Genomic DNA, 61001 nt, shown 5'->3' with positions numbered 1-61001 from the left:
ATGGCACATCTGGAAACCCCTGTCTGCCTTGAAATTTCTGCCTGGGAGAGACCTTGCTGATGCAGTATGACTACCTTGTGTCTTGTTGCTGTGCTCAGTCTTGCCAAACTGTCTTCAGCAACCTCACCTTGTTAGCTGAGTTTGGATTTTCCTCACCCAGCTGTATTCCTCCTACAGAGCTGTTTCTGTTTCAGTTAATAATTTTGTTTCAATCTGCATATTGAATTGGTGACTATGAGCACCTGTTTGGTATAATTATTCAATCATACACCTGACGATATGCCTACAAAATCCCTGACTTTGTTCAAGTGAACTAGAAGAATTTAGATTTTTTTCTTTTCATTTACTTTGCATTTTGTGTGTGTGTGTGTGTGTGTGTGTGAAATGTACAACTAAAGCATAGAGGAAACATGCTGGTTTTCTACCAGTCATGCTTTTCTGTTTCTGCTGGCAAGTGTTTTAAACAGTGCTAAAGTTAGTAAGACTTTTAAATACAAAACCCACTTTTCTACAGGATCGATCATCTTTTCCACACCTGTCTATGTATTATATCTGTTCCTATATGTATCAATTAAGAGTGGAAACATATTGAGGTAATATGGCACTTTTGGACAAATCCATAAGCAGACAAATTGCAGTTTTAACATTAAACTCAGTTAAGGCAGTTTAAAGACCCCAGGGAAGGAAGAGCCAAAAAACAAGATGACCCTGCAGAATAGAAGTTATTGAAGTTATTTCAACAGAATTGCCACCCGAAAGGATAGATGTACTGAATTTCATACAAGGAAATGTTATTTAAAACCATTGTTTTTGTCACGTCCTAGGCAAAAGTCATCGACATGAAATGTGCAAATTTATTTTTAGCAGGGGGTCAACTCTGGTTGTTACTTGATGCATTGTGTTATGTACTACTGACTCTGTTTTAAACTGCGTTCCCTACAGCCACAGGTTGTTTATACAGTACAGGCCAAAAGTTTGGACACACCTTCTCATTCAATGCGTTTTCTTTATTTACATGACTATTTACATTGTAGATTCTCACTGAAGGCATCAAAATTATAAATGAACACATGTGGAATTATGTACTTAACAAAAAAGTGTGAAATAACTGAAAACATGTCTTATATTCTAGTTTCTTCAAAGTAGCCACCCTTTGCTCTGATTACTGCTTTGCACCTCTTGGCATCCTCTTGATGAGCTTCAAGAGGTAGTCACCTGAAATGGTTTTCCAACAGTCTTCAGGGAGTTCCCAGAGAGGCTTAGCACTTGTTGGCCCTTTTGCCTTCACTCTGCGGTCCAGCTCACCCCAAACCAACTCGATTGGGTTCAAGTCCGGTGACTGTGGAGGCCAGGTCATCTGGCACAGCACTCCATCACTCTCCTTCTTGGTCAAATAGCCCTTACACAGCCTGGAGGTGTGTTTGGGGTCATTGTCCTGTTGAAAAATAAATGATGGTCCAACTAAACGCAAACCGGATGGGATGGCATGTCGCTGCAGGATTCTGTGGTAGCCATGCTGGTTCAGTATGCCTTCAATTTTGAATAAATCCCCAACAGTGTCACCAGCAAAGCACCCCCACACCATCACACCTCCTCCTCCATGCTTCACAGTGGGAACCAGGCATGTAGAATCCATCAGTTCAGTGGGGTTTAATATGGAGTTGGCCTACCCTTTGCAGCTATAACAGCTTCAACTCTTCTGGGAAGGCTGTCCACAAGGTTTATAGTTCATAGGAATTTTTGACCATTTTCCTTTAGAAGCCCATTTGTGAGGTCAGGCAAAGATGTTGCTCTTATTCATTCCAAAGAGGTTCCATCAGTTTGGGGTCAGGACTTTGTGCAGGCCAGTCAAGTTCTCCACACCGAACTCGCTCATCCATGTCTTTATGGACCTTGCTTTGTGCACTGGTGTGCAATCATGTTGGAAGGGGCCATCCCCAAACTGTTTCCACAAAGTTGGAGCACGAAATTGTTCGAAATGTATTGGTGTGCTGAAGCATTAACAGCTCATTTTACTAGAACGAAGGGGCCAATCCCAACCCCTGAAAAACAACCCCACACAATAAACCCCCGTCCACCAAACTTTAAACTTGGCACAATGCAGTCAGGCAAGTACCATTCTCCTGGCAAACCCAGACTCGTCTATCAGATTGCCAGACAGAGAAGCGTGATTTGTCATTCCAGAGAACACGTCTCCACTGCTCTAGTGTCCATTGGCGGCGTGCTTTACACCACTACATCCAATGCTTTGCATTGCACTTGGTGATGTAAGGCTTGGATGCAGCTGCTTGGCCATGGAAACTCATTCCATGAAGCACTCTACGCATTATTCTTCAGCTAATCTGAAGGCCGCACGACATTTGAAGGTCTGTAGCTGTTGACTCTGCAGAAAGTTGGGGTTAGGCCGATTTGCTAGCAGGTAGGGTTAGCCTCCTTTGTGTTGCAGCAACATAGCAAATGGTGGCATTTCATACGGATGCTGAAGGGTACCTTTATCGTAAAAATAATTACGCACACTGAAAGTGTGTTTGATGCCATCTGAAAGTGTCGGTAATGACGCACTGAGATAAAAACGTCTTGATTACATATTCAAAAATGTCACAATCTCACAATTAAATTCAGTGACACAATAGCAGTTGTGCGGCCATCTAGTAACTAAACAAAACGTGACGTGCCATGATCTGATACAGGTGACAATGACTGGATCAATCATCAAACCATATTTGGACTTCATTAAATAAAAATTATTCCTTCTTGAAAATATGCTTAGAAGTTTTCAGGGATGTGAGGACCCTGTCAGGAGAAAACAGCTCATGATCTCAGCAGCCTCCATAGTCATAATGGAGAGAACATTGCAGAAGACACCTGTTGGGTGCTATCCACGGTTACCCCATCTGCCTTTCCGCCAGGAGCAGATGTCAACAGGTGGTTCCCAGCCTTCACTTAGTGTTTCGACCCTTAACCACAATGATGGGTTGGCAGTGGTGGCCAAATCACTGCCAATCCACTCCTGGCTTCCAGCTTTCCTCCTCTTTCTTGCTCCATATCCAGCAAGAAGCTCGTTCAGCCTCCTCCCCCATCTTACGAGCAGCATGCTTCTTGCTCTTCTGATCCATGCCTAAAGCTAACAGCAGCTGCCAATTTGTCTTGGCAAAAAAGCCTCTACATCCTACTTCCACAGGGAACAGCCATGCCTGCCACCACTTGTCTCTGCACTCCAGGATTAGAGGCTGATACTTCAAGGCCTTCCTCTCATGGGCCTCCTCCCATGGCACAGTCAGTTTAATTAAAATTATTTTATGGCCTTTGGCAGACCACAGAATGATGTTTTGGGCGAAAAGCTGTGTGGAACCACCTCCAGGAACTGCAGCTTCCTTCCGATGTCAATTCTCATTTCCCATGAACTGGTGGCTTGCAGCAGGTTGGTCTTTGCTGATGCCCTGCTTACGTAGGGTATCGCTCCCTTCCTTGATGAAGGTGATAGTCTTCCTTGTGTCTGTGGCACCTGGCCTCTTCTTACACCTCTCTCTCTCTCTCTATTGAGTCGGCGAGGGACAGAAACACCTTATTGTGGCATCACTTATAGCGACCCTGAGTTAAAGATGTCTAACACCCTGACAATATGTGTGCCAGTGTCCCCTTTTTACCACAGAGCTTACAGTACGGGTCGTCCCTTAACCCCCGTGTGTGCAACTGCTATGTTGAAGGAAGGGTGTCGGACAGAGAGCGCAGTAGAAAGGAGTAGGACTCCAGTCTCCACAGCTCTGCCCATGTGATGTTAGGCTTGGGCAGATCGCATTTTGTCCATGCTCCCTGGGATGCTTATTCCACTGCTCTGGACAAATGCCTTTCTTTCTCTTGATCTCTTATTTCCAACTGGATTCCCAAACTGCTGAAAGTGTGTTGACCCCAAACCTACAGAGACAGTGCTATCCTATAGAGTACAATTAGGCCTACTGTATGCACTTCTGGGGCCATATTACAGAAACTTCCTAACCGGCAGATCCTATCCTAACTGCTTGGTAACCATAGTAATAAGGGTTAGTAACTGATTTAGGAAAAAGGCCATTACAGATTAACAGTTCCTAAGTCACTGTTCCTTTCCTAACTTTCGATAATAAAAGTGTATTACAGAAGCATCCTAACTCCGTAAAATCTTAAATAAACTCTCCTAACTTTAGGATAACTGTTAACTGTCCTAACTTTTACTTTTCCACCAGGGAGTGTTTGCTAACCCTCCCACCATTTCTGCCTGTCTGTTGCTACCTTGTAATGCCATTTGTCAAACCTAAACTTGTCTTTTACACTTACCATTTCACTATTTTTTAATGGAGGTCTGGGGGTCCTCCCCCCCAAAAAATTGTGCTTGAAATATTTATTTTTCTGCATTCTGGTGAATTTTTCTGCACCAATTTATTGAGGAAATGTCTTTATTTATGTAAAGATAAAGACAGAAATAAGATGACAATTCAAAATATAAAAATATAGTGTAATATAATGCAGTGAAGCTCTCAGGCATTCTGACATGTTTCTCCTATATCAACTTTTCTCATAATTTCATCCCTGCTGAGTCAGCACACATGTGGGCATGACTGAAGTAACCTCTTTAAATGTTCATGCGGCACCTTTTCTCCTCAATAAACAAATTAGTTCAAATCAGTTAGACACTCTTGGACTTAAATAGCTCCTGTTCAGCAGGATTTCTGCTCATTTTCAAAACTATCTGCAGATTAAAAATCTGTCCACATCTGTGTTCTCTGACATTTGCAGAATAATATTTTGAGACAAAAGTCATAATATTAAAAAAAAAAATCGCAATCTAATGAGAATGAAATCATAATATTTTAACAAAATCTACCTGCCCCTCTGCTGTGCATTACCCTGCATTATTGTTCTGCTGATATGATACCCCGTTTAGACTGTCTGACAGACACAGACGAGCGCACTGCTCTTCATTAGAGGTAGAAAACCGAAACTGAAAACACTCACCACAAATCCTCACAAATGTTAACTTTAGCAACTCTGATAAAGTTCAGCTCACAGCCGCTTCAGAGGGAAGCATCCTGCAGCAGAGAGACAGTCAAACAGAGCAAAGTGAGTGAGGCGGACAGAGACAGCAAAGAGAGCGACAGGTGTCTGAAAAATGCCCTCTCTCGCTCTCTGTAAATGCAGGCAGGCTGTGTAACGTTGGGGTGGGGGGGGGGGTCACGTCACATGAACTTTTTCGCAAATAGTCTGGTAATAGTTTGGATTATAGAGAGACAGAACCCCCCCCCCCATCCAAATTAGTTTGCCAGAGCCCAAGGTGACATGTTCACACATCTAGTGTAGTTTACTTTAGCCGCTACTGGTTGCTAATTTGGTAATTGTTTTGAACGTTTACTCAGAAAAACGATGTCCAGTCTTTTCCAATAGTTTGCAGTTTAAGGTGTTTATTTCCTGCGTCCTTACAGCGTCCACTTCCTGTAAATAATACTAAGTCATATAAGGTAAAATAAGAAACATATTCCGAGCACAGTTAAAAAACAATATGTTATGTTATCTTCTTGCTCCTCTTCTTCAATTAACAATGTCTGTCTGCATCAATACAGGAATTTAAATTACATGAGGCCAGAATTGACCTTAACAACACAACACAACACAATATCATGGCTCCTACATCTAGTTTTGTTTGACCATTTTAAAATTAAATCTTTTAATCTCGACCCACAAGACAATTGAGGTATATAAAGGTATAAAAATCCCAACAGCGTCTAACATCTGAGAAAAGACCAGCGTCTTATCTCGGGAACAAAATCCTGAATTTAGCTGTGAGCAGTTTTTAATCAGCTCCTAACTAACAACAAGACAACACATCATCATTTCTGTTCATAAAATCATCTTAAAGATCAGATCCTTCTGAACTCCGGAGAATGTCTGTGAGTACTTGTATATGTATATGCTTGTGTGTGTCTGTTTTGATTTGTGTGTTTCTGATGTGCTGTAGCTGTGTGTGGTTTTACTCTTTGAATCTGAAATCTCTGATATGGAACCACAATCTGAAATAAAACTGATTGATAGATAGAAAGAAATATTGAGCTTTGGTGCATGAGACTGTATGAGATATTTTGAGAAGTTACCACCAAGCTGCCAAGGAAGTGCTTATGTTAATGCTTTTAAAGCAGGTATGACGTTTGATGCTGGAACTGATGAATGGCATATCGGAAATTTTAATTTCCTTACAGAATGTTTGTTCTATGTCCATCCATGAGTGGTCCAGGGGGCTCTGACTGATCCATTTTGAGATATATTGTAGTCTATTGGACAGGAAGTAATGATAAACATTTGGGAGTTCAAAACCACCACAGTCTTTTGCTTTTTGCATAGTTTTTAAACTGATTTGTGGGGGTTTATTTTTCCACAAAAATTTTGAGATGTTTGAGTCCAGCGATTTAAACCAGACAGCAGAGGGTTTGGTGGGTAACATTGAAAACCGGTAATTGAATTTAGGTAGGACCATCATTTTTATGGTGGAGACTCTTCCCATGAGTGATATAGATAATGATGTCCACCGTACAAGGTCATCCTCTATTGATTTAAGTAAAGGCGTGTAGTTTAGCCATGTCAGTTCTGACAGCCTGGAGGAAATATTGACACCCAGATATTTAATATTCCCAGACTTTAGCGGTGTGGTAGATATACTCTGGAAATCACACTTTACAGGTAAAACTATGGATTTACTCCAGTTAATGGAGTAGTCTGAGATGGATGAGAATTTATCTATAAGTGTGTCTCAGAAAGCAAAGTTTGTGAGTTTCGGAGGAAAAGTAATACATCATCTGCATAAAGGCTTATCTTGTGGTGTATATTTTCTGTTTGAATTCCTTTAATATTATTATTTTGTCTGATAGCAGCTGCTAGCGGTTCTATAAAAATAGCAAATAGCGAGGGAGAGAGTGGGCAACCCTGCCTGGTACTCCTCTGGAGATTAAAGCATGGAGAAATATGATCATTTGTTTTGACAGAAGCTCTTGGGGAACTGTATAAGATTTTAATCCAATCTATGAAAGAGTTTCCAAATCCAAATTTATATAAAGTAGCGAATAGAAATTTCCAATTTACTCTGTCAAATGCTTTCTCTGCATCTAAAGAAATCACTGTAGTTTCCAGTTTATGAATAGTGGCATAGTCTATTACGTTAAGTAGCCTGCGTGTATTGTTGGTGGAGTGCCTGCCCTTAATAAATCCTGTTTGGTCAGAGTGTATTATACCAGGAGTGACCTTCTCTAGCCTTCTTGCTAGGGTTTTGCAGATAATTTTAAGATCTGTGTTAATAAGTAATATTAGGCGATAACTGGACGGGAATGTGGGGTCTGGTGTAATTTAAATTACATGAGGCCAGAATTGGCCTTAACAACACAACACAACACAATATCATGGCTCCTACATCTAGTTTTGTTTGACCATTTTAAAATTAAATCTTTTAATCTCGACCCACAAGACAATTGAGGTATATAAAGGTATAAAAATCTCAACAGCGTCTAACATCTGAGAAAAGACCAGCGTCTTATCTCGGGAACAAAATCCTTATTTTAGCTGTGAGCAGTTTTTAATCAGCTCCTAACTAACAACACGAGAACACATCATCATTCCTGTTCATAAAATCATCTTAAAGATCAGATCCTATTGAACTCCGGAGAATGTCTGTGAGTACTTGTATATGTATATGCTTGTGTGTGTCTGTTTTGATTTGTATGTTTCTGATGTGCTGTAGTTGTGTGTGGTTTTACTCTTTGAATCTGAAATCTCTGATATGGAACCGCAATCTGAAGTAAAACTGATTGATAGATAATGTTTGAAAACTGTTTGATAGAACTGTTGAGCTTTGGTGCATGAGACAGTGTTACAAAGAGGTGAGACAGGTTGCTGAAGAGGATATATGTGTTTATTGAATCAACTGAAATTTAAATCAGAACTGTTAATTGGTTATCCAGCAGTGATGTCATCGAGGCTTGAGATCCTGATGGAAATACCATCATCAGCGGGGAAGTGACATCCTCATGTGTCACCACATGATGAAGATCTTTACAGGCGTTTGGCACAAAGAACAGAATTCAGGGTAGTACAGGGGTAATCGTTGACAAAATCTCTTCCTGTAGACAGATATAACAATAACAGCACATTAGAGGCCTCTGATACAAAGTTTTCACAACAATATTGTTTTCCTTTTGTCAATTAAAGCTGAAGTAGGGATTTTTTTAATGACATATATGACAGTATGACATGTCATATTTGCTTTATTTATTTGCTGAAACTGTCACTATATCCTGACAGCAGTACATGAGACAGATAATCTGTCACAAATAAAACAAAACAGTCAGGTTCCTCCTGCTGGTATTTGCAACAATTCATTACTTTTTTGTACCCCACAACTCTGTCTCTCGCTCTACTGCGTCCACTCGGATAAGTAGCATGCATGTAACTCAGAAGAGAGCTCGTGACCCGGTCGATTTCAGGTGAAAGGGAATTTGTGAGCAGATGATAGCAAGGTCGAGGATGAAGAGCCACATGTATAATAATGGCTTTTGTGGAGATTTTTTGTACATTGCGCCTCCGTCTGGCGGGGGAACAGCTGCTCTAGAGTGACCTCAAAGTCGCATCAATTCCGATCTGAGTGTCCAGACTCATAAAGAAATCAGATCTGAGTCACATGCAAAAAAATTGGGTCACTTTGGCCTGCAGTCTGAAGGTAGCCTTACACAGTGTCAATGACTGCTCATGCAGTCAGCTCAATATCTTCATTCTAACCACCGGAAATTAAGGAACTGCCCATCGCTCCTTTTCCAACAACAGCATGCAGTACAAACACGTGTGAGAACACATCCCGGCTCCACACAGAGCTTCGGGCTCATTGTGTTTGATGCCATGGCGCTCGTATAGACAAGTGGCAAAGAGGCAATATGACAAACTCTGGGGGATAACTTGGGAACAGTGATGTCCTAGCCTCTCATCCTGCTGTTAGATTTTGTCGCAGCTCCCTCTGAAGCTTGGAACACTTTACTCTGGGCCGCGACTCTAGCCCTATGCAGGATGATGCTCGCGGGGCAACTGTGTCCTGCTTATGGGTTTGGTGGGAGGGGCTTAGCGTGATACGAGCAGCAGAGAGAGAGGCCGAAGGTTTTGCATTGTATGTTCAAATGTTACCAGCTGCTGCTTTAAGTAAGTAAAAACTCTCCTGATAGGTCTTTAGCACTCTCTTGCCTTGTAAATGAAAGCATATACTACAAACAAAGAAAGGAAACAATCAAAAAGAAGAGAATGTAAGGTATAAATTAGATAATACAGTAAACAATCAGTTACAAAAGATTATTTTTCTATCTTGAATATTGAGAACTGATTTCACATTGTTTCTCAACAAAAATCCCAAACAGGAGAACATCAGATCAGTTTGTACCTGAATAGTTAATCTGCATGCAGTTTTCATTTCCGCCACCGTTGTTGGGTTCCCCTGCAGCCCAGGCTTTGAAGTCCCACTTGGAACCATCACTCCACAGCCACACACCCTCCTGAAAGAAAAGGGTTGTAAGGGTCAATTTACTATTTTTCTTGCTATGCAGACAGTGCAGACATCCCCACTGCAGAGATATGTCACCATTCCAAAACAACTGTTAACGGTGTTTTTTATTATTTGTCTGTTATGTGTATATATGCTGCTATATATACCTCTCTATGTTCCATGTAAAGACTTTTTTGTAAAAAGTCGTTGTTGTAAAAACTACCAAACATATTATGAGTTCATGTTTATTGATAAAACATTTACCTTCACTGCATCGTAGCCTCCGACCCAAGTTGGTTTATGTGTGTTAGTCGATCTGAAAATCAGATCTCTGATGAAGGCGTACTCCTCTGGGGCTTGAATGGAGGCCAGATTCCCACCAATAGAGGTGCAGAAACGCTGATGAGGAAGAGAAAGTGCAATCCAAAGAGACTAAGTATGTTTGAATTCAACATAACTAAATGGACATAATATTTAACCACCAATAGAATCCAATCATGAATGAATCCTTTGAATTTGAAATGTTTTGTATTTTATTTTTTTCACATGAAGTCCAACTGTGTGAATATCACAATAACATCTTAAAAAAACACAACTTTAATTTTAGTATCAATGTGCTTGAGACTGACAGTTTCCTTGGCTGCATGATAGCAGAAAGCTGGTTTAGAGGATGTGCAAATGAAAACAGTGTGGTAGTTTTGGCTGTTATTGTTTCATAAAGTACCTCTGCAGTAGCCCAGTCCACATCAGTGAACTGGAACAGGAAACAGCGACTGCCAAACTGAGTCCAACCAGGAGGGCAGGTCGCAGGGCAGTTACCTATAAAAGAATTGTCAACTTATCCTCACTCTTCTCAAGTGTTTGGCATTTTGCTTGAAAAAGTACTTCAACAATTATTACATTTCCAAGAAAGTTGCCTGTTCATTTTCTTTCAATCGATTAATCGTTTCTGCTCTAAAATGCAACAATAAATTGTTCTAGTTGGAATAACAAACGTGTGAGAGGAGTGAAACTTGTTAATTTTGGTTTAAAGCTCATAATGATTTTCCTGGGGAGTTGAACAACATAAACCCTTAACCTGTCTTCTCCAATTTGTTTGTAGTTACAGTCTGCAAGAAACTTTGCAGTTACATTCACTGTGGTCACATAGTGGCAGCTATGTATTCCAAGCATTCATCTCCATAAATATAAGATATATAAGAAGCACCAACCTTGTCCACTTTGCCCCTGTAGATGTAAAAACACAGCATTAGAAATGAATACTGTACAACCAGAGGTATTTCTCTATTTTTGTGACCCTTCATTTGAACATTTCAAAAACTCTGAAACTCTCTGAAAACACTTGAGAAGCAGAGTGTGAAAGTTACCAACAAAAATAAGGCCTTTAGCCGACTGTAAAAAATCAGCTGCTTTACTCTAAAACCATCATAAATCTTAAGAATTAGCTGCTCACTGCAACCTATGAGTCACCAGAAATGAGTGGAGCAACATCAACCATTCAATCTAATCCAAATGAACCACATTTTCTTAAATACACACTGATTTTCTGGTAGTATGGTAGTATATATAAAAACCTGATTCAAGTCCTTGATTATAAATGTAAGAGGCTTAATATTACCACCAGACCTGCTTGTTGGAACGGTGCAATTTGATCACATAAAACATTTGTGAAGCAGTGGGCAGTAGTACCAACTTTATGCTTCAATAAAATGACAGTTTTAGATTAAAGATCAGATTAAACTAGGATTTTGCCTTGTTTTCAATAAAACAGCCTACAAATCAGTGTGGGTCCAAAAGTCAGAATGTCACACTGCTGTTGATTAAATATTAAAAACATCAGAAAAGTTTAAATGTTTAATATAGATGTTATAATTAAAACAAATGTAAAAACTCTACTTACATTTGCTCCAATCCACAGCCCACTGGTCAAACAGAGGAGCCCAATGAAATGAAGACCTGATGCCATCTGTGTAAAGACATTAGACAAACCTTTGTAACATACAAATATGTGGGAGAAGTTTCATAGAAAAGTGGCTAAATGCAGTCTTATTTCCACAGTCATCACTGACAAGTAAGTCAAATTTTAAATATAATCAACAATCTTTTCTGTAAAGCTGGTGCTGTGGTGAAAGGCAACAATTAAAACGTTACCTTGTAGCGATGATCAGATGAGGTTGCAGTAGCAGGTAACAGGTAGCAGGATGTCTTGGAAAAGGGAACTCTGTCCTTATATACCTTTTCTGGTTGTTTTGTTTGCTTACGTGTCATCCCCTGATCACAGGACACGGTCTAATTATTTTGTAATGAATATTGTTTTAGCTATTGCCACAGCCTTGAGTAAATGTTAAACAGTTCATTAAACAATGTTAAAAAAACATTCTGGTCATTTTATGAAGCAGCTCAAGCAACTGATACGGCAACAAAAAACAAAGGTGTCACCTGTTACAGTTAACTGGAGACACAGCTACACCTGTTCTGGGTCAAATGTAATAATAAATTATCTGTATGTGATACAAAAAAATGCATACAATTTTCTTATTACGATGTTAACAATATTTCAATGTGTTGACCTATTTATGTCATTATTACATACAGCAGCAACACAGTTGTGTGTTATTATTAATCCCTCTTGGGAAAAATGTAAGGTAGTTCTTCTGGCTGAAAATAGAAGTAATGTAACTGTAGGCACTGCTCTGGTGGAGTTTAGGGCTAAATCTGAGTTTTCAAAATTCTATGAAAACATCACAGCCACCAGTAAATTACCAATGGGCTTGCGGAGAAACAACTATTCTCTCCATTATGACTATGGACACTGCCGAGATCATGTGCCGTTCTCTCCTGACAGGATCCTTACATCTCTGAAAACATCTTAGCATATTTTCAAGAATGAATCATTTTGATGCAATGACCACATATTCAAAAATGTTACTGGTTACTAGGGATGAGCGAGTACAGCATTATCTGTCTCTGTATCTGTGTTAACCATATGAATTATCTGTATCTGTACTCGGACTGGGCGGGGCCTAACCCGGAAGTGTGTCGGGTTGTCTCTAAATGGGCGGGGCTTTAACCTGTATGTTATTTTAAGCATGCAATTGATTTGAGTTGATCAGAAATTATTATATTTATTAGAAAACTACATGACAGCATCAGCATTGAGTTTGTGTGTGTGTAGCTTAATTTAATATTATTTTAAATAATTTATTTATACCACAACTACCTTTAACTAATTAATTTGTAATATAGTTTTATACCACTACTTCCTTTATTTTTTTTATGAACTGGTTAGAGCCAGCTGACGGTATAAAAAAGTAAAATAAATCTCTGACAGGCAGAGACGCAACGCGAGTCGCATTCTACCAAGCACCACGTCTGAACAAACCCCACGTTTACTGTGATCACAGAAGGCAGACACAGTCAGCTACCCAATGAGGATTTTTATTCAATCCGAGCACAGATACTGACTCGTATTACTCGTATAGCCTAATACTCGTACTCGGCAAAAGTGCTTTATCCGTATCCGTACTCGTTTTAGCCGAGTATCCGGCTCAACTCTACTGGTTACTTTCGCACCTGAAATCTCAAAAAATCTCAAAACTAAATTCAGTGACACAATAGCAGCTGGGCGGCCATCTAGTAACTAAACTGACCACAAGACCTTCTAGGATCTGTCTGATCAAACAGGTGACAATGATTCTTATCTTTCCCCCTCCTGAGCTTGCTCACACACTTGGCACACAAAAATTGGACCACATCTCACACTAATAGCAACTTCATAACAATAATCCATGTATCGCTAGACAATCCTGATATCATGATATCTGTCTAACTATGAATGCAAATTGCTTGTGAAAAAGTTTTCTATTTATTTGCTGCAAATCTAAACTGTTAGAAAACGGCACAATTCTGCAGAACTACAGAGCAACTATGAGAAGTTATTGTAAAAACATTTCTTTATAAAAAGGCACATAAAAAAGAAAATTCATTGAATTTACTGATTTTTTTTGCTGAAAATACAAATTGCTGTATACCACTTAAGTCTAATATGTACACACATTATATTGATAACTGTTCAGTGACACAGCATAGTGCTGCCCTTTCTCCGCCTATTGGTAGCTGTATTTTTAGGCCAGAGTTTTGTTTTTACCCTTTGGGTGGCTGTACTTAGTGTGTGTGGAGTGCTGAAGCAACAGAGTAGCAGATCAAGATAGTCTAGTTAGCAGCTGCTTTTATTTCACACAGAGCTCAGGAAACATATGTACTTTAAGTATTAGCAGAGCATGTCACTCAGGAAGTTAAACATGTGAAGCATTATGTGTACTTTATGTTAAGATTATATTATCACTATATGTTCCCACTATATGTTAGCATTGAGCAAACAGTAAAAGCCTTAATTTTTCACGTATCTATATCATGAGCTGGAATATCGATACAGTATCATGAAAAAAATGCATAACGACATACTGCTGATTTTTTGGCACACTCCTATTTCTAACAACATTTCAACATTAAAACAGCATTATGTTATCCCAGCTGTGCAGAAAAGTAGCATTTTTATCAAATCCAAATCTAGTATCAACTGTCCTCAGTATATAAAATCCTTTATAATCCCCTTATTAATATTTTATCATTAAGCTTTCAACAAAAAAGTTCTAGATAACTTCACCAAACATTGCACCATAATTTATAAAAAGTGTTTGACAACTTGAAATAACAGGTGTAGTCTTTGTACTTTCTGCACCTTATTTTTTAAGTTTCAAGTTACTGTATATACATTTGGGGCAGCATTAGCTGTTGGGACTTGGCTTGGTAACAGGTGGCCTGCCAGAATGAGTCCAGCATGGCTCATTGCTGAAGGTGCTCATAGGCAAAGCCCTGAACCCCTAACTGCTCCCCCAGTGCTGCACAATGGCAGCCCACTGCTCCTTATTAGGATGGGTTAAATGCAGAGAACAAATTTCCCCTTCCCCAATTCTTTTAGTTTACTCTCCACCAGGCAGTAGGCTATAGTCTGTTTATTTTGCCTCGTGTTTCTTTTACATATTTTCTTAATGCCTGTCTGTCTTATTTTAGGATCAATCTCCCCCACTCCTTCAACCCCTCTGCCTGCCTTTGTAAATATATTGTTTTGTGTTGGATGCATGTCATGATTGTGAAGTGTTGTATGGTGGAGTAAAGATAAGGTGTGTGGGAACTAAGGTGGAGTTAAAATTGGAGGGTAGTTGTGACACAGGCACCCCACAACTGTCAGGTAGTGGAGCCTCCCATTGTGCCCCTCCCACCCACCAAGCCCTCTGTGTCTAATGTGCAATTAAAATTGAGGGGCGGCCAGTGGGGGAGGAAGAAGGGCGAGGCCGCAATAAAGCAGCCCCACCCACACAACACCCTGCAGCCTGCCTGCACCCCAGAGTCCTAAGGGTGTATGTTGTGAGACATGACCAAAGGGGGAAAGGTGAAGGAGGTCATAGGGAGGCTAGAATGGTCCTCCTCATTGGGACCACATTCCTGACTGGCCCCATCATTCAATCAGTCCCGTCCCCCACCCCCCTAAGCAGAAGGACGCCAGACAACCCCGACAACCCCGCCCAGCTCCAGGCCCCCCCAAGATCAGTCCCGCCCCAGACCCAGAGGCTCCAAAGCCCCGAGACCCAGACACCCCACACACCCCCGAGGCAGGTCAGTGCAGCCCCAGCCCAAAGTCCAATAATCCCCAGGCCTCGCCGAGGCCCCTCTGGCAGCCCCCACCTCACGTTCCCTCCGAGCACCACCAGGCCACCGGATCTGGCACAACCCCCCCCCCCCTACAAGAGAGCAGGTCCAGAGCAGCAAGGACCCCGCCCGAGGATAGAACGGCCCAGACCCGAAGGTCCGCCCACACCCAGGAGGCAATGTCACTCAGGCCATGTCAGGCCAGAAGACCACCACCCCCGTGCCCTTCCCTCCCTAGCAGCGAAGCATCCCACACACACACCCCCACCGTCCCCAAAGAAAAGAGACAGCAATCACCCCGCGACAGCAGCAACAGCCCCTCAGCCCTAGGGAGTCAGCAGATGCACCCAGCCCCTAGGACTCAACACGGCCACAATCCAGAGGGCCGCGATGCGACCACAAAGTAACCATCGACACACCCCAAAGCACAATCCCTCCCCACACAGGATCCCTGCACAACCACCATCCAGTCCGGACACTAAAGTCCAGAGGAGACACCCCCCAACCAGCTCAAAAAGGACCAGGCTGCACCCCCAACCCACCCCGTCAACCCTTGCTTCCCGGTCCCCCACCCCTCCAACAACCAGTCGCCAGACCCCTCAGAGAACCGAAATGCAAGTATCAGGATGCACAGCATGCACACAGGACAGAGCCGCACACCCGCCCAGTCCAGGCCCGCACCTGATGCCCCCAACCCCCGACAAGCACGCAAGCCAATAACGACCTACAGGTGTGCCAATCAAAACTACCCCGCTACCAATCTAACTAGCAGCACACAACAGCCAAGTAATGTGCAGCACAGGAGAGATGCCAGCCAGTGCAAACCGCCCCATCCCCCCCGCAGCCAGGGAGACCACAGACCCCACCCATGGCTACACCGTGACCCACACCGCACGTTCACCACCGGACCGAAACCCACCACAAGCATAGCCACATCGTTAGGTCTTCACATATCTTCTGCCAGAATTTTTGAACAGGTGTACATTGCCACATAGCATGCATGTAATCAGATACGTTACCTGAGCAGTTCCGGCAGATGTTTGACTGCATAAGACCCATTCTGAACATCCTTTGTCCAGTATAGTGTGTTCTATGGAGAGTTTTATACTGTAGAAGTTGTAGATTGGGATTTGTAGTCATTCTAAAGGTATTTAAACATATCTGCATCCAAAAGTTTTGGTCTGGACTAATGGATAGATCTGTCTCCCACATTAAGAATAGGAGAGAGATTGAACTATCTGTTTTTAACAGTAACATGTATACTTTTGATAACAGTTTTGGAGGCGAGAGTTTAAGAAAGTCTGTTATCATTGGAGGTAAATCTAAATCCATTATTTTATCCTTAAATCTAGCATGAATTATGGATTTAAACTGTTGAAATCTATTATGGCTAATTCCATAATGTGCCACTAGATAGACTATAAAGTTACTGCCTTGCATTACATGCTCTCGATGTCTTATCCCTTTGTCATACCACAGTTGGGAATTTAATGTTTTCTTATTTTGCAGGATGTCAGGATTATTCCAGATTGGCGTAAATCTGCATGGGATAGGTGAAGACCCAGATATTTTGAGAAGTTACCACCAAGCTGCCAAGGAAGTGCTTATGTTAATGCTTTTAAAGCAGGTATGACGTTTGATGCTGGAACTGATGAATGGCATATCGGAAATTTTAATTTCCTTACAGAATGTTTGTTCTATGTCCATCCATGAGTGGTCCAGGGAGCTCTGATTGATCCATTTTGAGATATATTGTAGTCTATTGGACAGGAAATAATCGTGGGGGTTTATTTTTCCACAAAAATTTTGAGATGTTTGAGTCCAGCGATTTAAACCAGACAGCAGAGGGTTTGGTGGGTAACATTGAAAACAGGTAATTCATTTTAGGTAGGACCATCATTTTTATGGTGGAGACTCTTCCCATGAGTGATATAGATAATGATGTCCACCGTACAAGGTCATCCTCTATTGATTTAAGTAAAGGCGTGTAGTTTAGCCATTTCAGTTCTGACAGCCTGGAGGAAATATTGACACCCAGATATTTAATATTCCCAGACTTTAGCGGTGTGGTAGATATACTCTGGAAATCACACTTTACAGGTAAAACTATGGATTTACTCCAGTTAATTGAGTAGTCTGAGATGGATGAGAATTTATCTATAAGTGTGATTGTCTCAGAAAGCAAAGTTTGTGAGTTTCGGAGGAAAAGTAATACATCATCTGCATAAAGGCTTATCTTGTGGTTTGAATTCCTTTAATATTATTATTTTGTCGGTTCTATAAAAATAGCAAATAGCGAGGGAGAGAGCGGGCAACCCTGCCTGGTACCCCTCTGGAGACTAAAGCATGGAGAAGTATGATCATTTGTTTTGACAGAAGCTCTTGAGGAACTGTATAAGATTTTAATCCAATCTATGAAAGAGTTTCCAAATCCAAATTTATATAAAGTAGCGAATAGAAATTTCCAATTTACTCTGTCAAATGCTTTCTCTGCATCTAAAGAAATCACTGTAGTTTCCAGTTTATGAATAGTGGCATAGTCTATTACGTGTTTGGTCAGAGTGTATTATACCAGGAGTGACCTTCTCTAGCCTTCTTGCTAGGGTTTTGCAGATGATTTTAAGATCTGTGTTAATAAGTGATATTGGGCGATAACTGGACGGGAGTGTGGGGTCTTTGTCTGGTGTAATTTAAATTACATGAGGCCAGAATTGGCCTTAACAACACAACACAACACAATATCATGGCTCCTACATCTAGTTTTGTTTGACCATTTTAAAATTAAATCTTTTAATCTCGACCCACAAGACAATTGAGGTATATAAAGGTATAAAAATCTCAACAGCTCCAAACATCTGAGAAAAGACCAGCATCTTATCTCGGAAACAAAATCCTGATTTCAGCTGTGAGCAGTTTTTAATCAGCTCCTAACTAACAACACGAGAACACATCATCATTCCTGTTCATAAAATCATCTTAAAGATCAGATCCTATTGAACTCCGGAGAATGTCTGTGAGTACTTGTATATGTATATGCTTGTGTGTGTCTGTTTTGATTTGTATGTTTCTGATGTGCTGTAGTTGTGTGTGGTTTTACTCTTTGAATCTGAAATCTCTGATATGGAACCGCAATCTGAAGTAAAACTGATTGATAGATAATGTTTGAAAACTGTTTAATAGAACTGTTGAGCTTTGGTGCATGAGACGGTGTTACAAAGAGGTGAGACAGGTTGCTGAAGAGGATATATGTGTTTATTGAATCAACTGAAATTTAAATCAGAACTGTTAATTGGTTATCCAGCAGTGATGTCATCGAGGCTTCAGATCCTGGTGGAAATACCATCATCAGCGGGGAAGTGACATCCTCATGTGTCACTACATGATGAAGATCTTTACAGGCGTTTGGCACAAAGAACAGAATTCAGGGTAGTACAGGGGTAATCGTTGACAAAATCTCTTCCTGTAGACAGATATAACAATAACAGCACATTAGAGGCCTCTGATACAAAGTTTTCACAACAATATTGTTTTCCTTTTGTCAATTAAAGCTGAAGTAGGGATTTTTTTAATGACATATATGACAATATGACATGTCATATTTGCTTTATTTATTTACTAAAACTGTCACTATATCCTGACAGCAGTACATGAGACAGATAATCTGTCACAAATAAAACAAAACAGTCAGGTTCCTCCTGCTGGTATTTGCAACAATTCATTACTTTTTTGTACCCCACAACTCTGTCTCTCGCTCTACTGCGTCCACTCGGATAAGTAGCATGCATGTAACTCAGAAGAGAGCTCGTGACCCGGTCGATTTCAGGTGAAAGGGAATTTGTGAGCAGATGATAGCAAGGTCGAGGATGAAGAGAGCCACATGTATAATAATGGCTTTTGTGGAGATTTTTCATACATCGCGCCTCCGTCTGGCGGGGGAACAGACTCATAAAAAAAATCAGATCTGAGTCATGTAGAGCAAAAAAATTGGGTCACTTTGGCCTGCAGTCTGAAGGTAGCCTTACACAGTGTCAATGACTGCTCATGCAGTCAGCTCAATATCTTCATTCTAACCACAGGAAATTAAGGAACTGCCCATCGCTCCTTTTCCAACAACAGCATGCAGTACAAACACGTGTGAGAACACATCCCGGCTCCACACAGAGCTTCGGGCTCATTGTGTTTGATGCCATGGCGCTCGTATAGACAAGTGGCAAAGAGGCAATATGACAAACTCTGGGGGGATAACTTGGGAACAGTGATGTCCTAGCCTCTCATCCTGCTGTTAGATTTTGTCGCAGCTCCCTCTGAAGCTTGGAACACTTTACTCTGGGCCGCGACTCTAGCCCTATGCAGGATGATGCTCGCGGGGCAACTGTGTCCTGCTTATGGGTTTGGTGGGAGGGGCTTAGCGTGATACGAGCAGCAGAGAGAGAGGCCGAAGGTTTTGCATTGTATGTTCAAATGTTACCAGCTGCTGCTTTAAGTAAGTAAAAACTCTCCTGATAGGTCTTTAGCACTCTCTTGCCTTGTAAATGAAAGCATATACTACAAACAAAGAAAGGAAACAATCAAAAAGAAGAGAATGTAAGGTATAAATTAGATAATACAGTAAACAATCAGTTACAAAAGATTATTTTTCTATCTTGAATATTACATTACATTTATTCATTTAGCTGACGCTTTTATCCAAAGCAACTTACAATCGCTATACATCTCAGAGGTCGCACGCCTCTGGAGTAACTAGGGGTTAAGTGTCTTGCTCAGGGACACAATGCTGGATGTCTCACAGTGGGAATTGAACCCAGGTCTCCCACACCAAAGGCAAGCATCTTATCTATGCAAGCATCTTATCTATGCAAGCATCTTATCTATGCAAGCATCTTATCTATGCAAGCATCTTATCTATGCAAGCATCTTATCTATGCAAGCATCTTATCTATGCAAGCATCTTATCTATGCAAGCATCTTATCTATGCAAGCATCTTATCTATGCAAGCATCTTATCTATGCAAGCATCTTATCTATGCAAGCATCTTAGCTATGCAAGCATCTTAGCTATGCAAGCATCTTAGCTATGCAAGCATCTTATCTATGCAAGCATCTTATCTATGCAAGCATCTTATCTATGCAAGCATCTTATCTATGCGCCATCACCACCCCAGAGAACTGATTTCACATTGTTTCTCAACAAAAATCCCAAACAGGAGGACATCAGATCAGTTTGTACCTGAATAGTTAATCTGCATGCAGTTCTCATTTCCGCCAGCGTTGTTGGGTTCCCCTGCAGCCCAGGCTTTGAAGTCCCACTTGGAACCATCACTCCACAGCCAAACACCCTCCTGAAAGAAAAAGTTGTAAGGGTCAATGTACTATTTTTCTTGCTATGCAGACAGTGCAGACATCCCCACTGCAGAGATATCTGTCACCATTCCAAAACAACTGTTAACGGTGTTTTTTATTATTTGTCTGTTATGTGTATATATGCTGCTATATATACCTCTCTATGTTCCATGTAAAGACTTTTTTGTAAAAAGTCGTTGTTGTAAAAACTACCAAACATATTATGAGATCATGTTTATTGATAAAACATTTACCTTCACTGCATCGTAGCCTCCGACCCAAGTTGGTTTATGTGTGTTAGTCGATCTGAAAATCAGATCTCTGATGAAGGCGTACTCCTCTGGGGCTTGAATGGAGGCCAGATTCCCACCAATAGAGGTGCAGAAACGCTGATGAGGAAGAGAAAGTGCAATCCAAAGAGACTAAGTATGTTTGAATTCAACATAACTAAATGGACATAATATTTAACTAACAAAAGAAACCAACAACGAAAGAATCCTTTTGTTTTTTTTCACATGAAGTCCAACTGTGTGAATATCACAATAACATTGCACAAAACACAACTTTAATTTTAGTATCAATGTGCTTGAGACTGACAGTTTCCTTGGCTGCATGATAGCAGAAAGCTGGTTTAGAGGATGTGCAAATGAAAACAGTGTGGTAGTTTTGGCTGTTATTGTTTCATAAAGTACCTCTGCAGTAGCCCAGTCCACATCAGTGAACTGGAACAGGAAACAGCGACTGCCAAACTGAGTCCAACCAGGAGGGCAGGTCGCAGGGCAGTTACCTATAAAAGAATTGTCAACTTATCCTCACTCTTCTCAAGTGTTTGGCATTTTGCTTGAAAAAGTACTTCAACAATTATTACATTTCCAAGAAAGTTGCCTGTTCATTTTCTTTCAATCGATTAATCGTTTCTGCTCTAAAATGCAACAATAAATTGTTCTAGTTGGAATAACAAACGTGTGAGAAGAGTGAAACTTGTTAATTTTGGTTTAAAGCTCATAATGATTTTCCTGGGGAGTTGAACAACATAAACCCTTAACCTGTCTTCTCCAATTTGTTTGTAGTTACAGTCTGCAAGAAACTTTGCGGTTACATTCACTGTGGTCACATAGTGGCAGCTATGTATTCCAAGCATTCATCTCCATAAATATAAGAAGCACCAACCTTGTCCACTTTGCCCCTGTAGATGTAAAAACACAGCATTAGAAATGAATACTGTACAACCAGAGGTATTTCTCTATTTTTGTGACCCTTCATTTGAACATTTCATAAATATTAAATTAATGAATAAACTCTGAACTCTGAAAGTAAGTAAGTAAGTAAACGTTATTTATATAGCACCCTTCACAGACAAGAGGGGTCACAAAGTGCTTCACAGTAAAAGAATAAAATAAAACAACAACAACAACACTTAAAATACAAAACTATATGGCTAGTAAAAAGCTTGTCTAAAAAGATGTGTATTAAGGTGTTTTCTAAAAGTTTCCACAGAATCCAAGGCTCTCAAGGCTAAAGCGAGAGCCTTGGAGCCACCACACAGAAAGCACGATCACCTCTTGTTTTATAACGTGTTCTGGGAACAGTTAAAAGGTCTTGGCCTGAAGACCTCAGAGAGCGACCAGAAATGTGTGCATGCAACAGATCCTGGATGTAAGAGGGAGCTTGACCATGCAAGGTTGATTGTTGCTAAAACCATAAATCTGAAGAATTAGCTGCTCGCTGCAACCTATGAGTCACCAGAAAAGAGTGGAGTAACATCAACCATTCAATCTAATCCAAATGAACCACAGTGCTGACATTTTATTAAATCATTTTTTTAATACACACTGATTTTCTGGTAATATGGCTCATTGTCCTCCCTTCACATATATATATCTAAGTCTGAAAACCATATATGCCAATATAAAAACCTGATTCAAGTCCTTGATTATAAATGTAAGAGGCTTAATATTACCACCAGACCTGCTTGTTGGAACGGTGCAATTTGATCACATAAAACATTTGTGAAGCAGTGGGCAGTAGTACCAACTTCATGCTTCAATAAAATGACTGTTTATTAGATTAAAGATCAGATTAAACTAGGATTTTGCCTTGTTTTCAATAAAACAGCCTACAAATCAGTATGGGTCCAAAAGTCAGAATGTCACACTGCTGTTGATTAAATATTAAAAACATCAGAAAAGTTTAAATGTTTGATATAGATGTTATAATTAAAACAAATGCATTAAAAACTCTACTTACATTTGCTCCAATCCAAAGCCCACTGGTCAAACAGAGGAGCCCAATGAAATGAAGACCTGATGCCATCTGTGTAAAGACATTAGACAAACCTTTGTAACATACAAATATGTGGGAGAAGTTTCATAGAAAAGTGGCTAAATGCAGTCTTATTTCCACAGTCATCACTGACAAGTAAGTCAAATTTTAAATATAATCAAGAATCTTTTCTGTAAAGCTGGTGCTGTGGTGAAAGGCAACAATTAAAACTTTACCTTGTAGCGATGATCAGATGAAGTAGCAGTAGCAGGTAGCAGGATGTCTTGGAAAAGGGAACTCAGTCCTTATATATCTTTTCTGGGTGCTTTGGTTCCTTAACTTACGTGTCATTCCCTGATAACAGGACACGGTCTAATTTTTGTTATGAATATTTTTAGCTATTGCCACAGCCTTGAGCAAATGTTAAACAGTTTGTTAAACAATGTTAAAAAAACATTCTGGTCATTTTAAGCAACTGATACGGCAACAAAACAAAGGTGTTACCTATTACAGTTAACTGGAGACACAGCTACACCTGTTCCATGTCAAATGTAATAATAAATTATCTGTATGTGATACAAAAAAATGCATACAATTTTCTTATTATGATGTTATTCAATGATTTGATTTCAATGTGTTGACCTATTTACGTCATTATTACATACAGCAGCAACACAGTTGTGTTATTATTAATCCCTTTTGGGAAAATTGTAAGGTAGCTATTCTGGCTGAAAATAGAAGTAATGTAACTGCAGGCACTACTCTGGTGGAGTTTAGGGCTAAATCTGAGTTTTCAAAATTCTATGGAAACATCACAGCCACCAGTTAATTACCAATGGGCTTGCAGAGAAGCAACTATTCTCTCCAATGACCACATATTCAAAAATGTTACTGGTTTATTCCGCACCTCAAATCTCAAACAATCTCAATACTTAATTCAGTGACACAATAGCAGCCGTACGGCCATCTAGTGACTAAACTGACCTCAAGACCTTCTAGGATCTGTCTGATCAAACAGGTGACAATGATTCTTATCTTTCCCCCTTTGAGCTTGGTGAGTATTTCCACACTGCTCACACACTTGGCACACAAAAATTGGACCACACCTCACACTGATAACACTTCGCAACTGGTTAAAAAGGGTTCATACCACACTGTGCCGCCTCTACTCAAAGGGGGGAGCAGGAAAGAAGGGCGCCGGGAGCACTGGACTGTCTAACAAGAGCAGGTGGACCAGAGCCTGGAGTTGGAGCCAGACTGTCATCAGGTCCTCTCCCTCTTTTACCAATTGATCAGTATATAAAACACAGTATAATGCACAAATTACATCTTATAATTTACATATGTAAGTATATGTACATATTTATAAAATACTATTGCACAACGGACCGAAATGAAATGAACTAAACATGGTTTCAACAAAAACTGAACATCATAACCTCTATAAAGAAATGATTTAATGCAGAACTGTTGTCTTAGACTGCATTAGTTTTAGGTGTACTTACACACTCGGTTGCCTGTTCATTATCGTATATTTTCTATTTCTAATTAGGGGTGGGAATTACAAGGTACCCAGGATAGGATACACAATACATGGCTCATGATAACGATAATATCATGATATAGCAATTCTGCAATAATCCATATATCGCTAGACAATCCTAAAGTGATATCATGATATCTGTCTAACTATGAATGCAAATTGCCTGTGAAAAAGTTATAGTAGTGTGAAAATTCTGCAGAACTACAGAGCAACTATGAAAAGTTATTGTAAAAACATTTCTTTATAAAAAGGCACATAAAAAAGCAAATTCATTGAATTTACTGATTTTTTTTAGCTGAAAATACAAATTGCTGTATACAACTTAAGTCTAATATGTACACACATTATATTGATAACTGTTCAGTGACACAGCATAGTGCTGCCCTTTCTCCGCCTATTGGTAGCTGCATTTTTACCCTTTGGGTGGCTGTACTTAGTGTGTGTGGAGTGCTGAAGCAGCAGAGTAGCAGATCAAGATAGTCTAGTTAGCAGCTGCTTTTATTTCACACAGAGCTCAGGAAACATATGTACTTTAAGTATTAGCAGAGCATGTCACTCAGGAAGTTAAACATGTGAAGCATTATGTGTACTTTATGTTAAGATTATATTATCACTATATGTTCCCACTATATGTTAGCATTGAGCAAACAGTAAAAGCCTTAATTTTTCAAATATCTATATGATGAGCTGGAATATTGATACAGTATCATGAAAAAATGCATAACGACATACTGCTGATTTTTGGGCACACTCCTATTTCTAACAACATTTCAACATTACACAGCATTATGTTATCCCAGCTGTGCAGAAAAGTAGCATTTTTAACAAATCCAAATCTAGTATCAACTGTCCTCAGTATATAAAATCCTTTATAATCCCTTATTAATATTTTATCATTAAGCTTTCAACAAAAAAGTTCTAGATATCTTCGCCAAACATTGCACCATAATTTATAAAAAGTGTCTGACAACTTGAAATAACAGGTGTAGTCTTTGTACTTTCTGCACCTTATTTTTTAAGTTTCAAGTTACTGTACATACATTTGGGGCAGCATTAGCTGTTGGGACTTGGCTTGGTAACAGGTGGCCTGCCAGAATGAGTCCAGCATGGCTCATTGCTGAAGGTGCTCATAGGCAAAGCCCTGAACCCCTAACTGCTCCCCCAGTGCTGCACAATGGCAGCCCACTGCTCCTTATTAGGATGGGTTAAATGCAGAGAACAAATTTCCCCTTCCCCAATTCTTTTAAATAATTTCCCATCAGGGATCGATAAAGTATTTCTGATTCTGATATACTGCAAACGTGCTTGTCAGACGCCAACCTTCTCAAACGTTAATGTTAATGAAGCAGCTGAACATGAAGAATTAAATACAGCAAAACATGTTTTTAAATCAAATTAAAAGATTAAAAAGTAACTAAAGAAGTGTACAAAATAAGTCTGTATGAGTGATGGCTGAACATCTTTACTTTGAACTTGTCAGTCAGTGTATGATAATACTGCCAGTTGCAGTATACACAGTTGGTCTTGAGCAAATTAGTTTGAGTTTACTCTCCACCAGGCAGTAGGCTATCTTCTGTTTATTTTGCCTTGTGTTTCTTTTACATATTTTCTTAATGCCTGTCTGTCTTATTTTAGTCACAAGGAATTTCCTTGATGATCAAAGCTATAATACAAATAAACACACCTTGTACAGGTCGAGAGAACTGACAGAAATTACAATCTATAAATTATTACAATATATTTGCACATGTCTGTGTGATACATGGTGGATTTGGATCAGTCTGTTTTCAGAGGAGACAGGCAGTGTGCTTATGAGTGCAGCTGATCAGTCATACACTTTATAACTAACTTCAACTCAGGCACTTTTTATCAAAATATTATTGAAATCACAATATTGCCATGTGCAATATTAAAATCACATGAGCTGAAATTTTCTGATAAAGGTAAAATGGGTTATGCCATTGTGCAGTTTATATAAATGAAGCACTGTGGGGCAGAAATGCCCCAGCAGAAATCACATCTTCTTTCATTTTTGACTGTGTAAATGAAACGCAAAAGTGAACATTTCAACTAAAATTGTTACTTGCAATATCTGATGTAATAATCACAATATGATTTTTAAAAAATATTTGCATTTCATTCAGCCCCAGTGCAGATGGTGCTGGGTAAAATGAGTCCTGCAATTATAAAACTAACTTCTGCCTGATGTTACTCGGCTTGTGCTGTGACCTTTTCTTAACAAGTCCCTTCTTTACAATGAGTGAAAGCTTACATTTACATTTTACATTTATTCAATTGGCAGACGCTTTTATCCAAAGCAAAAATTACATTTGAGGAACAACATCAGCAAAGCATCAATTACAGCATGAGATCTACAAATGACAATACATACTAGTAAGAGCACTAATAAATACTAGTGAGAGCTAATAGCACATATCACATCAATGGGGTAGATACCTAGGGAAAGAAATAAGAGTTAACAAAAACTGCAATCATTACAAGATAATTGTGAGGGGATAGAAGAAGAAGAGGACAGGAAGTGCATGTTAGAGGTGTTATAAGAGGAAGTGTTCTCGGAGAGCTGAGTTTTCTAGAGCTTCTTGAAGTTAGAGAGGGACACCCCTGCTCTGATGGCGTGTGGTAGCTCGTTCCACCATCGTGGTGTCACAGATGAGAACAGCCGGGACTGGGATTGCTTTGTGTGAAGGGATGGCAGAGCCAGGCGGCGTTCGTTGGAGGAGCGTAGTGGCCCGAGATGGAACGTAAACTTGTATTTTGGAGTTTAGGTAGATGGGTGCAGACCCAGTAGTAGCTCTGTCTGCAAGCGTTAGTGACTTGAATTTGATTTGGGAGGCCATGGTTCACCCAGTGGAGTGACATGCGTTCTTTTGGGCTGATCAAAAACCAGACGCGCTGCTGCGTTCTGGACCATTTGTAAGGGTTTCACCGCACAACCTGGAAGACCTGCTAGGAGGGCATTGCAATAGTCGAGGCGAGAGAAAACCATGGCCTGTACCAGAAGCTGGGAAATATCTCTGTCTTACATTTGTCTTTACTTTTCCAAACTTCATTACCTGACATTAAAATATGTGATTAATTACAGTGAAGTTATCACATACTGTTGATTGATGATTGATCCAGTCATTGTCACCTGTTTGATCAGACAGATCCTGGCACGTCACGTCTTGTAGTCAGTTTAGTTACTCGATGGTGGTACAACTGCTTGTGTCACTGAATTTAGTTTTGATTTTTTGGGATTCAGTCGGAAGAAGAACTACCTTAAATTTTTCTCAAAAGGAATGTTTTTTTCCCCAAAAGGCATTAATAAAGTAATTATCCGTGTTGCTGCTGTATGTTGAAATATTGTTAACATCATAATAAGAAAATTGAATGCATTTTTTTTTGTATTACATACAGATGATATATTAATATGACTATTACATTTAACAGGTGTAGCTGTGTCTCCAGTGTACTGTAACAGGTAACACCTTTGTTTTTGTTGCGGTATCATGTGCTTAACATGACCAGAATATTTTTTTTAACATTGTTAAACAAACTGATCACTATTTACTCAAGGCTGTGGCAATAGCTAAAACAATATTAATTAAAAAATTAGACCGTGTCCTGTTGTCAGAGGATGACACGTAACTTAAGGAACCAAAGCTGCCAGAAAAGATATGGACAGAGCTCCCTTTTCCAAGACATCCTGCTACCTGCTACTGCAACTTCATCTTCATCATCACTACAAGGTAACGTTTTAATTGTTGCCTTTCACCACAGCACCAGCTTTACAGAAAAGACTCTTGATTATATTTAATATTTGACTTACTTGCCAGTGATAAATATAGAAATAAGATCGCATTAAGCCGCATTTCGATGAAACTTCTCCCACATATTTGTATGTTACAAAAGTGAATTAACTTCTCTAATATCTTTACACTGATGGCATCAGTTCTTCATTTCATTGGGCTCCTCTGTTTGACCGGTGGGCTGTGGATTGGAGCAAATGTAAGTAGAGTTTTTACATTTGTTTTAATTATAACAGCTATATTAAACCTTGAAACGTTTCCGATGTTATTAATATTTAATCGCAGTGTGACATTCTTATTTTATTGTTCGGTTTTTCTTCACAATAATTAGTGACCCATACAGATTCATAGGTGTTTTATTGAAAACAAGACAAAATGATAAGTCTATGAAGTCATTTCAAGTGTTCTTGAGATTTGTGGTGGTTGTAGATTAAAGCAGCTGCTTTTTACTGTCAGCAAACAGCCTTATTTTTGATGGAGTTATGTAAACTGAGGTTCAGGAACAGGACCACGCCTTCCTTCTTTCCCCCTCACTGATTAACCACCTGTGTCTCATTACACAAACACCTGCAAATCCAATCACCAACACATACATAAGATCGCCCAACTCTCCTCTCGTTGATTCAGTTCTCTAAACTGAAAGTACTTCTGCACTGTGCTTCTCAGGTGTTTCAGTGTCATGATTATTTGATCAGCTTGATATTGCTTGTTTGTGTCAAGGTAAACTACCTCAACCAGTCTTTTCCTTAAATTATTATTTAATGTTTTTGCGACGTTCAACTGCAAAGTTAAAAAAAATCTAGTAGCAAAAGTTACAGCTGTAGTAAAGTTCTTGTTGTTTGACTAAATGGATGAAAGGGCCTAAGCTCATTCGCTTGGTTGTGTTTCTCAGTTTTGCCATTTGTATGATCTTGTATTAATCTGTTCCCAGATGCTGAGGTTTCTTGCAGACTGTAACTACAAACAAATTGGGGAAGCGTTGATGTTGTTCAACTCTTCAGAAAAATCATTGAGAGCTTTAAACCAACATTATCTAGTTTCACTCCTCTCACATGTTTGTTATGTCAACTAGATTAATTTATTATTACATTTTTGAGCAGGAACTGTTTTTGGAAATGGAGTAATTGTTCAGTAGTTTTTAACAACCTGTTGGGGACAGCCACCCTTTTCCAGGAAAAACGCCTAAAATAACATACCCAAAATTAATGAGGAATAACTCCTCAACCATTTGGTCTAATTAATTAGAATAATGCATAATTCTGGTCAGAAGCTAAGGAATACAAATCCATTGTAAATTAACATATTTATTTTACCATAACAGACTACACGGAGATGCAAAATACATGATATTTTTCATCCTCGCCTGGTAAAAAAAACTATATTTGAATTAATTTTAATACACCTGGAATGCAATTGTAACTACAAATTTGATGAAAATAAACTAAAATACAACAGTCAACATACAATATTTTAAAAATATAGCAAGCGAATGTCAATATTTTGGCAATATATACTGTTTAAATGTTGACTTTCATTCTTCAAATATCTTTAAAACACTATTACTGTCCAAACAACCACGTTCCAAATAACACAAAGCTTCCAAAACATTTAAATATTGATTAAACAGTGATTATTGATTAACATTCCTGTGACCGAAAGCACTCCCCTGCTTTACAGGCCTGTAGCTTGAGAACGCAACATCCCACAGGGATGGGGGCATCCATCGGTCTTGATATTGAGCAGATCTTTCATTTGATACCTTGGATGTCTATGTAGCTCCTACAGGTCAGCCAGCAAATGGCAAAAAAGACCGTGTGTTCGAAAGCGGCACTTCCCCTGCTCTGATAAAAGGCCAGAGAAGGCAGGCACAGCTCCCAGGTGTTGCGCAATAACCAAGATGGCAACAAATCCACTGATTTTTGGACTTAAAATGCAGTGTATAACTAAATTATTCATTGGTTCTGTGTTTTCTGTTTTATTTTGTTAAATTTGTCCTTTTGTGTTTTGTGTGCTTTACTTCCTGTTTTATTTTGTAGTGTTATGCCATCTTACTTTGCTTTCTTAGTTTATATTGTTATTATGTATTGAGTGTTTTCCCCCTTTATGGATTTCTTCTGTCAACCTTGAACTTTAAACCATTTCTTTTTGTATCCTTCTAGATTTATTTATTTCACTGGATCTTGCCTGCATCTTCTTTAATTTAAAAGTAAATGCTCCATATAGCGCCTTTCTAGTCTTTTCAACCACTCAAAGCGCTTTTACACTAAATGTGTATTCACCATTCATTCACTGAGCCTAAGTGCTCAAACCGAATACACTGGCGGAACAGTCGCCAGGGGCATATCAGTGTTCAGTATTTTGCCCAAGGACACTTCAACACGCAACCAGGGGGAGCCGGGGATTGAACTGCCGACCTTCCGACTAACGGTCAACCCGCTCTAGCTCCTGAGCCACAGCCGCCCTTAAGCTGCCATCACCTGGATTTGATAAACACCACTAACTGCATCTACTCTGCTTAGGTGTCTCATTTGGGCCTAAATCACTTTTTCCTGTCTCTGAGTTTGACAACTGTTTACAGTTGTTTTGGAATGGTGACAGATTTCTCTGCAGTGGGGATGTCTGCACTGTCTGCATAGCTAGAAAATAGTAAATTGACCCTTACAACCTTTTCTTTCAGGAGGGTGTGTGGCTGTGGAGTGATGGTTCCAAGTGGGACTTCAAAGCCTGGGCTGCAGGGGAACCCAACAACGCTGGCGGAAATGAAAACTGTATGCACATTAACTTTGCAGGTACAAATGGATCTGTTGTCCACTTGTTTGGGATTTTTTTTAAAATTCAAGATGGAAAATTATTGTTTATAACTGATGTGGTGTAACCTACATTACATTGTAAACTGTATTTTGTGTAATTTACATTATTGTATTATATTTTCTTTTTGGGTTGTTTCCATTCTTTGTTTCTTTAATTTGAACTTCTGAATCATTACCCGTGTTTTGGAGAGTGCTATATGAAGTTTTACTTTCTTAAAGTTAGTAAGTAGTTGAATATTTAATGCAAAACCTTGCGTGTGGAATAAAGTTACATACACGTTTTCTGAACTGACCAGGTAGTTCAACCTCCACCTCCTCACTTTCTTTTCTCCCAGCAATGTCCCGCGAACAAACGGCGCACTTGTCAGAGAAGAATCCAGTCCGACCACGGGTGTTTATTTGTCCAAAAGCTGGAGCGCTGCTCCCGACTCCTCTCCCCCACGTTTAGCAGCTCTCCGCCGGCCAGCAGATTTTCAATCCCCTGCTCTGCCTGGCCCTCTCCACACAACGCTCTGAAACCGACGGTGACGTATGGACAATCTCAACGCTGACAGGCTATCACAACTCAGTGTCACACGAGTTTCTCGCTTGATTTGAAAATATTAAAATCTCGCAAAAATCTTTGCGTTGCTTACGCTTCACATCGCTGGCACCGCCTCCTTCGCGTCGTGTCCCAACGCTTCGCGCCGCCCAATAGGAAATCGCGGCTCTAAGCGTCTTTGCATTGACTTTGTATGTAAACTCACCGCCCTGAACATTCACTTCGCTTTTGGTCTGAAAGCACTATAAGCCCCTCGCACCACACCCACAAGCACGAGCCTAGGGCTCGCTGTCCCCGCCGGGGCCTCGGCCTCTCTCGCCACGACTTGTCTTCTCAGAGTTCAGCCCAGGACAGAGCTCTTCATGGGCAGCTGTGACATTGTCTAACAGAAGATTGAGAGTCTGTGTAACGTAACAGTCAAAGCATCTGTGTTCTCTGTGCTATCCAAACTTCAAGGACAACATGTGAGATGATACGCATGACCCTGAAGCTGGATAAATAACAGGCTCACTTAGCTCTCCTCACTCATTAGAGCATATGTGTGTTGCTGTGAGTCCATCAGCAGATGATTGAATAAAACCAGAAACAGAAAGACAAATGCTTGCCTCAGGTGTTTATTTGAAAATAAGATTTGCCATCACAGCGTCTAAACCAAACGAGCACGTTCCCTTACATCTGGAGAATATTTGTAGGCCCGGGTGTCTCTGTTGCACCGTGATGCTTCATTTTAATGGTGTGTTGTGACACATGTTATTATCATGTTTTTATCAAAAGTGCAGCTCCAGCGATTTGAATATTGCATCTGGCCTCATTGTGATTTCGATAATATTAAATTCGAAAACTGTTCAGCAAAAGTCTGCACTGAGCTGAAGTTGGTTTAAAGTTTATAACTGATCAGCTGCACTCTGCCTGTTGCTCCTGTAAAACAGGCTCATGTTGAATCCACCATGTATCAGACAGAGATGTGCAAATATATTGTAATAATATTTATGTTGTATTAAAGTCAGTTATGTCTTCTCAGGAAAGGTGTGTTTAGACAGACAGGCAACAGATGTAATGAAATGATTTGATGTAAATTAGATGTAGATGTGATATATAAAACAAACACAGGGCAATCTAAAAGGACCTACTGCCTGTCTGAGGAAGTGTTACTTCAACCTAACCTCAAGACCACAAGTGTGGATATTACAACAGGCAGTATTATTATACACTGACTGACAAGTTCAAACCAAACATGTTCAGCTTTCACTCAGACACACAGTAAACAAAATTATTCTTGCGGTCTTACACCCTTTTGCTCCTTTCACCACCCATGTTAACCAGTTAGGCGTTGAAATGTGCACCACATGCTCGGCAACCCTTTTGATTTTTCCTGCCCTTTTCCCCAAACTCCTGGAGTTTCAATTCTTTTTTTCCATATCACATATCAGAGTATTGGAAATGGTCAGGTAAAAGCTGGAAATGTTTGTGCTCAATTCATATTCTTTAGTTACTTTTTAATCACAGTTTTTTATTTAAAAACATATTTCACATTTTTAGCCTGTGTTTACTTCTTCTTGATCAGCTTCTTGTGTTTGAACAACTTTAAAATTTTGCATTTTGAGCATATACTGCGGCTTCTCCATAATAAGTTGCAAAAAGTATAACCTGTTGTTTCTAGGTGTCAGATACATATTTAATCATCATTTAATATATTATGGTGCAAGGTTTAATGTCGTTATCTAGAACTTTATTGTTGAAAGATTAAGCTTAATGTTTCAGGACTGATAAGAGATTCCAAAGGATCGCATATGATGAGCAGAGATGATACTAGATTTGGATTTGATAAAATTTACATTTTTGCAGAGCTGTGCTAGCATTGCTCCTGGCTAAAAATGACTACATGTTTGAAAGTTGTTAGAAATATAAAACATGTGTTCTTATCTTAAACCTAGCTAAAATAAATGCAATCAATGAGGTCACCGAGGTCTGGACCTCTGTTATTCCATGTATGTAGCCTATCAATAAATAAAAAAAACAAAACACTGATAACACAATCAACTTAAATGAAGACTTTAGGAGGAGCTGATGAAATCGTCACAACCCTGTGGTCTTGACTCGGTCTCGCCCTCCCTCGGCCTTGGTCTCGATTTGGTCTCAGCCCCTAAAAGTCTTGGTCTTTTCTCGATCTCCGTTTGGGCGGTCTTGACCACAACACTAGTATGAAGCACACTGTTGTAAGGAATGAAAACGTGCAAGCAAGAACTTAAAGCACTGCTGTTCGCGGGTGTTTTACAACATCAATCAATCAATATATATATATATATATATATATATATATATATATATATATATATATATATATATTTTTTTTTTTTTTTTTTTTCCTGATATGAAATCACAATCTGAAGTAAAATCTATTGATAGTTAATGTTCAAAAACTGTTTTATAGAAATATTGAGCTTTGGTGCATGAGACGGAGTTACAAAGAGGTGAGACAGGTTGCTGCACAGGATACATTTATTGAGTGATTCAACTGAAATAAAATCATAACTGTCAATTGGTCTTCCAGCACTGTCATCAAGGCTTGAGATCCTCAGGGCAGATGTGTCAGCACATGATGAAGATCTTCACAGGCGTTTGGCACAAATAACAGAATTCTTACTAGCACAGTCGGAATCGTTGACATAATCTCTTCCTGTAGAAATATATACAATAACAGCACATTAGAGGCCTCTGATACGAAGTTTACAATAACATTGTTTGCCTTTTACTAGTTAAAGATGCAGTTGGGAATTCTTTTATCATATTTGGTAAAACTGTCACTACATCATGACAGTGGTACATGAGACAGATAATCTGTGAAAACAAAAATTCAGGTTTTTCTGCCTCATTCTACTGCTCGTAATGCCAATTGCAAGAATCCACCGTCCCCTGAACAAAACATCCAACCAGAGCCAGAAGGAGTCTAACGCAGTCATGCACACCCAGCACAGCTCCACCTCGTCACACATGCTTCCAGTCATTAGAACAGCAGATCAGTTTGTACCTGCAAAGTTAATGTGCATGCAGTTCTCATTTCTGCCAACGTTGTTGGGTTCCCCGGCTGCCCAGCCTTTGAAGTCCCACTTGGAACCATCACTCCACAGCCACACACCCTCCTGAAAAAAATAAATAAAGGGTCAATTTACTTTTTCTATCTGCAGAAAGTGCGGACATCCCCACTGCAGAAATATCTGTCACCATTCCAAAGCAATTGTTAACGGTTGTCAAATTCAGACACCCAAATGCAGACACTTAAGAAGAGCAGATGCAGTTAGTGGTGTTTATTAACTCCAGGTGGTATCTTACAAATGAAAGAAGATGCAGGCAGTCCAGGAAATAAACCAAGACAGGTACAAACATAAATGTAACTGGTTCAAAGTTCAAGAATAAATCCACACATAACAGAATAAATCCATAACGAGGGAAAGATACTCAACGACATAAACTAACAAACCGACAGAGTAAAGGAGCATGCAAATGACAAGAAAGCAAAGCAAGACATCACAAGAGGCAGAACACTACAAAATAAAACAGGAAGTAAAGCATACAACACACTGACAAAATAAAACAGAAAACACAGAACCAATATAAAACTTGGTTATACACTATATGTATTTATGTATGTATTCAGACATACACACTTGTATATTTTACTTTTGTTTCTTTTCTTTGTAGTTATTTCTTTATTGCTTTATTAGGTCTCTCTTGCAAAAGACATCTCAGTGAGATTAACTGATTATTATTAAGCTCATGAAAAAGGTGTTAGTAAACCACATCACACCTGCCAGCCTTTTTTTAAACTACCAAACAGATCAAGTTTATTGATAAAACACTTACCTTCGCTGCATCGTAGCCTCCGACCCAAGTTGCTTTTTGTGAGTTAGTCGATCTGAAAATCAGATCTCTGATGAAGGCGTACACCTCTGGGGTTTGAATGGAGGCCAGATTCCCACCAAGAGAAGTGCAGAAACGCTGATGAGGAAGACAAGGAGTTTGAACCCACATCACCACCACATGGACACAACGTTACTTTTACAATCAGACAGTTGTAAAAACATTGCCATATAAATAAATATTAACAAATGAGGGTTTCTTCGACTGCCTTATAACAGCAAGCTGGTTTTAGAGGATATGCCAATAAAGACAGGGTGGGATTTGAACTGTTCATAAAGTACCTCTGCAGTAGCCCAGTCCATTTCACCCAACTGGAACAGGAAGCAGTTTTGGCCAAAAGGAATCCAACCAGTTGGGCAGGTCGCAGGGCAATCACCTATAAAGAATTGTCAACTTAAAACCCTTAAAATAGCGAGTGTTTGGCATTTTGCTTGACAAACTACTTCCACAATTACTCCCTTTTCAAAAAAGTTGGCAGTTCATATTCTTTCAATTGATTAATCGTTGCTGCTCAATAATGCCATCATCAGTTAATCTGACTGGCATGGCAAACATTACAGAGAAGTGAAACTAGATAATGTTGGTTTAAAGCTCCTATTGATTTTACTGAGGAGTTCAACAAACAAGAACCCTGAATCTGTCTTCCCCAATTTGTTTGTAGTTAAAGTCTACAAGAAACCTCAGCATCTGGGAACTGATTATTACAAAATCATACAAAACTGAGAAACAACAAAGGAAATGAGCTTAGGCCCTTTCATCCATTTAGTAAAGCAGGAACAAGAACTCAAATAGAGCGGAAACTGTTTCTACTTGAGTTGTTAGACTAGTTAAAAAACAAATAAAACTCAGCAGTTACATTGATTTTGGTCACACAGTGCAAGCTATCTATTTCGAGCAATCACTTCCATAATATATAAGCACCAACCTGATTTCTTTCCACATTGCGCCTGTGGATGTAAAACACAGCATTAGAAACAGCAGTGTAGCATAATTGTGATTGGCCCCAGTGCAATTTTTTCTCTCCAAAAAGAATGTTTGTGTATAGACAGGCGTGTAGACACACAACTAATCCACCCAAATGCAAACCTGCAGCCTCTGATCAGCAACACAGACAGCAGCCGAAGGGCCAAAGGCAAATCATACAGCTTTAGCAAGTAACAAATCAACGCAAAGTAGCTGACACAGTGTGTCAATACGAACAAATAGTGATCCGGAGAAGCTGCTCATTATGCAAACACAGTAAGAAAGAATGGATGATGGCATCTGATCACAAACCAATTGTAGCTTTCCCTCACAGGCCCTTGTAATTATCTGGGCCCCGGTGCATTGCCCCAGTTGCACCAAAGTACTTACGCCACTGATTAGAAATGAATACTGTTCAACTGAGAGTTTTCCTTTTTTGTAGCTTTAGATGTGTGTAGCAACTGGTATGATACTGCATGCCTATTGGTGCTGTCACTTTATAGAAATTCATTCAAATGTCGCAAAAAACATAAAATATTTGAGCTATAAAAAACAGACTGTTTGAGGTAGTTTGCAATGACACTAACCAGCAAAGCCGTGCTGATAAATGAGGACACTGAACCCTCTGAGAAGTGCTTTGGGTTCTACTACAATACTACCAACAAAAAAAAGGCTGTTTGCCGACTGTGAAAAGCAGCTGCTTTACTCTACAAGCACCACAAATCTGAGGAATTGCCTTCTCGCTACAACCTATGTGAGGCAGCAGAAACGAGTGGAGCAACATCAACCATACAGTCTCATTTGACAGTCTGCTTTTTACCACATTCATCATTTGACAAAGCTAGAAGTTAGGGCTGGCTCAAGTGAGTCCTGAACCATCCCTTAGTTATGCTGCTATTGGCCTAGACTGCAGGGGGACTTGTATGCAACCTCTTCCCATTAATGCATATTACTAACTCAACTTCATCCTTTCCTATAGTCTTGTGCTTTCTCATACCGCTCCTCTCTCCTCCTGTCACTTTTAGCAGTTGTTTCTGGCTCTGGAGCTGTGGAGTCTGGATCTGTGGCTGCGAGTCACCTGCTGCCTCCATGTTCCTGCTACGATAGTTAATTTTGTTGTTTGCATTTCTGTGTGGATATTGCATTGGCTCCTCCCCGCCCTCACTCGCTCTCTCGCCACCAACCGGGGACCGCTCACCCTGAATCATGGTTCTGTTCAAGGTTTCTCTGCCTCCTTAAACAGAGTGTTTCCTTGCCTCCATCACCTGCTTGCTCATGTTGGGAATTGTTTCGTCTGTGCAGATAATATTACAAAGAGTAAGGTCCAGACCTGCTCTATAGGAAATGTGAGAACTTTTGTTATAAATTGGCACACTATAAACAAACCTGAACTGACAGCTTCTTTTAGTACAGTATCCTTCTCCCATCAAATCTGAAACCATATCAGCATAAAACCCTCATTCAAGTCCTTGATTACAAATGTAAGAGGGTAAATATCATTACTGAACCTGCTTGCTGGAACATTGCCATTTGATCACATAACGTAAAGCAGGGTGGAGTACCTCCTTTATGCTTTACTACCACTCAGATCACTTAATTTAATAGACTAAATTAGGATTTTGCCGTGTTTTCAATAAAACAAGCCCCCCCGAATCTGTATGGGTCACTACCTCTTGTTGCACTGGTAATTAATGTGAAGAAAATAGGGACAGAAAGTGAGAATGTCACACTGCTGCTGCTGATATATTAATAATGTTAAAAAAACACAAGGGTTTAATATAGCTGTTATAAATAAAACAAATGTATTAAAAACTCTACTTACATTTGCTCCAATCCACAGCCCACTGGTCATACAGAGGAGCCCAATGAAATGAAGACCTGAGGCCATCTGCGTAAAGACATTAGAGAAGTTAATTCACAGTTATAAAACGGGTAGCTCAGTCAAGCGATCTGATTGGTTCATAGTAGTGGTGTAAGTTTGTCACTCAGCACAAAGTAACTTTAGAAAGTAACGTTAGATTACTCAAAAGAGATGAAAACGGACAAAAACACTGAAGCAAGAGCTCACGACAGGCTGTGAGCTTCACGTCAGGCTGAAAAACACCCCTTAACTGTGAAATAATAAGCGTTTACCACGGCCTGTCGTGAGCTATTGCTTAAGAATTTACCTGTTCTCTGTGCCAAGAGTTGGGAAATGAAAAGTAACACTTTTGAGATATACAAATATGTGGGACAAGTTTCATAGAAATGTAGCACTGGAAGAACTACTACTAAGTCAGGGCAAGTCAAGTCTTATTTCTACATTTATCATTGTCAAACGCATCTGGTTGAAGCTGGTGCTGTGGGGAAAGGCAAGAAATAAAACGTTACCTTGTAGTGATGATCAGATGAAGTTGCAGTAGCAGGTAGCAGGATGTCTAGGAAAAGGGAACTCAGTCCTTATATATCTTTTCTGGGTGCTTTGGTTCCTTAGCTTGCATGTCATGCACTGATCACAGGACACGGACTAATTTATGTTGTGAATTGTTTTAGCTATTGCCACAGCCTTGAATAAATGTTAAACAGTTCGTTAAACAATGTTAAAAAAAACATTGTGGTTATTTTCTAGAGCAGCTTAAGCACATGATACTGAAACAATAACAAGGGTGGTAACTGTTTAAGTACACTGCACCTACAGCACATAGGGGTGTTCCTGGTCAAATTTAATTCTAATATCAACATATTATATATACCAATTTCATGATCAACGTGTTGACCTATTGTTACGTCCTAAGGTCTAGGGTTGTCTTGGATGTAACATAAAGATGTGGCTTCCCACTCCTCCCGTTCCCAAACAGGGCCAGAACACAGGAAATACAATTTAGCAGTTTTATTAGCTTCAGAGATGACCAGTGCCCAAAACAACAACAACAACAACAACAACAACCAAAACAATCTCAGAAAACTAAAACTTTCCTAAACCAAAAACAGAAAGTAAAGAAAAGCTCAAAACTAGGCTTCTAATCTCAAAAACAGGAGAAAAAGGGTGCAAACAAAAAGGGCTTCTTACTCCTACACAACAAAGAAATATCTGTATAACAACAAAAATGGCTATAGCCAACAAAACAAGGTTGTCAACGACAATCAGAATTACAGAGCTAAGCTACACAGATTCACTTACAAAGTCTCATCTAATCACAACAGTGCTCTACTCATGACTAACAGACATAACACTCAGTACACAGGCTCAGGTTGGGAATGGCAGAGAGAGAGAGAGGAGTTCCTGTCAGTGGGGCTTAAGATAGCTGCTGTCATCCAGGTGACCAATCAGGAGACTCCAATCAGCTCTGCAGGACCAATCCAGTGTGCCCACCTGTTCTCCATTACCTGCATACACACACTCTAAGGGAGGAGAACAGCTGACATTGCAGGGGGGAGATAAAACAGAAAACAAAATATGACCCCAGGGTCATAACACTATTTACATTGTGATTACTTACAACAGCAACACAGATAATTACTTTAGGAATCCCTTTTGGGAAACATTATGTAGTTCTTCTTATGGCTGAAAAGCAGAAGGAAAGTCACTGCTGGCACCGCTGTGGAAGAGATTAAGGGTTGGCCTACATCCCAAATGTTTGCTAAATTAAGACTGTTCTCTCCAATTTTCTAGTAGGAATTATTTTGATGCAATTTTGACCATTCCTTAAAAAATGTTACTGGTGTAACTGAGGCAAGAGGTGAGGAGTTCAAATCCCCAAACAGCTAATTAATTATTGCCATAGGATCCCCACAAATATTAAAGTACAGACATGGGTTTCGACTGGAAGGGTGATTTTTTTAAGCAATATTAAAGAGGTGTGCTGACTTTCAAGTTCAAAATCTTAATTAGGGGTTGTACCAGAACAGGTTTACATGGTTTAATTTTCAAAAAACACCATATTTTTCTCATACTGCACATTGGGGCCGCTGTGGCTCAGGAGGTAGAGCGGGTTGGCCGTTAATCGGAAGGTCGGCGGTTCATTCATTCACTGGTGGCTGTTCCGCCAGTGTATGAATGTGAGTGAATGTTAGTTTCTGTTTGAGCACTTAGGCTCAGTGTGTGAATGCAGATGTAGTGTAAAAGCGCTTTGAGTGGTCGAAAAGAGTAGAAAGGTGCTATACAAGTACAGAGCATTTACATTGCTGCAGCTCCTCTTTTCACCCTGTGTGTTGAACGCTATGCTCTTGAGCTACAGAGTGATGCATCTTACTTGTACAAAATCTTTGTTGGGAGTTGCACATGAGCAGTTCCCAGGTAAGGACTACTAGCCAATCAGAAGCAGAAAAGGGCGGATCGTAAGAAACAAGATAGTGTGATCCAAATCAGAGATAGTACCATAGACAGTTTTTTTTATTTTATTTTTTTATTTACGATTCACAATTGTACAAAATCTCATCAGGAAGTTATTTGCATTCTTCAAAACCATACAAACATAAGAGAACAGCAAGGCTCCACTAAAAATAATAACAACAATACTAGTGATAGTAAATTTACATGTTAGGTCAACTTAGGACACAAAAAAATAGAAAATTTAAACAAAAATAGATAATTATGAAATTATCATTAAGGCACATTATTTCCATTCATTCAACAGTTATTGTTCAGCTCTTCCTTCCGTGTCACCGTAACTTTACTATGTCATACATTGTAGTTTTGAGAGTCTTGTTACACCTACGAAAGGTAGTAGATTTTTCCCCTTTCCAATAAACAACCAGAGAAAACGAAAACAAAAACTATCTCAAGTGTAGACATATTGGTGCTTGTATATAACTACAGATAAGTTACATTGAGTTCTGAGAACACCAGTTATCACTCCAGACCTATAACAGAGGTAATCCAGGTGATATGTATCTGTTTATCGTTAATTAAACACTAAATATTGCAGCATAGTGTGACACAATTTTTGCACTGGCTGGTGTTTATCCGACAGTACTTGTAGGGAAGATAAATATTTCTTATATTCATTCCTGAAACAATTCAACATAGGTTTTTGCTTCTTCCACTTGCATGCGTGAATGTGATATTTTCCCATAATTATGATAATGTTAACCATCTCACATATATCCTTGGACAGGTTATCGTTGTATAGTAAAATCTGCTGTGCTTTAAAGTTATTTATGTTCTTTATTCTGACATTAATCCAGTCTTTCACGTTTTGCCAGAACTGTAATGTAATTTGACACGAAAAGAAAAGATGTTCAGTAGTTTCTGGCTCCACCAGACAGAAACAACAGAGGTCAACCTCAAATCTGAATCTTTTTCGCAATGTTTCTGGGCGGCTGGATAATACCCATTAATAATTTTAAATTGCATTTCTTTTATTTTTGGAGAAATCGGCGATTTCAGGTATTTTAAATATTTATCTATGATTATTAGTTTATTATCTATTGTTTTAATATTTGCTTTTTTTGCATAATCATAAAAAAATGTATGGGTGAAGGCTATGCGAATAGCTTTATTGTTGCACTTCCTATTGCTGATTTGCATTTGTCCGATCTTTAATTCTGGCAAGACTACTTGTACGTTTGATAGTAAGAGTGTGTTTTGGATTAAGTTCACAAGAGGAAGTGGTATTACTTTACATATTTTGCTATATTTCTTGTATGAGCAATGGATTTTGACTTTAAATGTATTAAACTGAAGCATCTTGCCACTGTCATCCATCAGGTCTGTTACAAAAATAATATTTTTGTCATACCAAAATGGGTTAAATAAGGTTTTCCTATTAATAGTGATTGTTCTGTTGTTCCACAAGGTGGAGCCATGTGGAGTAAAATTGTGGGAAAATATCATCTTCCAGTAGAATAGTACTTGATTGTGGAATTCTGACACCTTCACAGGTAGTTTATTAACTTCAAAGTCACATTTTAGCAAAAATTCTAACCCTCCCATTTTCTTAAATATGATTCTGAGGACATGAAACCAAATTGAGTCAGTATGTGACATAAAGGCTTTGATCCAATTTATTCCAAACACTCCTACCATTGATTCAAAGTCTAGTGTTGTCAGACCTCCTTTGTTATTTTCTCTGACCAGTTGTGATTTTTTATATAGTGCATTTTGTTTCGCCATATAAATGATATATTACAGAATTCGCTTTTTTGATGTTTTGGGGAGAGCTATACAAAGCTTGGCATGGATAAACCAATTTTGAGATACCCTCAGATTTGGACAGCATATTTCAACCAAAAATATACAGATCTCTCATCAACCAATGATTTAATTTTTTTTTCATATTATTTAAATTTTTCGTTTATATTACTTTTTTCTCTTTCTTTTATTTCTTTTATTAAGTTTATGCCTAGGTATTTAACTTCATGTTTAACGGGGATGGATGATATATGTTTGTCTGAGCACTGGTACAGTGGTAGTAATTCAAATTTGTTTAGATTTATATTTAAGCCTGATGCCCCGGAGAAGATTTACATTATGTTTAAAGCTTTCCCAAATATTGACTTATCCTTTAAGAAGAATACCGTATCATCTGCAAATTGACTTAAATGAAATTCATACTCAAAAACCTTAATCCCTTTAAATTCTGGATGATTTACAGTTAGGTAGGCCAATATCTGAGTCCTTAAAATGAAGAGTTTTGGTGATATTGGACACCCTTGTCTTATTCCTCGAGACACTTTTATTCTAGGGGTCAGTCCTGGATTCAAAGAAATATAACTGATTATATCATTGTAGAACATTTCAATAATTTTTATCTCCAAATCCAAAGTTTTTTAGTGTTTGTAATAAAAAGGCATGTTCTATGGAATCAAAGGCTTTAAAAAAAATCAATAAATAAAATGAGACTGTCCGATTCTAGGAGAGATTGGTAGTCAGGCGTATCCAATATTAGTCTCACATTATTATGAATATGCCTACCTTTGATGAAAGCTGACTGAAACTCAACCAATTTGGCAAGAACCTGTTTAAGTCGATTTGCATACACCACAGCTAACAGTTTGTAATCATTACACAGAAGAGTTATCAAGTTTCAGAACGTCCTTATTGGGTTTAGAAAGAAGGGTTATCAATCCTGTTTTCATTGTAGGAGATAAACTACCTTTTCTTATAAACTCTGAAAGGGCTTTGTATAGCAGTTCTTTAATATCATTCCAGAAATGTTTATAGAATTCTGATGTTAACCCGTCAATTCCTGGGGATTCACCATTTTTCATCTGTTTTAGTGCCTTTTCAATTTCTGTTATTGTTAGGTCTTCGTCTAAATACTCCTTATCCTCCTGATCCAGTGTTTTAATGTTTATCTTTGTTGTTTCAAAAAGAAGATCACATTCTACTCTTTTGAAATTTGATTTGTAAAGATTATTATAGAACTTCCATATTTCTTGATGTATCTGATTTGGATCTTCAATAATAATATCATTCTTCTTCAGTTTATTTATTCTTTTTTTGCTTTGTCTTTGTTTTTCTAGTCCGAAAAAGTATGATGTATTCTTCTCTCCCTGTTCAAGCCATCTTGCTCTTGGATGTACAAATGCACCATTAACTCTTTCCAAATACATGTCATCCGGCTGAGTTTGTAAGCTACGTAGTTCAGCATCTTCTTCAGCTGCTATCCTCTGATTACTACATAACATATTTATTTTACTAATCAATTCTTTTGTTTGCATTTTCTTATTACTGCAATTTCTTTCCCTTTTTCAATTGCTAATTGTTTAATTTCGTTTTTGAACCATTCCCATTTATTCATACTTGACATATCAAGCTCATTAACACTTTGATAAAGGATTTTAACTTGTTTAAAAAAGCTACTATCCAATAATAAGTTATTGTTAAATTTCCAGATATTTTCTGATAACCGTGTTTGCTGTGATATCTGCAGTGACAAACTAATTATATAATGGTCAGTAAGAGGTGCTGCTGAAATTTCGCATTTTAAGACATCTTTGCGCATTATCTGAGAAATCAGCCAGTAGTCTAATTTAGAACATTGGTTATTATCTGAAGGATTTACCCATGTGTATTTTTGGGTGGTGGGGTTAGATGTCCTCCAGTGATCAACTGTTAGTGATGCCAGTGTCATTCAATTCAGGTTGTTGTCCTCTTCTTGGTGTTCTGTCTAGCCATGCGTTAGATGGTATGTTGAAATCACCTCCTAATATAATTTTTTTCATTTCATAAGTAGTTTTCCATTCATTTATGAGCCTACTCTTGTAAGACTAGTCTTTCCAAAGTGACTCTATTTTTGATTCTATTGTTGTAACCATATACGCACAGTAAGATCAATTTCTGATCAAATATCTCCACTATCACCATAAGCCAATGTCCATCTGTGTCACTTTTGTGCTCAATTACCTTGCCTGGAACTCTGTTCATTAGCACCATTACTCCTGCTGAGTTCCATGAGAAAAAAAAAAGTCATCTCCAAACTGTTGTTTCTTGTTTGTTTCTCATCTGCTATTCCTGAATGAGTCTCCTGCAAAAAAAATAAAATTTGCTTTTTGTTCTTTACAAAATAAAAAAATGGCCTTGAGTTTAACAATATTTTTTAAACCTCTAATATTTAAGGATATAAATGAAACAGACCTCTATACTGCTCTCCGGTTAACCTTCTTCTTTGAATGCGCTATTTAACATTAATTAGCGCAGGAATGAGTTTGTTGTCCTACAAAACAGTTTTATAGCAACAACCAAAATACTGTAACTTATTTATTTTTTTGACTACCTCGACCATTTACAGGTTACCTCAGCTTTAAGACACATCTCCATGTCCATGCATCAGGGCTCAATTCGCTGTCCATCAATTATTGCGTACCCCTCTTTCAAGAAAACTTTTTTACCATTGCGTCTGGCTTCTTGGACTTTTGGCCATAACTTTGCACGGGCTTCGCGATCTTCTTTGGAGAAATCTTCCCTGAAATGGATATTCAGCTCTTTGCACACACTTGCTTCTTTGGATTTCCTCCAGATATCGTTCCTGGCCGTCCGTGTTGCAAACTGGATGATGATGGGCCTTGGCATTTTGTTATTTGCAGCATCATTTTTCCTTCCCAGGCGATGAACCGTTTTAACCATTTCTCTGAGTTTAATTCAATTCAATTCAATTCAATTTTATTATATAGCGCCAAATCACAACAACAGTTATCTCACAGCGCTTTTCATAAAAGAGCAGGTCTAGACCGTACTCTGTGATGATATTTACAGAAGCCCAACAGTTCCCACCAAGAGCAAGCACTAGGCGACAGAGGCAAGGAAAAACTTCCTTTTAAGAGGCAGAAACCTCGAGCAGAACCATGGCTCAGGGTGGGCGGCCATCTGCCTCGACCGGTTGGGGTGAGAGAGAGAGAGAGAGAGAAAGAGAGAGAGAAGAGAGTGAAAGAGAGAGAGAGAGAGAAAGAGAGAGAGAGAGAGAGAGAGAGGGATGTAAGGAGAGAGAGGGGAGGGAGGCAGCCTACACAATATACACACAGAGGTACAGACAGCGAAGGTAATGTTGCTATAAACTAAATGAAAAATGGTACAGATATTTATAATAGTGTTAATGGTAACCATCGTAATGTTAATGATTATAATAACAATAAGACCAGCGACAACAGTCGCTGCAGTAGAGGGTGTCGAGCAGGAACACGGGGGCAGCAGGCGACCCGCAGCCACAGATCCAGACTCCACAGCTCCAGAGCCAGAAAACCTGCAGGAAGTGATAGGAGGAGAGAGGAGAGGGACGAGAAAGCACAAGACTACCAGAAAGGGGAGAAGTTGTGTTAGTAACATGCAATAATGGGATAAGGTTGCATACAGAGGGAGAGAAAGTAGAGGAGAGAGGAGCTCAGTGCATCATGGGAAATCCCCCGGCAGTCTAGGCCTATAGCAGCATAACTAAGGGATGGTTCAGGACTACCTGAGCCAGCCCTAACTATAAGCTTTATCAAAGAGGAAAGTCTTAAGCCTACTCTTAAATGTGGAGATGGTGTCTGCCTCCTGAACCCAAACTGGAACCTGGTTCCACAGGAGAGGAGCTTGATAGCTGAATATAGTTTATCCACCGCCACCGGAATCACCCTGGTTAGGAGTCCGACCACAACTTCCTTGGTGTCTTCATTTTCCTTCTCAGGTAGGCCCATCAGTCTGAGATTCCATCTTCTCTTGTATCTTGCATTTTCCTGGCTCAATTCTCTCAAGAAGCAGTTTTCTTTCTTCATTACCTCAATTGGTCCCTTGAGTATTTCAATTTCTTCTTTGTTTTCTTTTACAGCTTGTGAGTTGGCTTCTATGCGAAGTTCAAAACCTTTCAGACGTTCAGGCTTCCCCCGCAGCCACTTGCGGAGCTCCTCAAGTCCGATAATTTTCAAGCACATTTTTGTTCCGCCATCACTTCTCGTGAAACTGTCAATATTCGAAATCTACACAGCTGATTTCTCACCTCAAAACTTAAAAAAATCTAAAACTTTCTGTCGCTGGCCTCTGTCTGGCGCAATGATGATGCAGTGAATATTCTCTCTGACCAATCAACAGTCTGTCGTGTTTTCACGTTACATGTTAGTATCCCTCAGCTCGCTTGGAACCTCGACGGAGGTGAGGTGATAAAAAAAAAGTACCTGGAAGCAGGTACAGGTGCAACATTTCCACAATGGAAAACCAAACAAAGGCGAGTCGAGCCAAAGGGCCTCCGCTCAGACTAGCTTGGTTTGAGGGCGTGCCTGACCCCCGCTAGCCGCTTGGCAAGCTTTATTACGCGTTGTCATTGTGACGTCACAAGTAAAGGAAGTGAAGGGCTGGACTACAAACGAGCTGTTTTCAGGCAATTCAGAGCAGAGCTTTCTGAGGGAGATGGGAACTGACTTTGGGCTTTTCACTTTGCAAACCTGTTACATGCACAAAAAAGAGATATAACCTCAATAAAGGAGAGGGGAAAAGCCAAAAAGCAGAATACCACCTCTTTAAAAATCAGGTTTTGGGCAATTTTATTCACAAAAGCTCAAACAATACTAAAACAGACAAGGAGTAGATGTGAATGCTGCCAGGGAAGAAAAAGGTTAAAAGCAAACTGTTGAAACACCTCCGTGTCTACAAAAGTCAGACATGCAGGTGGGCACCTGTGGGCCACCAGGATGCCCTCACACCACCAACCTAACACAGCAAAATACACACATAAAACACCACACAATAAGTCTAAGTTGTACGTGCGCACACAGCTATCATACACACCAACACATGCAGTGAAGAGGAGATGTGAGCTGGAGGAGTCGAGGAAACAGGCATTTAACGAAATGAGATGTCCTTACCTCGGGGTCGTCATTTTAAAGCGACAGCCATTAAATATGACATGTTGCACAGCTGCATCATCTGTCCACTGTTTGAGCTGTGATCTCTGTCAGAGGAGCAGACCAGCACGAATACATAAAGCCAATAGATCATATCTTCACTATACAGGAACATGTCTGTCAACATTATGACATCTAGAAACATCTTGAGGTTTCAATAAACATTGTAGCCTCTGTGGAAAACAGTCAGATTACAGGACCATATTATGCACTACACAGAAATCCAGTAACTTTTTTTTAGCGGTGTGCCTTTTGCTTGTAAATAGGGGATCATTTCAGCCTGATGAGATGAGCGTTTCATCATCAGTCCCTGAAAGAAATGACACAGTAACATTTATCTCATAGTCCCAATTACAGCTGTCATCACAGGACTCTATGTTGAAATGACATACATGTGCATGACTACATGGTCACTATTACTACAACATGAAACACAGCAGATGCTCTGGTTGATATAATTTGACTTCAGCAGCTGTTTGGACTGTTTTGTTACGATTATATCATCTGAATTAGTGTGATGCGGATCAGCTCAACTATTATCTGAGTGCGCATAAATCATCCACCCATAACCACACCAACTAACTTATTTAATCAGATTTAGTGACCTTACCTGCAAGGACATTTTACCCTACCTCCACCAGTCACTGTAGCTTTCCGTGTGATTTCTTCAGTGTGTGGTATTGATGTCTGAGTGTTTGACTATTTACTTTAATGATTAGAGGCTGCTGTCAGTCATTTAAACGTTTCCATCCGTGCAGTAAAGTCACAGCAAATATCATGAGACAAAATTAAAAAAACTGCAGTAACAAACCTGACAGGACAGACAGAGAAAACTCTGCAGAGGAAACAGAATTAAACTTTTAGCTGCTACAGTATAATCCATGCTTAGACGCTCTGATGGAGCTCAGGATTTATCAGGAGGATGGCTGCTTTACTCCAGTTTCACTGTATGAACCTGGAGGCTCATTTATGAAACTGTATGCCCATAATTGCCTAAAAATGGTCAGTGAAATGTCCCTCATTAATATTAATACTTACGGACTGCCTCAAGAAAAGGACTGATTAGAGGCGGTGGTGGAGGCGGACACACATCTGCACGACGCACTGGATCCCCCAGATACATAATTTGGATTCCTTCGTCTGAAAATAGAGTGAACCAAATGCATTCCACTTGTGTTTACACATTTATTTAGGCTACACAAACACTCAACTCACTTAACAAGGCTGCCGATGAGTAAAAAGTAATATGACTTGTTATTTTCCGGAAAGATCAACGTAATAAATATTGTTGCATTTTTCCATACCATGTTTTTAGGCTATAAGAATATGTGAAACTATTGACTCCTGTTTGCTCGACTGAGGCATCAAAAACAGAATCAATTTAAATGTAATTTGTCCTCCTGTTCACCTTATTTATGAAAATAAATTGCACTTCATGCAAGTATTAATTAATATGATTCCTGATTAATCCGAGCAACATATTTGAGGCCTGATATCTCCGTTATTCTAATGTGTTATCCTAATTTTTGTTTGTGCTGCAACTGGTAAATTATGCTTTTATTGCGCTGTTCAGGGAAAATCAATGAAACTGTTGTTTGTTTATTGAGAAAGGCTTTCATTTGTTTGCAAATGAACTCATAATTGGCCTATAAAACTCAGAGTTAATATTTCAATGAATTTTACACAATAGTAGGCCTTAGCTAAATTGCAGTTTCGATAATATTTCAAGTGCTTGTTCTGCCCTAGTCTGCACTGAGTTGAAGTAAGCTTAAGGTTTATGACTTCTGTCCTGCACTCACAGCACACTCTGCCTGTTGCTCCTCTAAATTTAGGCCCATGTTGAATCCATCATGAATCACACACGTGCAAATATTGTAACACTATTTATAGTGAAATTACTGTCAGTTATCTCCAACTAGGCAAGGCATGTTTATTTATACAGGATCTTTGATCATCAAGGAAATTAATTGTGCCTTATATAAGACAAATAGACGAAAATATATAAAAGGAACACAAGGTAATATAAAAAGAATAGCCTACTGCTTGAGGGAGCTAAACTGACTATCTGATTATTTTAATGATCTAATTATCATACACTGACTGACAAGTTCAGCTATCACTATGACAGCAGACAGAAAAGGCTTATTTTGGTTTTAAGCCCTTTTGCTCCTTTGACCGCCCATGTTAACAAATTCAGCACTGAAATGTGCATCACATCCAACCCTTTTGATTTTCTCCCAAGAGTTTCAATTCTTCTTTTGGTACCTGACAAAATATTTACATAGCACAGAGTATTAAAAAATGGTAGAAATGTATGTGTGTTGGCTTCATACTCTTCTTTAGTTACTTAAGCCTCATTAATATTTTTTTAATTATACATTGATATTATGTTCCACTTTCACTGAGTTAAATCTTTTGACCAACCTAAGCCCTGATCATCATTTTCAGAACTTTAAACCTTTACATGCAGTTTGTTTACACAGTGCTACTGGCAAAACTGGCAAAAGAAATAACATTTTTATTTTATCACAGCCTAGTATTTGTCAGTGATTTACTTTTATGAATGTCCATTTCAAAAAGCTTCCAAAAATATATATTACAATAATTTTTCCACTTTCACTTCCATTCAGCTTTTAATCAACATCAGCCCTGATCATAACTTCCAAATATTGATTAATTTTTAAAATTAGTTAAAATCTGACCTCTGTCCTCAATTACCTTTTTCTCTCACCTAAACAGTAGTTTTTAAACACACACACACACACACACACACACACACACACACACACAACACTAGCATTTGCATGGTCCATAACAGTGCTTCATAACCACAGGCAACATCGCCACTAGTGGAAACCACAGAGATAAGCTTCATTTTTCACATTGGTAAACCATGGAAACTTGGCGCCATCTGGTGAAACATTCTAAACTTAACAGTTTTGATTGGGACAAACATTGGGTCAAAATGTTAAGGTCCGTGGAATGGAAAACGGTATTTCCCTTGTCATAATTAAATAAAAAGAATTCAGCGCATGTAACTCCTTCATATGTAAATTTGTGCATGCAAAATACTCTGGAGAAAACAAGTGAATGCACTAGATGTGATGTAACATCTGGGATCTTTACTCCCCAAAGGTTTCATAGAACTGTTAGTTCTTCTTTAAGAAGCCCTCCTGTTCTCCACTCATTACCTGTATTAACTGCACCTGTTTGAACTCGTTACCTGTATAAAAGACACCTGTCCACACACTCAATCAAACAGATTCTAACATGTTTACAATGGCCAAGACCAGAGAGCTGTGTAAGGCCATCAGGGATAAAACTGTAGACCTGCACAAGGCTGGATGAGGTACAGGACAATAGGCAAGCAGCTTGGTGAGAAGGCAACAACTGATGGCACAATTACAGTTTTTCTCAATTGTTTACACACAAATTCTGGTACTTGAGATACAATGACCACAACATGTAACTCATTCACCCACCACCTGAACCAATTCTGTTAAACTACACACACAATTCTCTGCTTTTGGCACAAGTTTCATGCAGAAAATATCTTGTTTTCACAAGGAACACACTGCCATTCAAATATGCACACTGACTCATCACAAGGGCAAACACCCGTCACACAGTTTTCCAATTAGCAATCAGAGCTTTAGCATAAAAGGGCAACAGGTGAGCTCCTCAATGGAGCAATGGATGCCAACATTGGAAATGGAGGACGAGGACGGTCAAGGACCGTTAGATATAGATAGCTAGATATATAGATAGATATATAGTAATCATAATGATTGTGCTTGACTCAAGCACAATCATTATGCAGCTTGACAATAATGACCACTCCATGTCTATTTCTGATATTGTCATGTGTGTTTCAGAGAGTCCTTGAGCTAGAGGTGGCTGCAGTGGAGCACCAGTTCATCTTCATTGATGAGGTCACAAAAAGACGAACGAGGGGAAGGAATGTCATCGGCCTGAGCGCCATTGTTGAAGTCCCTGGCCAGCGCGGAGGGAACATCACAATGTGTGCAGCGATTACCCACCACTGCGTCATCCATCACCATGCTACCCTTGGCCCCTACAACACCGCCCATCTGATCACATTCCTGGACACCCTACACAACACACTCATTCCACCAGATCAGGTAGACGGCCCAGAGCAGCTCAGGTACGTTGTCATTTGGGACAACGTAAGTTTCCACAGGGCTGCTCTGGTTCGTAACTGGTTCACTGCCCACCCACGCTTTTTAGTTGTTTATCTCCCTCCATATTCTCCATTCCTCAATCCCATTGAGGAATTTTTTTTACCAAAGATGGAAAAACAAAATTTTCCAAGTGAGACACAGTGTTGGTTGTAATGCAACACAACACATGATCCCAACAGGTGAGACCTAGGGCTGTTGACAGTATTCCTAAATTGTAATGGAGCTTCAGTTCGGTCATGATGTCCTGTTCTTCTTGTGTGCAAACTTTGTCTTCAGTAAATATGATACAGAACAATACAGGAATATGATACTCTGCTCCCCAACCAAAGTCTGGCGGATGAAGCAGATAGGTCCACAGTGAGGATGAAAATGTTTCATTTGTTGTTACCGTAGCAGACAAAGGGTCAGCTCCAAGTGTTAACTCACTGTTTTCACACTGTCTCCAATGTACCATTTATCATCTTTGGAAAACAATGCTATCTTCGTGGGTGCTCACTGTTTGTTTCACGTCTAGTGCTGATTGATCACATTTTGTAACACATTAGTCTAGTTTTTCATGTTGTATAATAAACCCTACAACAAAATGTAGACCTTTTTATTAAAAATATCTACCAGAAAGATAATGTGAGTGTTCTGGGCACTTAAAGTCTTAACAAATGCACAAACAAATGGCTGTTTGAATGCTGTCGAAGGGAATCTCATGTGAGGTAATTCAGAGGCATCACAGGAGGGAACAAATGCAAATGTTTGGTAAAAGCAAATATATGTACATTGTAAAAAACTCAGACCTGAAAGACAAGATTTTAGTGCAGAGTTGAGGCAAGTATAGTATTGTAAAGTGGGTGGGTGTAAGTAAAACTTTTTATATAGCACATTTTTAAACACAGGATATTTTGATTTACATTTACATGTATTTCAAGCACAAACATAAAACGCAAAGCTCATACAAGAGACACTAAGCTGAGTTAGAAAAGGTATTACAAATACATTTTGACCTGATAGGAGCTTATTAATAAGAAACCCAACAATGTACAGGTGGAAGTTGCCCATGCATCTTTCCCAGTCCACAATCCAGCATTGGTACTCTGCCATCGGTGAACAGGGTTTAATGTTTGCTTGGTCCTTATTAACTTCTTTGCATGTGATATGTTGCAGTTGTACTCTGTATAAATTCTAGTTACACATCAACAACTACAGTTACATGTATTATGTTTCCAGAATACAAGGAAACCTCAGTGTGAAGCTTAAGATCAGAAAAGTAGTATTTTATCAAATCCAAATCTAGTATCAACTCTGCTCTTTATGATTTGGAATCCTTTCTCAGTATTTAACCATTTAGCTTAAATATTCAGCATTAAAGTTCAAGATAACTTCACCAAACCTCAAAGACTTGTTTGAGATCTATCATCACCTTTCGGGGACCGAGAAGACAAACAATACAGTTTTGTACCATCGTATACAAAATGATGATTAAATATGTGTCTTACACATTGAAATAACATCTGTAGTCTGTTTTACTCCGTTCACCTTATTTTTGACAAGCTACTGTACATACTCCAAATGCTGCAGTAAATTCTTGTCAGTGGCCAAACTTTTCAAATGTTAATATTGTCCAAACACAAGCAGCTGAACATGAGTAAAGGGATTAAAAAGGACTAATTAACTAAAGAACAGTACAAACTGAGCACTCATACTTTTCTAGCTTTCAGTTTTTGATATGCTGTGCTATGTAAACATTATGTTTGGTACCAAAAAGGTACTGCATTGATTCCCAGCCCTAAAGAAAATTGGACATATAAAACTGCCGCTGTCTGCATGAAGTGATACCAGTGAGAAAATCTTCTGTTTGTTTGTCCTTCTGGTAAATTGCATCAAACCGTGCAGTTTGAGTAAGACAATGATGAGAGTCATATCCTATCGCCTTTACAGTCAACCCAATTAAACACCAATCGGAGATTTTAAAGCAGCATAATTTACAGCCCTCTCCTCCGCCATCATTAAAACACCAAATGAGGGAATATTTGCCTTCATCTCCAGTATATCTGCAGGAGAGAGTTGGAGAATCTATGCAAGTGAGCAGCGAAGTCCCAGCACCTAACCCAGACACATGTTTTTTCTTTTGTCACAGATACTGTATGTAGTTGAGATTTTACATTACACTAAACGCTGGGGACACTTTGCTTTAAACATCTCACTCAGTGTATGATATTATACTGCCTTCCGTAATATACAGTACGCACTTTTAATCTTGAGCACATTAGTTTGAGTTCATGTTCACCCAGGAAGGGGGCTAGTCTTTTTACATCGAATTTTGAAAAAACTGGTGTTCTGGGAGTTATCATATAACAAATCAAACTGGGATGTACCCCTAAAGTCCTCCTCCGCAGCAACATTACTTCTACTTTCAACCAGAAGAACAACAACTTTATTAATCCCCTTTTTTGCTGCCATATCATGTGTCTAAAAACTACTTTAACACTGTTTAAGGAACCTTTTAATATTACTCAAGGCTGTGGCAATAGCCAAAACAATAATCATTACAAAAAAGAGACTGTGTCCTGTTACCAGGGGATGACACGTTAAGACAAGTTAAAGAATGAAAGCACCCAGAAAAGATATATAAGGACTGAGTTCATTTTTCCAGGACATCCTGCTACCTGCTACTGCAACTTCATCTGATCATCACAACAAGGTAACGTTTTAATTCTTCACCACAGCACCAGCTTTACAGAAAAGACTCTTGATTGTATTTAGTGTTAGATTCATTTGACAGTGATGAATGTAGAAATAAGAATGCATTTACCCAGTCCTGACTCAGGGTGTAGTTCTCACAGAGCCGTAGTTCTACAAAACTTGTCCCTCATTTTTGCAGAATAGTGTAATTTAAATTCTCAACTTTTGGCGCAGATAAGATAGTTATATACATCTGAACAATGAATTAACTTCTCTAATGTCTTTACACAGATGGCCTCAGGTCTTCATTTCATTGAGCTCCTCTGTTTGACCAGTGGGCTGTGGATTGGAGAAAAAGCAAGTGGAGTTTTTAATACATTTGTTTTATTTATAACAGCTATATTAAACCCTACTGGCGACCTGTCCAGGGTGTACCCCGCCTTGCGCCCGACGTCAGCTGGGATTGGCTCCAGCCCCCCCGCGACCCTGTACGCAGGATAAGCGGTTGACGATGGATGGATGGATGGATATTAAACCCTTGAGTTTTTGGATATAAGTAATTACCAGTGCAAACAGGAAGTAGTGACCCATACAGATTTGGAGGGTGTTTCGTGTAAAACAAGGAAAAATCCTAGTTTAGTCTATGAAGTGGTAGTAAAGCATGAAGATGGTCCTCCCCACTGCTTCACCAATTTTTATGTGATCAAATTGCACCGCAGGTCAGGTAATAATATTTATCATCCTCAATTTCTAATCAAGGACTTGAATCAGGTTTTGATATTGGTAGATATGGTTTTCAGATTGACATGTGAAGGGAGAAGAATTAACCATACTACCAGCCAATCAGTGTGAATTGAGTAAAGAAATGTCACCAATGTGCTTCATAGACATTCTGTCACCTTTTCAAGAGATCAAGTGTCTTTTCGACTGTACAGTCTTTATATTTTCCCGCGTGATGTCATACAACATCACATGTATCTTGAGATTCTTTTGTAACTTGGAGTTTTTTTTATCATGCCTCCAGTACTGCCATCATCCTGAAAACGTTCTGCTAAAATTGTGCCAATGGGCCCCATATCCTTACCTATACAGTAAATCTGGCTCTCATATCAGTTTTTGAGCATGTGGCTCCTGAAGATTAGTGTGGTGAAAAGCAGGCAGTCAGAGGAGATTGTACAGTTGATGTTGCTCTTCTTGTTTCTTGTGCCTCACGTGGGTTGCTGCGAACAGTAAATATGTTACTAGACTACACAGGAATATGATACTCTGCTTCCTAACCACAGTCTGGAGGTTGAAGCAGATTGATTCCCAGCAGTCTGTTACACAGGCATTTTTTAAAACAATGTTCCTCCACAGACACCAGAGACAGAAGACAGAAGCTGTAAAAGTAATATTCAATATCACTTATTTTAAGAGTCACAAGAGATGTTAAACAGAGATTCTCCTGCTTTTAGCAAACAAACACTTGAAAAAATAATAACTACCCATTTGTGAAATAAGTACTTCTCAGTTATAATTCATAATTTTCTGTGCATTGTTCATTAGAAATAATTAACAATTGGTCCACAGTGAGGATGACAGGGTACAGTGCTTTACATTTATATCAAGGCAAGGCTGGTTTATTTCTATAGCACATTTCAACAACAAGGCATTTCAAAGTCAATTCAAAACACATTAAAATATAATTTTTAAAAGGGTGGAATAGAAAATAAAAAACAGGATCAAATAAATTTTAAAGAGTTAAATAGAAATAAATTAGGGCAAAACAGGCGAGTAAAAGTCACAGTGCAGTGTACGATATTAATCTACAGCCTTACATTTGATTTAATTAAAGGCAGTGGTAAAAAGCAAAGTCTTCAGTCTTAATTTAAAAGAACAGACAGTTTCAACTGACCTGGAGTTTTCTGAGAGTTTGTTCCAGATACATGGAGCATAAAAACTGAACGCTGCTTTTCCTTGTTTACTTTTGACTCTGGGGACGGAAAGCAGACCTGTCCCAGACGACCCGAGAGGTCTAGATGGTTCATAATGAAGCAGAAGATCAGAAATGTATTTTAGCCCTAAACCGCTTTATAAACTAACAGCAGGATTTTGAAATCAATTCTTTGACATACAGGAAGCCAGTGTAAAGACCTCAGAACTGGATTGATGTGATCCACCTTTTTAGTCTTAGTGAGGACTTGAGAAGTCCTTTAATCCTTGATATATTCTTCAGGTGATAGTAGGCTGACTTTGTAAATGTCTTAATGTGGCTGCTAAAATTCAGGTCTGAGTCCACGACTACACCAAGATTTCTGGCTTGGTTTGTGGTTTTTAACATTACAGATTGAAGCTGAGCACTGACTTTCAATGATTCTTTCTTGGCTCCAAAACAAGAACTTCAGTTTAATCTTTGTTCAATTAAAGAAAATTAACATAAAACTCAAAGCTCATACAAGAGAAAACATTAACAAATATAGACACTAAGCTGAGTTACATAAGGTATTACAAATACATTTTGACACAGACCCCTTTTATAAGACAGACACCTAGTAATGTTGCCTATACACCTTTCCTAGTACCCAATCAAGCATTGGTACTTTGCCAGCTGTGAAAAGGGTTTAATGTTTGCTAGGTCCTTATCAACTTACCTGCCATGTGATATGTTCCAGTTGTCCACACAGTATAAATTATGTATTATGTATTCTGTATTATGTTTCCAGAATACAAGGAAACCTCAGTGTGAAGCTTAAGATGAAAACAGTATCGCACAAAGGTCAGAAGTGAACTGAACTTTAACATGTTTTCAACAAAACGATCTGTCCATGGACAGCAGATGTAAAATAGCCTTTTGGCTAATTCTGGCACATTATACATTTATGTATGTATTATTAGTGTACATTTTCCCTGTTAAATAAACCTGAAATAAATCAATAAAATAAAACAGAATTGTATAACCTCCATGAAGGGAGGATTTATTGCAGGACTGATGTATTAGACTAAATTAGTTTTAGCTAGGTGTACATAGCAGTTGCCAGTTCATTACCTATATATTTTCTATTTCTAACAACATTCAGACATTTAGTTTTTTTTCTCCTGGAGCTGTGCAGAAAAGCTTTAAAAAAAAAAAATCCAAATCTAGAATCCCTTATCAATCCATCACCATTTAGCTTCAGCTTTCATCAAAAAAGTTCTAGATAACATCACCTTTTGGGGACAAAACATTACAGTTTTGCACCACAGTATATAAACATGTTACGTGACATGTTACTGTACATAAAATGCTAGAGCAAGTTCTAGTCAGAGGCCAAACCTCTGGCCCTCAAATGTTAATATTGGCCAAACATAAGCAGTTGAAGAACTATGTCTAAAATCCAAATTAAGTCTAAAATTGGCAAATAATGTTTTAAATAAGTTAAAATGATAAAAAAGTAACAATTGAGCACATATACATTTCCAGCCTTTGGTACTTGACAGTTTTTGATACTTGGTGCTATGGAAACATCTTGTTTGGTACCATAAAGCGATTGAAGGTTGATTCCCAGCCCTAAAGACAGATATCTGAAAATGGGACCTACAAACTAATCCTGTCTGCACAAAGAGAAACCAGTGAGAAAATGTTCTGAACCGTCCAGTTTGAGTAAGACAGTGATGAGAGTCATATCTTATGGCCTTCACAGTCAACCCAATTACACACCAATGGGAGATTATGAAGCAGCATAATATACAGCCCTCTCCACTGCCATCATTAAAACACCAAATGAAGGAATATTTGCCTCCATCTCCAGTAGAGCTGCAGCAGAGAGTTGGATGACCTATGCCAGGGAGCAGTGAAGTCCAAACACCTTACCCACACCCATGTCACAGATACAGTATGTCATGAAAAAATATATTCAAATATTTACAAATATGTGAGGGGTGTACTCACTTTTATTAATGTCAATGTCAATGTCAATTTTATTTCTATAGCACATTTAAAAACAACAACAGTTGACCAAAGTGCTGAACAGGGTCAATGTCAAATACATAAATAACAAGTGTAAAAATTACTACAACCAAAGTGAATCACAGGGAAACAAAACAACAACACTTTAAAACATCAGAAACCTGGATTAATGAAGGTCAAAAGCTACTACAAAAAAGATGCGTCTTAAGCAGCGATTTAAATGAATGGTGGCATAAGAGATCGGCCAGATAAGGTGGCACCAGACCATTTAAGGCCTTAAAAACAAGTCTTCTTGAAATCTTAAAATCTATCCTATAACGGACAGGTAGCCAGTGGAGGGAGGCCAAGACAGGCGTTATGTGTTCACTCTTTTTTGTTTTTGTTAAAAGGCGAGAAGCTGCGTTTTGGACTAACTGGAGGAAAAGAAACAAAGATTTCTGATGTAGACCCATGTATAATGAATTACAATAATCCACCTGAACAGTAATAAAAGCATGGATGACTATAACACCAAGATTTTTAATAGAGGATCGATTTTGGGTGGCTAAGGGGCCCAAAGTGCCAAGAGGGTCACCCAGTACGTCTAAACGTTCACACGTGATGATCTCTGTTTTATTTTCATTCAGAGTGAAAAAGTTTAACTCCATCCAGGTTTTTACCTCCTTTAAGCAGGCTAACAGTGGCTGCACAGACTCCTTTGTTATGGATTTCATAGGCAAGCAGATTTGGAAATCATCAGCAAAACAGTGATAGGAGATGTTATGTTTCTGGAAAATGGATCCCAGTTTCAACATACAATGAGAAAAGGATGGGGCCCAGAATAGAGCCTTGAGGGACCCTGCAGGTGAGAGGAGCAGCTGACAAAGAGTGTTCAGCTAAATGAACAGAGAAGCTCCTATCAGTCAGGTATGACTGAAACCATTTCAAGACAATACCTTTGACACCTACACAGTGTTTAATGCGAGGATAAGGATTGGATTGTGTGATCCACAGTGTCAAAGGCGGCAGTCAGGTCTAGAAGCATCAGAACAGCAGAGTTCCCTGAATCCACCATTAAAAGGAGATCATTTAAAACCCTTAAAAGGTGCTTGGTTTAAAGCCAGACTGGAACTTCTTCTGGATCGCATGGTTGTCGAGGAATGTTTGTAGTTGGTTCGGGACTATTCTCTCCAAAACTTTCGGGAGAAATGTAGTTTGGAAATAGGCCTGAAGTTAAAGAGAACGTAGTGATCTAGATCAGGTTTTTTGATAAGATGCTTTTGTGAGATGGTGTATGTAGTTGAGATTTTACAATTGACTTAATGCTGGGAAACAGAAGTGCGGTGCTACTATTTGTAATAGAAAGGCTCAGTAGTGATGAGACTCCAGGAGAACAGTGGGGAGAGAAGCAGGAAAATATAAGGTGGCCCAGACATATATCATATGTCTGGGCTGAAAGTTTAAACATTTACTCAAGGCTGTGGCAATAGCAAAACAATAGTAATTAAAAAAATTTGACTGTGTCCTGTTACCAGATGACGTGCAACCAAAGTACCCAGAAAAGTATATAACGACTGCGTTTCCCTTTTCCAAGACATCCTGCTACCTGCTACTGCAACTTCATCTGATCATCACGGTAAGGTTTTAATTCTGGCCTTACCACAACACCAGCTTTACTGAAAAAGACTTTTGATTATATTTAATGTTAGATATATATGACAATGATAAATATAGAAATAAGCCTGCATTTACCCAGTCTTATCCAGACTTAGCATGTAGTTCTTACAGTGCCCATAAAACTTGTCCCAAATATTTGCATATCAGAAAAGTGTAATTGTTCATAAATTCTCAACTCTGCAGAGATAAGAAAGGTATATACATCTGAACTGTGAATTAACTTCTATAATGTCTTTACACAGATGGTCTCAGATCTTCATTTCATTGGGCTCCTCTGTTTGACCAGTGGGCTGTGGATTGGCGCAAATGTAAGTAGGGTTAAGAATAGCCAGTCAAGAAATTAGGTAGATAAATAAATTATATTTACTTAATTATTATTATATATTGTGACTTGGCCACTGACGATAACATGGAAAATGTAAGCCAAGAATGTGAAACACTGTCACTATTTCTGCACCACAGTCCATTATAAACCACACATTAGATAAAGTTTATTGACAAGGGAAACACATTAATTCTCTCTGTGATTATGGACCCTCTCCAAAACAGCGATGCCCAGAAATATTACACACCGAAACTTTAAGCAGACTTCAAAGAAAACTTCACCTATGTACTTCACAGACATTAGGGCTGTCACATTTTCCTAAAAGTCAAGTTTAAAGAAATTCAAGCTAACTCTATTTGTTCTAATTACTTCAAACTGTATGCTGTGGTCCTGCACCTCCTCAGGTGTGTCCATTCGCCTGTGGTGAGAGAGAGTGTCTTATTATTCAAGCCGCAACAATCACAAAGTAGGCCCGCAAAATCCTAGGGAAACTAT

General features: G+C 39.0%; 3 protein-coding genes and 1 long non-coding RNA gene across 4 annotated transcripts in view; 2 read left to right on the top strand and 2 right to left on the bottom strand.

Annotated features, from left to right (window-relative positions):
* Window positions 1–7902: 7902 nt before the first annotated feature.
* Window positions 7903–23142, bottom strand: LOC119906231 (galactose-specific lectin nattectin-like). The gene is made up of 7 exons (XM_038723795.1): window positions 23083–23142; window positions 11436–11501; window positions 10747–10762; window positions 10260–10354; window positions 9800–9934; window positions 9434–9545; window positions 7903–8132 (listed from the first exon to the last, which is right to left on the bottom strand). Exons 2-7 carry the CDS (start codon window positions 11499–11501, stop codon window positions 8065–8067), a joined length of 492 nt encoding a protein of 163 aa, XP_038579723.1. The 5' UTR covers window positions 23083–23142; the 3' UTR covers window positions 7903–8064.
* Window positions 23143–28824: 5682 nt separating this feature from the next.
* LOC119906232 lies at window positions 28825–31296 on the top strand. Its single transcript, XR_005444949.1, has 2 exons — window positions 28825–28918; window positions 30876–31296. It is a non-coding gene; the product is annotated as an uncharacterized LOC119906232 (long non-coding RNA).
* A 2734-nt stretch (window positions 31297–34030) lies between these two features.
* Window positions 34031–38950, bottom strand: LOC119906230 (galactose-specific lectin nattectin-like). Its single transcript, XM_038723794.1, has 7 exons — window positions 38801–38950; window positions 38253–38318; window positions 36393–36414; window positions 35749–35843; window positions 35411–35545; window positions 34578–34689; window positions 34031–34226 (listed from the first exon to the last, which is right to left on the bottom strand). The coding sequence occupies exons 2-7, from the start codon at window positions 38316–38318 to the stop codon at window positions 34159–34161; spliced, it is 498 nt and encodes a 165-aa protein (XP_038579722.1). The 5' UTR covers window positions 38801–38950; the 3' UTR covers window positions 34031–34158.
* Window positions 38951–54891: 15941 nt separating this feature from the next.
* The window catches only part of LOC119905072 (galactose-specific lectin nattectin-like), an 8870-nt gene continuing 2760 nt past the window's right edge, over window positions 54892–61001 (top strand). Inside the window, exons 1-3 of the mRNA XM_038721781.1 lie at window positions 54892–54961; window positions 60040–60140; window positions 60424–60489. Coding sequence (XP_038577709.1) covers window positions 54892–54961; window positions 60040–60140; window positions 60424–60489 — 237 coding nt within the window. The remainder of the gene's footprint in view (window positions 54962–60039; window positions 60141–60423; window positions 60490–61001) is intronic.

The sequence above is a fragment of the Micropterus salmoides genome, unplaced genomic scaffold (assembly GCF_014851395.1).
Source record: "Micropterus salmoides isolate LMB-PRFRI ecotype aquatic unplaced genomic scaffold, ASM1485139v1 Ms_hic_scaffold_16, whole genome shotgun sequence".
In the NCBI taxonomy this organism is placed as follows: domain Eukaryota; kingdom Metazoa; phylum Chordata; class Actinopteri; order Centrarchiformes; family Centrarchidae; genus Micropterus; species Micropterus salmoides.
The sequence above is the reverse complement of the archived record's forward strand: the minus strand, read 5'-3'. Positions and strand labels throughout refer to the sequence as shown.

Coding starts and splice junctions, on each gene's coding strand:
- LOC119906231 (XM_038723795.1), bottom strand. CDS start 11,501: ATGGCATCAGGTCTTCATTTCATTGGGCTCCTCTGTTTGACCAGTGGG. Junction 9,935..10,259: donor TGGACTGGGCTACTGCAGAG/GTACTTTATGAA, acceptor CTTCCTCATCAG/CGTTTCTGCACCTCTATTGG. Junction 9,546..9,799: donor GAGGCTACGATGCAGTGAAG/GTAAATGTTTTA, acceptor CTTTTCTTTCAG/GAGGGTGTGTGGCTGTGGAG.
- LOC119906230 (XM_038723794.1), bottom strand. CDS start 38,318: ATGGCCTCAGGTCTTCATTTCATTGGGCTCCTCTGTATGACCAGTGGG. Junction 36,415..38,252: donor GGCTGTGGATTGGAGCAAAT/GTAAGTAGAGTT, acceptor TTACATCCACAG/GCGCAATGTGGAAAGAAATC. Junction 35,546..35,748: donor TGGACTGGGCTACTGCAGAG/GTACTTTATGAA, acceptor CTTCCTCATCAG/CGTTTCTGCACTTCTCTTGG.